Here is a 72,089-nt window from a genome sequence, read left to right on the forward strand (position 1 = left end):
CATTTTAATCATATTTTAATTTTACAGCCTTTATAATGGAAATAGGTATTAAAGTTTCAAGTTTTTTATCTTTTTTTTTTTTGTAATTACAGTTGTAATTTTTTGTAATTTTTTTGTAATGCCAGACTGTTTTTAATGTCTACCATAAGTAGTCACACATTCAGTTAGGCTGATCACAGACCAGAGTTTTGAAAGTTTAATGTTGGAGTAAAAAAAACTTTTGCCATATGTTTTTATTTTCATAATTTATCGTGGGGTAAAGGGACACTGGAAGGTTTGTTGACATGTATTCTGGTGTAGTCTGCTCAGTGGTAACCCAAATATTTAACAAAAGTTTTTTAAAAAAATGATCATGTAAAAATTTTTCTATTACTAGGTTTTCAAAGACCAAGCCACACAGAAAACCAAAGCAGCGAGTTGGCCTCGACTATGTTCATCACTCCTCGCCACCAGGCTGTGCTGAAGTCTGACTGGGACATACTTTGGTGAAGGCGCCCTCTTAACAGCTCCCCTTTATTCCATAAAATCTTTTCATCTGGAAAAAATTCTTCACTGAAAAAAAAAAAAGAGCCTGGAAAACAGGAGAGAAATCCTGTGAAGCCAGGCACTCTCCGATCTCTGGCGTGGAAAAACCATTAGAGAACAGAGGAGCTTCCAGACAACAAGGGAGAACGGGGAACTGCAGGATGAATGGCAGAAATGCGGTTATGCTTTCATGTGAAGGTAAGCAGGTAATTACGAAGACGTTCCCTGACAGAGTCTGGTGTGATTTACAGTAGCTCTCTCCCTGTGCCAGCTAGCAGCTGCGGTGAGACTCTTTCACAACTTTAAATCAAAAGCTACTCTGAAATTAAGAGGGCCTCTCCATTTTATGCTGCATCTTAAAATTAAGGAGCAGAGATTTAGGCTCATTGGCGCCTTTACATCAACGTGTTTTTTTTAAGGGACACCACAAACAGGGCAAGATATTTAGAGAGGATTAACTGCTATCATGGTGGGAATTAAGACTACGATTCGCAGAATAAATCAGATTCAAGGCCGGGAAATTTATCAATAAACAGCTAACTATGACAACTGTGACTAGATGAAGGTTTTTATTTGGCTAATGTAATTCCAAGATTGGATTATATCAAGCCTTTGGTGATGAAGCAAGTATGAGTAGCTTTCATAAGCCCCCGTTGTCCCATCTAAGCCCACCAGTCAAGCGTAAAGGCAGCAGGGTGTAAACACAGCAGAGTCATACTCTGGGCACTAAGTTTTTCAACCATCAGCTGTTTCACAGTTGCAACATAATCAGAGCTGTTTCGGCAATAATTTGGAGGAATCCAAGCATGTATTTTTTTATGTGAAGTGCTTATTGTTCTCTATGTGTTTTCATTTAGTCTAAATTCACCTTAGTTGGACTTCAAGGCTGAAGCTAACGGCTCATCCGACATATTAGCTATTAGTTAGTCTCTCTCTCTTGCCATTAGCTAGACCAAAATGAATGTATGCAACATCTTCTGCCTCACAATGTGTCAAAAGGATAGGTGGATTGATGCAGTCTTATGCGTCAGTGACCATTAGTATTTTAATTAGTAATTATTGGCTTGAGAAAACAATAATAACCTAGTATTAGACTCTTGTGAAACTGTAAGTGTTAGCATCTGCTAACAGCATTGTATCTCATAAATGTTTCCATTTTCAGTTAAAGTTTTTAAACCTTGTAAACAGGTACATGTTTGTATTGGGAGACTACAAAGTATCAGATATGATTAATTTAAGCAGGAGATGAATGTTGGAGGTGGCACACTGCCATTACCTTCCTGACTGAAGCGTCTGAAGTGATAGATGTAAAGCATTTCCTGTCCGTTCATTTCATCTGACATGAAAGTAAAGCTGTGCAAATGGCTGTGCTAAAATTACGACACTCTAAGTAAACACAGTTTTACTTGGAGGGTAAAATTATTAGAGTGTAAAACTGTTTTACGCTCTAAGTAAAACAGAATGTCAAAAATAAAGCTCATCAAACACTTTATTGACACTTTATTTTTATTTGACAGATACTTTGACTAGAAACACTACACATTCTGTTCTCTGTAGATTTCTCACAGGAAGAGTTTTGGTGGCTGACCTCTTCCAACCTCTATTTCCCATGTAATAAAAGGTCTACTGGGTAAAATACCACTCAGTGTAAATATGTCGACGGCTTAACAGCTTTCAGATGAATTATTAGCTTTTGAGATTGGAGTTCTTTTCAGATGGTCTAGACTTTATGTTTGGCCTTTGATACCAACTCATTTACATGTATGCTAAATATAGTATATTCCGAGAGTTGAACTTCACTTCAGAAAATGGCGAGCTATTCCTTTGAGAAAGTTTTTGAAACATTCAATACAGTTGAGAAGAAAGTGAAGTCTATGAACTTTCTCTGGTGTTTTTCTCACAAGTGACTCCTAAAAGTTATGGTTAATCATTGTAATGAAGGCGATAGCCCTTTTTTCAGCTTTTCACAGAATATCCCTTTGTTTCATCTTTTTTTTTCCTTTACAGTACAATAAAAAAAAATTCAGAAATAATAATAGTTATTGTTTTAAAGATGGGTCATGGTGAGCAAACGTTCAGCTGCAATGTATTTTCTTCTTTAAAGGGCTATACGGTATGTGTCTGCTTCCAAACAGTCAGTGTTCTCCTTTTCAAGCCTGTGTGGTTTTGGAAAAGGATGGCTTCCCAGTTTTCTTCTGTAAAACAATGCATCCAAGCCAGCGTGAACTGGCAGCAGTTGTTGATCGCTAAACCCTCCCCACCTGGCCAAGAGACTCACTCCAAGAGAAACTCTGAAACCATGTGAAGATAAAAGATAAAAGCCACAGTCTTTCTTCAGGACCAAAGTGTGTCCAGACTTGATCGTAATGTGTTGGGACTTCAGAGGAGTCGCGTTCAAACACTCCGTTTTCATTTGGAGATGCCTGCTACAGGCAAACTTGAAACACACGAACGTGGTCTTTTGGCATTTCTTTGCTGGGAAAGGAAAGGGCCAATAGGAAAAGGTCATACACAACAACTGCCTCGCATGGCCGCCGAGCGTGGATCAGCCAGTCGCTCCTCTAATGGCTCAGGTAATCAGCTGTAAATACAGCTTATGTGGAGTAATATCATTATCACACCTTCTATATTTAGAACGGAGTCCCATGGTGAGTCTCGTTCTCGTTGTGCGTTTACTCCTCCGTAGCCGTTTGGATCTAGTACAGGTTGTCATGTGACTTGAGTGACAGACAGTTTTATTTCAGCCAGCCAGGGACCCAGGAGGCAGTTGGACCGGGATGCGCAGCGGGCCTTAGTGCTGATCGCTGGTCAGAGTGCTGATTTGCTGTTTTTGGATGCTGCCTGAGTGGCTGTAAAAAGAGAATTTGATGAGCTCTACTGTTTTTTGGGGGGTCCATGTACATCCCTCCACATTGAACAGCAGCTTTTTCTGGCTTTCAGCGTGGCCAGTTCTGGACTGGATTCTGGCTGGGCCTTCTGGACCCAGAGGGCCACTGTGTGGATTTGAGAGAACCCAACCTGAACATTATTGCGCACTGGCGAACGTCTGAACCCAACGGATCTAGATTCAAACAGATGAGTCATGGAAGCCGTTATGAATCTGGTTTTCATATTATTTTTTTTTTATTGAAGAAATCATCTTTAGTTTTTTTTTTTTTTTTTTTTTTTTTAACCAACTGAACACGACATAACATAGCAAAAAAAAAAACATCTATCGAGAACATATCCTTTTGAAGCCCGATCACAGATTCAAAAGCACCGCAACATCTGCAGTGTCTGATACATTTAAAAGAAGTAGAATCATAAAAAATATACATACAAGACAAGATTTTTTTTCCGAACGTGTGGTTTTTGTAAAAGTCTGCGAAAAATCCGAAACAGAGACTCGAGACCCACGATCTCTAACACAAGAGGTGACAGGCAGACTGGAGCTAGTTAGCTAATTAGCTGTCAGGACTTCATTAAGTGCAGATTGACAAACATCACCTTTACAATCTATCAACATGGGCACTGAAGACTAAAGTGTATTTTCAGAGTCAACGTAAAAGTGATGCGTTGGTGGGGAAACCTGCGGCTCTATGGCTAACCCTAACAGTTTTCACATTCTACCTGCCATTTCGAAAAGCTGCAGTGCAGTTTATGTTTTACGGTGAAGTGAACAATTGTCTCTCTCCCCTCTCTCTACTGCTAGACATATATCTAAGAATAGATATATATACATAGAGATGTGTACAGGTTTTGTCAAAATGAACACCAAAAAGAACACTGATGAACACCAGATAAGGCAACCTAAGAAACACAGGTTGCAACTTGAAATCTCCTGTGGCTGGTATGTGGATTTCTGTCTCCACACTCGTTTCTTTCTCTCTCTCTCTCTTTTTTTTCTTAATTAACATTCATTGAAACAGAGCAAGTGCTGAAAATAGACCATTTGTGTTTTCGCCATAAAGGTTGCAAGCTGCTACAAGTTGAAATATAAGCGAGAGCGTAACACGTTCTCTACGGCAAAGCGCGTTAGCCCTAAAGAGATCAAACCCCATCACCAGCTGCACCCATCTCTCCAGACTGATCACTCTTCTCCTTTGCTTCCCGTCTCTCCTCCGGTTCTACCCCTCCGTCTTCAATCGGCTCAGCACTCCCATCAGCGCATTGTTAAACTTTAGGGGTGTGGCTAAAGGTGTTTGGCACCGGGCACTGAACCCGGCGGACCCCCTAAGCCCTAACCCTGGCTGAGTTTTCGAGCTCTTTGGCAGCAGCTGAGGAATTCCCTGCGAGGGTGTTACAGCAAACAGAATCCTTTGATCGGAGGTGTCTCTGTAAATATCCTGCTATTATGGGATGAAGCCCGGCGACCACACACAGCAGGATCTCCCTCGGACCCTCTCCTCTCTTGCTTTTGATCTGCTTTCTCTCGGACGAGAGGGGAAAAGAGAAGCACCGCTGTAGCACATATACAGAAGATAAGATGCCAGTTGGGAGTTGTTTGGTCGTCGTTGCTGATGATCTGACCTTTCTCCTAACCGCCGCAACAGTACTCGGATAGGATATCGCTCACTGAGGATAGCGTTTTTGAATCTGAAGAATGTAAACATTGCAAAAAATACCTTTCGATCACATACTTGGCTGCTACTTTAAGGAAAATTCCAGCACCAAAGCATGGTGCCCCCTTTTTTTTTTCATTTCAACACTGACTCTGCGTGACATCACAAATACATTCAGAAGCATATGGGGGTGTTACCAGAGTGGGGTCACATTGCCTGCTCACTGCTTTCCTTGTCCGCTCAGAAGCAAGAGGCACTTAGAAACTAATACATGTTCACATATACAAACCGGTATGACAATAGCTTCATATTTGTGTTCAGTTTTCCCAGGTCAAAATTGGGTTGCAATGTCAGAAGTGGTCCAAAAAGATTCTTTGGTTGCAAAGGTGCAAGGTGGACATAGTTGACCAGTCAAGAGGCAACTGGCTTTGGTTCAGGGATGCCAAGTACTTGGTCAGGAGCCTTGCACACACACACCTCTCATTTCATCCTGCATGTCTGTGCGCGCGTGTGAGTGTTAACTTGCACTGAGCAGACCACCCATAAAAGCTTTTCTGGAGTTAGCTGTCTGCTCGATGACGGCGATGCAGCCGTTTGGTCAGCAGCCTAATTGGTTTGTGACAGATTCGATCAGTCTCTGTGACAGTTCTGCTGCTCGCTTCGAGGCTAGGCACAAATTTGCATTCAGCCGTCGCTTTCAATATACCCAAAATTTGCTGCTTAGAAACACCTCCTCTCTCCCAGCCCCCCCATGCCTCCCACCCCTCTGCCACATCCCCATTTGGCCTCGGTGGAACGAGGTGAGGTCGGCGTTTGAAAACAAATGTGTAATAGTCACGCTGAAAACGCGGCAGCTGTTCTGGATGCATCATTCATACTTTATGTATGAACTGAAACAGAAGCTTTGAGGCAAAACATTTAAACAGCGGACTCTCTTGTGTCAGCCGTCGAACACGCCGGACAGATCTGAGGCCATAATGGTTGCGCTCACTCCCGTTTAAAGAAATCAGACTCTTGCCCTCCTCCTTTCCCCTTCGGGTCGACTCAGTTACAGGGTAGCCATGTGGAGTACGCAGGCTGCTGGCAGGCAAACACCGGCTGCACCTGCGCTATGTAGTAGTTACTGAAGTTGCCGTCTGCCACATAAGGAGCAGGCTGGTAGTAACACGTCACATTAGCCACGTTCGGGATGACGTTCTGCTCTGCAAGGACTCGCACCGCCAGCATGGCTATGAGTCCGAGGGTCTGCCTCCTCTCGTGTCCCATGAGGCACACTGTGCTCTCGTTGACCACTCCGTGGAGGGTCATCAGGTAGTCGTACTTGCGGTCCTCCAGCCCTACAAAGTGGTTCTGAAGGTAGGACTCCAGCTTGCGCTGCTGCTCTCCGATGTCGGGGAAGTCGATGAAGAAGCGAGAGCACATGTAGCGCTGCAGAGACTTCATCTCGGACTCCGACGCTGGCCGGAAACCCCTCACCAGCAGGTGACAGTACTTGAGGAGCCCCCCGCCTCGGATCTCCTCTGGGTTCCTGGTGCAGATGATCTTGTGGCGCAGGTGGTCCAGGGCCTCGCCGAAGTCGCCGTAGACGCTCTCGCCCACGATGGTGGGGTGGAAGGTCTCGGACATGGGGTTTTCAGAGCACTCGTAGAACAGAAGCAAGGAGTCCAGCTTGATCTGGAAGGAGTCCACGCTGAACTCAAACTGCCGCCGGAGGGAATCCACGAACTTCAGCTCCACGTTCTTCCCCCGGTTGTTGGAGAGAGAGATGAGGCTCCAGCGGTCCGAGTCGTTGTTCACCTTCACCATCTTTTGCACGTAGGCTTCCTGTGGTTGAGAGAGGACGGGGGTTGAGAGAGGTGACATTAACACATAACAAGCAATGAAAAATCTACAAGACAAGCACATTTGAGTTTATAACAGTAAGTAGTAGTTTAATGTTAGACATGTAACTGACATGTTTTTTAATTGAATAAAAATCTTTCAAAGACGTTACAGTCTAGAAAGGCTAAGAGGGAGATAGATCCCTTCTAAATTGGTTTGTCTCCATCCTCTTAACCCCCTTTGTTTTCCTATCACTTAAAACCACTAACTGCACTTTAAATCCTGTATCCTCTGTGAAATCAATCCTAATATCTTATAAACCAACAGGAAAGCACTTTCTCCAAACTATCTTTTGCTGTTTGGTGCAAACCAATACTTAGATAAGACAAACTCTACCTCCTAAAAACCAACTTGCACAGATTGTTTTCATGACATAGGCCAACCGGTGTGAGGTTGGGTTTTTTTTCTGTCTTTTCTCTCTCTCTTTTTTTTTTTTGTCTTCAGCAAGATTAATCTTTCAAATCTGTATGAGCAAACACATTTTTAAAGGCAAACATGTTTGAGGCGGCCAATCAACTCCTTCTTAAGCCTTTAATGGTGGCATTGACCCGAATAAAAGCAATGCAGAATAGCTTACTTTGCCTCAGCACTTTTTTCTTTTTTTTTAATGGTGTTTTGTAAAAATTCTTGCCTGCGGAGAAATCGATATTTCTCTAACCTATACAGTGCTCTTATTGTCAGTGTGCAGCCTCTTCTAAAAACAGGCAGCAGATAAAGTGGCGAGTTTACCTTCAGAGTCAACGGGGTTATTTTCTCTTTGTTGACGCAGTCGGGTAAAAAATCCAGGAGGCAATCCAAAACGATGTCTTTTACAGTCTGGAACTCGCTCTCGCCCTTCATGTCCGCGCAGAAGATGAGGTCCAGGTCCTTGTAGCCCAGCCCGCTGTCCTCGTGCAGGACGTGGCTGGCCGCGGAGCCGTTCAGCCGGACGTCCCGCACGCGGATCTGCTTCTCCTCCATCCGGCTCCGCACCACCTTGACGATCTGGCGCGGCTGCATCTGCAGCGTGGGGAAGTTCCCCCGGCCGTGGATGGGGATGGTCTCGGTGAGGATGGCGTCCAGCCGCTGCACTTGCTCCCAGCTGAGGACGCTGACGCCGCTGGCGTCCGCGTCGCGCACCCCGCCGCCGGGGTTGGAGCGGCAGCCGCTGCCGTCGTCCTCGGACATGGTGGTGGGTGTGGAGGCTGGAGGGAAAAACAAAATCCTCGACGATTTGGTAGAGAGAGAGAAAGAGAGAGAGAGAGAGAAAAAAGAAAAAGTTTTCTCAAGAACTGGTTAAAAAAAAAAAAAGGTCTTTAGGCGAAAAAACGCGCAAATAAAGATGCTGGTAAGATAAACTGCATCGGGGCTACTCGGAGTGTTCCGCGAGTGAGTGTAAACATCTATGACTATATGGGGGGGGAAAAATATATATAGCCTATATGTATACTAAGAACCAACTGTTGATAGTGATGACTGCTGCGGCAAGTTTTCAGTAGTGATCCAGTAGAGACAGAAGAACCGCTGCACGGACTTCTGGGAGAACAGCAGCCAGTCAAGTCCACGGAAAACAAGGAGAAGACAGAAAGCGACCTCTTGCTTAACATTTGCCCCGGTGTGGCCGTCAATGCGTCCGCGCGCCGCGCTTCACAGTCTTTGAAGGTCGGGGATGATCCAACTGGGGGGGCTTTGCCTTTCCGGCTGTGACTCCATCGCCCGAAGGCACGCCTCTGATTTCACGAATTTGCATGAAGAAAGCTTCTCTCCGCTTTTGTGTGTGTGTGTGTGGGGGGGGGGGGGGGGGTGCGTGGGCGTGTGTGTGTGTTTGGCTCAGTCCCCTTCCGTCCGACGGTCAGCCCCTAAGAGGAATCTTTTTGATTTTTACGCACAGCTCATGCATCATTTTAATGTATCTCTCCGCACACCCCCGCTGCCAGGAAATGATCCCTTTAATGCAGCTCGTGTGCGCTCCGGCTGCTGCCGTCTGCTTTCCTGTTGACTTTGTCCGGTTGAACTTTTTTTTTTTTTTCGCCCCCACTTTTGTTGGTGGATGGGGAGAGAGTTCGCCGTCACCAGTCCCACTTGACGCGCAGCGGCGCTCTGGAAGAGCTGGGTCTGAAAGTCAGAGGATATCAGCAGCGTCTCAGCCCGCCCCTCTGTGAGCCCGCGGCTCCACGTTATAACAGCCTAACGAGCAGCTGCAGCCCGTTAATGCATTTTATTAGCACGTCGAACCGCGCATTCATAAGGAGGGCGCGTTACAGTGGCGCTAATGCAAAAGTAATTCAATAAAATTCACTTTCAAAGTCGGACATCGCCTATGATTTCCAGAGTCATTATTATTTTTTTATTATTATTATTCTTTCGAACTGGTCAAATATTGAAAAAAAAAAAATAATCACGACTCTAAATATTAGAGCCTTTTCCAATCTCCCAATCGTCTGCTGCCTCTTCTCAGCTCATGTCGTGTCCTTATGTCGCCCCCTGTGGGCTTGTTTTGGTCTTGCATTAATGAAATGCAACCCAAGAGATTCTGTAAGAGCCATAATGACAGATATACAGTCACATACACCGGATAGAAAAAAGTAAATACATCATTTTCATGCCAGGGTCACGGCATATTAAAGTTGATGTGGTTTACCAGGTCCTAAAATGATATTTACCCCAAGAGCAACAAAAAACCAGACGATAGAATCTACTATGTCAGTATTTATTAAGCCAAAATGGAAAGCCATATGGGAAGTAGCAGCTTCTGTTCAAGTATATTTGATCAAAAGAAACGACCAATAAGTTTAAATGCAGTCGACTCTGCTACAGACATCAGCAGCAGTGACCTATGGAAAGCCATTGTTCCATTCAATTCGGTTTGTTTCACTTTGGAAATACTGTACGTTCTGTTCATATGCAGTTACACAAAATTAAACAGCGTCCAAATTTAGTTCACGTAGCCAGCCGTTGAGCTAGTTCAACAGATCACAATTCATTGCGAGATGTAGCAGAATTCAAAATGTGTCTATGAATCAATGACCAAGCGGACGTCCGTCCTCCAGAGCAAGCATGCGGCGATGGTGGGAAGGAACAACTCTAAGGTGCCGCCCATCACACCGGGCCATTTTCAAACACTTTGAAGTCTATGAAGTCGGAGAAAGAGTACTCACAACCAAATTGTTTCAATCAGATGGCAGCACTAAATCTACAGTGGAATAGCTGAAAAAGAAAAATGAAATGAAAAATGAAAACAGAGGAATCAGTTGATTCAAAGTTCCCAAACACAAATTAGGATGTATTTATTTTTCTTGTCAAACCTGTTTTTGCACTCTTTTTTTTATTTATTTTCCATTCAACCTTTAGATGCGGTAGCAAACTCATTGACCTTTAAGATTGCGCAAATTGAATGAAAATAAATGAGTTTAATGGAAACACTCCAACTTTGAAAAAGCATGTTTTCGAGGAAAAGTGTTTGTGCTAGAATAAGTACATCTCCATTGATCATGTGATGGCAAAATTTGATATTTTGAAAAGAAAATAGCTAAATGGAAACATGGTAATTTTGAAAAAAACAAAATAAGATTCGTTTTCTGATTAAAAAAGTTTTTGCATTGCGATAAGCTGTTTTTGTTTTGTCTTGCTTTGTTTTTTGTTGGTCGTATGAAAATTGGTTTATTTCGCAAAATGCAACGGAGACACTTTTTCACCTGAGTCACAGGATCAACAACCGGACGTCGCCACTGGCGCAAACCCCGAAGAAGAAGTCGACAGGAAGTAGTTGGAGGATGATCGCAAGGCATGTTTTTTTTTACCCCTCCAGGGGGTCTTTTGTGGGCTCTAGTGTCCCTTATATGACAGTAGGCTGACAGGAAACGGGGAAGGAGAGGGGGGAAGACATGCGGCAAATGTCGTCGGGTCCGGGAGTCGAACCCGCGACGGCCGCATCGAGGACTCAAGGCCTCCAAATACGGGTCGCGCTAACCGCTACGCCACCACGGCGCACCCGGCATGTTTTTTTAATGACTTAACGTGTGTACAAACATATTTACATGTGATTTTAATCGCGGTTCTTATGTAATAAGAACATAATTGTGAAATTGTGTTTTTACGTTGTCAACCAACAGGAGAAAATCCCAGCTGCATTTGAAGGACACAGAAGCATCAGTTCCAGTGACAGCTACAATCTAACCATTTCCTTTCAAACACAAATTTCAAACACTGAGTTAACACATTAACAAACAGCCAGACGTGAGGAATGAGTGACTTAAATTGCCACCATTTCTCTTTGAGAACCCCTCCACATAAGAGAGTGAAAAGTGAGGCCATCTTCCTGTCAGATCTCACCAGGAGGAAAATAATCCCAGAAAGAGCAGCAAATCTGTGACCAAACTGCTGAAAAGGACAATGGTTTTGAAGGCCTTTTGAAGTTAACCCAATAAAAACGATGTGATGAGACTTTCAGACAGCTTTGCTGAAATAAAAGCATGCAGTTAGTCAGTTGTTCAGTCCTCAGCCTTACTTGATGTCAAGTTAAAGTCGGTGATCAGTAAGGCGAGGGACAAAAAGTCACATTTGACGTCATATGCAAGCGCAGATATTGCAAAATTTCTTACAAATATTTCTAAATCAGCAACACAAAATCGGAGATTTTGAAAAAAAACTCACAAAAAAACAATTGAGAAATCCATAAGGGACTGATCAACTTCAAAAGATAAGATGGAAAGATATTAAATATTTAATTTTAAGAAGTACATATTGAACACAGTGACAGATATTTATTGATATTTGGACAGTTTGTTAAAGGGTTTCATCAATTCATTCTGGTGTAACTGACCCTTGGGAATATTCGTGGTCTTGATATGGCCCAAGCTTTGACTAAGCCACTAACAAACCTTCACAACTCTCACCTTCCAATCAGATGTTGACTTGCTGTAAAACCAAGTCAACAAGCAAACTTGAGGTAGCGCTTAACGTCCCAAACTGATGGTCAGCCATCCCACTTTCACTGTTTTATATTCTAGAGAACACAATTCATGGTTTTACTTCATTGCTGTAACTCATCCAAGACTCAAAGCAGCAAAGCAGACCCAAACCAACAGATTATTACCTCCACGTTTGACTGTTCATATATTATTTCCCTAAAATGCTTTGACAGTTTTACTCCAAACATAACAGAATAGACACTTTCCAAAAAGTTCTGCTTTCAATTAATCAACCTGTAGAAATTCTCAGGAATTATCAGGGTGTTTTGTTTTTTTGTTTTTGGTAAATGTGAAACAGGCTTTTGTGTCATTATTTTGTTTGTCTTTTGAATTTACAACCAAAAAAACCTATTTTGCCACTTTTCTTTCTAATTGTCAAAAGAAAAGTTTCAACAATGATTCAATGATTCAAGCTTCTTTTTTTGTGACCTCCGCAGTCGTCAATACTCTCTCAGAGACGGTTTTGCAACCGAAAAAGTGAGAGTGCAAGTGAAAATGCCATTAACTTTCTCATTTCTTCTTGATTTTTTTTTTTTTTAGATTAATTGTTGCATTTTGAAATCTTTGAGTTTACATCGTGTTGCCAGACAGGTTTTACTCAGGCGACAGTCTTGGTTTCTCAGATCCGTCGTCAAGCAGATTGACACGGTGAGAGAGTCTTCCTCTCATGAAGACCTGTAATCTTTTGTTTTATTTTTCTATGCTTTAACTTGGCTCGGGTCGGACGAAAACAGCTCTCTGAAACCGAATCCCACATCTGGAAAGATACATGGAACTAGTAACAGTGGACCCGAAGCAGACTCATCGATGCGTTTCCCAGGTGCGGAGGCTCAGCCGCTTACGGATTGGACCGGCTCCCACAGCCACACCGTCAGTTCAGAGCCAAACAAAAGTCATCGTTAGAGACGAACAGCAGGTACACACACACACACACACACACACACGCACACACCCCTGCATGGCTATCTTTGTGGGGACTTTCCATTGACTTCCAATCATTTCTACAGCCTAAACCTTGCCCTTATCCAAACCCTAACCCTAACCAAAACTCAATTCACACTTTGGTCCTTGATCTAATTGCTGAGTCAAAAACAGCGTTTCCCCTTGTGGGGGACCAGGATTCGGTCCCCACAAAAAGCAGTGGGTCCCCACAACGTAGTATGCGTCAGGAAAATGGTCCCCACAAGGTATTACAAACAAACAAACACACACACACACACTCCCACACCCCTACACACACAGACACAGCACCACTGATGAGATGTTTTATGTAAATACGACTTGGCACCTCATTACTCATCATGAAATGGAGGTCTTCAAGTATTGCAGATTACTGATAGACGGGAATGAGTCGACGACAACGACGATGATGATGTCTGGAAATCAAATAGAATTCCCACCTCCACCTTTTCTCTCTCTCCCTTTCTGCTCATGTCTTTCCCAAGTAAATGAGTTTGTGTTTTTCGACAAGAAAAGGAAAGAATAAAAAAAAAAAGACAACTTTCCAAAGCCAAACCCCGCTTTCTTTGCCCTTTGCAGAGGGACGTATTCAATTCCTCGAAAAGCAATCTTTTACAGTTGCACAAAGTTTCTCCCTGGAGTCCATGAAACATTGTCTGGACAGCTGAGCCCGGTAAGGAGAAAAGGAGAAAAGAGTCTCTTGGCCTCCCAACATCGTTTATCTTCCTGAGTTACAGTTATTGACCATAAAGTTTCTGTTTGCTGTTTCCTTTGAAGTCCCCCCGGCCCCCCCAGATCGGATCTGTGTGTCAGTGTTGATGAAAAAAAAAAAATCTTTTTGATCACTTTAAAAGAAAAAAGGATTCCAAGTAGGATTCCGTAAATTAACCCAAATATTAATTAAAAGACTCTGTTTGACACTTCATTTACACTCAGAGTTGCTTTTTGAGACGAGCCGGAGTGATTAAGAATTGAACTCAAACAGGCCATGTTTCCCTCAAATTAAAATACAGTGTCTGATTCTATTTACACAGAGAACTGGAAAATATTCAAATGAAATAAATCAGTCCCTTCAAGTTTTTGTTCCACGGTATCTAAAATTCAAACAAAAATCAATAGTACTCCGAACTTTTGTTTTTTTTGCACTAATGCATGACTGAGCTCATTGCCCTTTTTTATAGCAAAAATGCCAAAAACAATAAACAAACAAAAACTAGATTGAGGTGACTGTTAACTCCCACCTACAGGTGGCAGTACTCCTTTCTTCTATGACACCGCAGCCTCAGCCTTACTTGAAGTCAAGTTATAGTCCGTGATCGATATGGCAAGTGACAAAAAGTCACATTTAACGTCATATGTAAGCGCAGATATTGCAAAATTGTTTGTAAATATTTCTAAATCAGCAACACAAAATCTACGATTTTGATTGCAAAAAAAAAAAAAAATCGAGAAGCCCTGAAGGTGCCGATCAATGTGAAAAGATGCTCAATATTATGTAACTTACGGTAAATAGCGTCACCTTCCAAAAATAGTAGCGCAAGTCTTTTTTTTTTGTCAAGAGTGATAAAAAAATATAGATGGAAAAATATAAAAATATATAGATGGAAAAAAAATCACTTTTGGCAAAAAATGACACAGGCTATTATTTTAGGAAGGTGGCCATATTTGATGTATTCTACTGGGGCTGTGTGAGAGAGACCAACACAAAGTAGAGCATAATTGTGAAGTTGATGGAAAATATGTTTTTCAACATTTTATACAAATAAAAGTCTGACTGAAAAAAAAAAGTACAGTTTCTGTAAACACCAATTTTCAAGCTTTGTTCAAAATGTTCATTTCAATCAGGGACCGGACTTTGACTGGGCCATTCATACACATGTTAGCTTGTGGCTCTGGCTGTACTTGTAGGACCACAGGTGGAAGATGAAGCTTTATTAGTTTCTAAAAGTTTTTTTTTTTTTTAGGATTCTAGGATTTTTAGCTGCACCCATCTGTCCGTGCTGAAGACAAACATGATTGTGCCACCACCGTGTTTCACCACCGCAAGGGGGCACAGCTATGCAAGAATAAAATTAAATTTTTTTAAAAAAATCAGTTTTGTTCTCGTCTGATTAAGACACGCTCTTCCACATGTTTTGGCTTGTAACAAACTGCTAACGGGACATCCGATAGCTTTGTTCTCGCAACCCTTCCAATTAAGGGCAGATTTGTGGAGTGCACAGCTGCTAGCTCTTCTGTCGACACTTTCGCCCACGGTAGTTGTGGATCCGTGCAGCTCTTCCAGGATTGCCATTGGCTTGTTGGCTGCTTCTGTTAGTTCCTATCAGTTTCGGTGGTTGCCCTGTCTTTGCAGTCAAACTTCTTCCAGTTTTGGATGAGAGATTAAACAGCCAGAGAGATGAGATGTCCAAAGTTTGAGATTTATACTCAACTCCGCTTTAATCTTCACCACAGCTTTATCCCTCGACCTCTCCACCGCAAGTTCTCTGCTCTACATGAAACTCTTTGTTCACCAACGTCTTCCAGCAAACCTGTGTCTCAAAATCGGGTGGTTTCTGAAGACAGTGGGTTGCGCTGGATTTTATTTAGCGTATCAGAGTAAAACAAATGCACATTGTTTATAGAGTTTTCTTTCTGAAAAGTTGTAAATTATGTTTTATTTACCTTCAGCCCTACAATTAAAGGGGCATTATTATGTATTTTGTAGACACAGTGCCATTTTAGAGCACAATCAAGTAAGCATTTACACCTTTAGTTGTTAGTGAGTGCTATATAAATGCTACATATGTCAAATATGATTGAAAAGAAATTTTACTTCCTGATTCAACGACTTGAAATTGGGTCCATGTCTCTTTAAAAACTCCAGCTCTTTCTGAAACTCCTCCTTCAGGAAATCATCACAACATCGCTCATCTATTAACCCTCTAGCGTCAATGTTTAGACCAGGGTTGCACTGAGAAGCAACTCGTAAAATGAGCTCCACCAGATGTTTGCTAATTGCTGCTGGCTAGTCTGAAGGAGCCGAGGGAGGGAGGTTTGGGGGAGGGGTGTTTTGCACAGCTGAACGGTTGCCATGGGGATTTCTCAGACATGCATGAAAGAATCAAAGCAACCCTCCAGGCATGTTTTTGATGAGGGAATAACATTCTGACCTCATGTTAAGCTAAAAAAAAATTCCCTTTAAGCACTCTAGATCAGTCACATAAAACTCCAATTTAAATACATTAAAATGTAGGGTTTTTGAAATAGTTTACACATTTACGTCCACCCATCCCAAAACAGAAAATTAAAGTTTTTAAAACTCCTTGTCCTGCAGTTTTTTTTTATATATACCAACATGTAGAAATCTGCTCCTCATCATTTGTACGACCGTCTTGTGTTGGCTTTAAAAATGTCCCCATTAGGTTCAGACAGGTCACCACCACCTTTATATTGGAATCAAAATGTGATTTCTTTATGTCGGAAAGGAAAAAAGAGACAAACCAGTGCTCATTAGGAATCCCTTGTGTTTGCTTCACAAGCACTGCTGTCAGCTGCTCCGCTTATCTGCGCGACGGCGTCTAGATGCATGTGCAAATGGGAACAATGCTCAACGTTTTCAAAAACCTTTAGGAAAGACCAGATAAAGAACCCAAAGACGAGCCTGGACCTGAACGTTTGAGAATGTTCATCTCGGTGGCTTTCTAGATAATCATCTGCAGAACATTCCATCGCTTATTATCAAAAGTGAGAAGATATTTACGAAAATAAATGGGAGTTGGGAGCTACGGTAATCTTTTGGTTTGTTGAAACACAAGATATATTTTAAGCAGGGATAGCTTCGTTCATGTAAAACAGGGGAGTCATCGTCGAGCTCTAGAGCTACGCAGGTCTTTTACTGCTTCTGGAATAAAGGCTCATAGTTTGGCTGCCTGGGGTTCTGATGATAGCAGAGTGTACTGTACAGATTATGTGAGGGATAATGTGGAAAAAAGCTCCAGCCAGCTTGGCCTTGGCTAGCTGTGATCTCTCCTTACTGAATCAAGCAATCAAAAGGGCTGAAACCGTTTTTCCAAAAAGGAATTTTAAAGAGATTCCCAAAGGCGTAAACAGAAATGTTGCAATTACTAATCAGCAACCGTCAATTTGGGTTTTTACCATTTGCTTTTGTGTTAGAAATGTAATAGAAAGTCAGCAGGATAAAAGATGCCAATAATGACAGAGAAGCTTCAAGGTTGAATAAGTAAATAGGTTCTTTTTTTTATATAGTTGTTTATTTCTCTCTCTCTACGTTTATTTTCCGTCCGGTTTTGGTCGAACTCCTTTTTGATGAGACTATTCCACCTGGGGCGGCGTGCCAGGTGAATCAGCAGAGCTCATCTGCACTGCGGAGGAGCCGTCTACTTCTCCGAGGAGGGATGGCGTGTGAGTGCAGGGTTTGGTTTCAAACCCTGTTGGCAGGTCGAAGATGCGAGCTACAGAAGAGGCCCAAGTTTCACAAGAAGATAGCGAGGCCCGTCTCACCTAATCTTCCTCATTATAGAGTCTCCGCGATCCCACAGGCTTCAGAACCGGGGGACAGTAAAGCGCTCAAATGGTGCTGCTAAAGCACTTGAGCGACTAACAGATGCTACAGACGTTGAAGGCTTTTCTGCTGCACCGCTCGCCTCTTGAATCGTTTCTGTCCCTAACCCGTTCCGTTTCTGCCAGCCCGAAGGCTCAAAGCGAGCCGAAGCTGGGCTGGAAGGTGTCCCGCACCAAACAGCCACACCTGAACCACTGCAGGGGCTTTAAAAACAAAATCTTTTTTCTAATCTTTGTGACCGCATGGCTGTAGATGTATTACTTTAGCGAATTTATGTTCCAAATCCAATAAACTCGTAGACGACAGGTTTACTAAGACATAATGAAATGCAAGAAATCGGGTCAGTTTGCTAATTTGTCCAGTCGATTTGTGTTGCAACTTTCAGCAACAAGGCTGAACAAATTGCTTTAAATCATAAAACATAATCCAATGACCAATTGTCAAACAAGAAATAAATATTACATATTGTCAAGTGCCGTCATCTAGCAAATACACATCAAATATGTCGATCAGTGTTCCACTCACTGCTTATCAAAGGCAACTCTGAACAAGATGGCTTCTACCCTCCACTTAAAGGAACTCAGTGTTTCGACTGTTTTGCAGTTTTCTGGAAATTTGTTCCAGAAAACATAGAAGTTGAATGCTGCTTCTATGCACAGTAATATTTTAATGTTTTCTCTAAGGAAGCTCAGAGGGAGTTCACAATTTCTTTGCTACCCATTGTCATTTCATCCCTTCCTTCTTACTCTTCTAGTGAATCTAGTGAATTTAGTGACAATTAAACCACTTCCAATAATTGATCACATCACAGTATTTGAGCGTTCTGTACATTAGTACAACCCTATGCAGCTTTTCACACCCTGCTTTAACTCCATGACATCAGGCGTTCAATATTTCCTATATAAACCACCATGACTCCCTGCCAAAGGTCTTTCTTCTCTCACTCTAAGGTAGCAAAAAACATATAAAGCTTTCGAGTACACTCAAGAAAGTCATATATTACCAGTAGGGTGCGTGATATTGGATATTTGGTCGATATCCGATATGCTAAAACTAATTTGGCGGATAACCGATACCAATATCGATATTTTTTCCAATACCTACTTACTGAAACTGTATGGCTTTCTCTACTGTGGGATTAAATCACTGCATTATCCTCATCAATTTAGCCTGCTACCAAATGCAAATGCTACAAAGAAGGTTGAAAATGATGTAACAGTTTCAACTTGAGTTATGTTTGTCAAATTTATTCATGACATTTGCTCTCTCTAAGACAATGACAACACTCAAACAGTGCAAATTTGACGATGTGCTGCAGGCATTGTCACTGGTTTGTCGGATGAAAACGCCTCGGTGAGTTATTTTGGCGGAATGGCCAATGTCCAATGTAAAATGTTACAGCCAATATCGGCCGATACTTATACCATGCTGATAATATTGTACATCCCTAATTACAATTGTGTTTTTTTGTGAATATTATGCAAACAAAAAATGAAATAGTAAAACACCCTGTAGTATCCAGCCAGTCATAAAATAATATCACACTGCTTCCTTTATTAAATGTTATTTCTAAGTGTTACAATGAAGGATTTGTGAAAATGGTATGGAAAAGGGAAATTATACTGATTTTCCATCAAATATATACAATTTGATTGATTCGAAATATTGCTGTTTAGTTGAGTTTATTTCATTTCTTATCCGTTAAAGTTTTCAATACAACATGAATTCAGCTTTTATATCAATAACATTAGAAAGAATTCTGTCCCCATAAATCCAGCTGGAACAAATTGAACATTTCCTCAACACATTTTAGAGAAATCCATCCACCTTCTACTAATTTCAATACACGTCTCTAAATTAGGTCTGAGCTTTAGTTCTGTTAGCAAAATCAGGATGACTATCCAGCTATTAGGCCATTTCTGCCTCATCTTAAGTGATTCATTAGATTTTCCGCCCGGACAGGACGCAACTTCTCAAAGCTCGACTTCAGGTCTATTCAACTGACTGTCTGGTGCCGACAGGCTACCTGATAAGTGATGGCTGAATAAATAACGACTGAACCTTGATGAATTGGCTGCAACCTGGCGCTCTCCAGCCAGAGCAGGTTGGAAATGTGGCAGCTGTTCCGCGGGGCGTCTGGAGCGTCACTTTTCCTCCATAAACAAATTAATCCTGGAGTTATCCTCACCATCTGGAGGACAGCCCTATGACTTTCCCATGTGCCTGGAAGGGAAGCTGAATAACCAGGGATTATCCTCGTCCCGCTCTTAAAAGGGAGGGGCTCAGCTTTCTCAAATGCTGCATAATGCCGGATTGATCTCGGAGGGTTTCTCCCTAATGAAATCTACAGCAGCGATTCCCACCGGGGTTCTCAAGTACTCATACGGCCCAATTGGAAAAGACTGGAACCAAGGATTGGACAGATATTCTGAAGAGATGGAACAGAGGAGCAACCTGGATAACATACATCTATATGAAGTCAGATCTGACATTTAAAAGCAGTGCAAGGATATGCTGCAGTAAAGAATACATTAAAAACTGTGCAGCTTTGAGGTAAAAAATAAAAATCTCTGAAGTTTCTTCAGCTAAAAGTAAGGAATAAATTGTTTGAATATTTCTAAATGTTGCTAATGGCTAACGCATTTTCAGTATGACGGACAGCAAAAAGAGGCACCAAAAGTTGATTAACAGTGCTATAAAGAGCTAATGGCTTTAGTACTTGAACAAAGCAGCTGAAATGCAAAGTTAACTTAGGAAACTGAATAAAACAAAATTTTTATAACTCATTTGAATAAGCAATCCAAAGTAAAGAATAAAGGTTCATCCCCTTGGTAAAGTGGCAATACCATATATCGACATCTTGCTACACTATGCAGAGGCTCTGTGTGCGCCAAGAAAGATTCACTCTCCTCAACCAAGTCTAGTCTGGTTAATTTAGATAATTTAATAACACAACAATGTCATCCCATCTGCAAGCCTGTAGTCACTTTCCAAAAATAATAGTCCATATCCTTTTTTGCTAAAAAACAACTTACAAGTAACTTTTTTGTAAGATATGGGAGCTTACTTTAAGTCAATGAATCCTTGACAATGTTGGAAAAGTATTAGCTATAAGTGAAATAATTTGCCAGTATAAATACCAGATTCCTGGCAGATTATTTCACTTTTATCTAGTACTTTTTCCATCTCTTATATTTTACTGAAAAGTTACTTGTAAGTTAGTTTTGCCTAACTTGTTTTGCCTGATATCTCAGTGCAAATATCTTGTTTTTTTCACCAGAAAATAGACCAAAATTACTTGGTATGATTCGGTGGGTTTTTTTTGCAGTGAATAAAGCTGAAAATCTTTGGATGGATTTGGAAAAAAAAAAGATGGCTGTGTCTCAGGAACTTAATATTATTATTAAACTGAAGACCTTTTCAACCAATCGCCTACAGTCAAGTTTGTGTCTGATAGGCTAAAACCTCCAGTTCATCAACTGACTATGAAGCAGCGGGTCATAACACAAATGTATACTCCTAATTACCAAAGATGGCTATGTTGAAGACATTGAAAAATAATGTCGAGAGTGCAGTGGTGATTAAAAGTGTCCGATGTGGAGAAATATTTCTAACAGCTTTGCTAAGCTATTCAAACAGCTCTTTGCTTCATTGCAAAAAGCTGCTCATCTGTGTACTTTGCCAATAATTTGTAGTGAGGATTTTGAAATTCAACTAGAACTGAACATGAATTTTGCTCTTTGAATTGATGAAAATGAAAGAAAATGTCCTTGTTTAAAATCCTAAACTCTGATATTGTATTTATTGAGCCTCAAACAACCCCGCCATTTCAAAATGTATATATATATATATGTAAAAAAGAATTGTCCCTGAAAATTAAAAAATATATATTTTGTATATCTTTTATGGTTTATTTGACCATTTTAGCAAAATTTGAAATCGGTTTATATTACCAACGTACAATAATTTAAACAATAATCCAACGGGTTGTGACAAAAACCAAGACGCGCGTATTAAATTTTAAAAAAAATCTGAGGACTGACGGTAGCAATGCGCATTAAAGGAGAGCTCCTTATTGCCCAATAAACCAATTTCAGGACATTTTGTACACCGACATTTTTATTCCGAGCACAAACACAATGAGCAGTCCACTTGAAAAAGTATAAATCGCCCAGCACATCGCATTAGCACGAGGTCAAAAGGAAGACGTTTGCCCCTCTAACTAATGCGTCATCTCTGCCCCGGCTAATACATCCTAATCCGTCATTAACATTTTTCCCCATGAGTCGTCTCTCTCCGACTTCGGACGCGACGTTCCGTGTTCAATTACGGCCAATAAAATCCCTCAATCACCATCCCCTCTGCCGAGATCAGGGTCATCACAGTTAATCACAGACCGAGACTTCATAATGGTCCCACTCTCATTCAGGGCCGATGTAGCATGATGAGATGTGAGGGGGGGAGGGAGATAAATGTTGTTTTTTTTTTTATTTCCGACAAAAAAGAACACCAATTGGATGTTTTGATGGAAAATTGAGACAATGGAAGTCAGCTTTAATCTAAATCACTTAAATCCAATATGAAAATACACGCGAAGCTCATTGAACAGATGAGTTTTTACTTTATTTTATTGCATGCCAGTTTTGCTTTCACATCCTTACGTCTTAGACAAACACAAAAACAAAAACTTTTGGTAGGTAAAGAGATTATGTGCTCTGAAGCTCAAGTACCAAACTCACAATGGCTTCCAGAAAAAAAGAAACCTTTTGTTTACTGAACTAAAGATTTAAATCCGCACGCTGCCGTCTCTAAATCACAGTTTTAAACCAGCGTCGCAACAATATGCCTTCTCACTTTGTTTGGCATTCACGTGTAACTATATAAAATCATGTATTTACACCACTTGTCATTTGTGGACGCTGATCTTATAATCAATAGTTTACTGGTGACAGTACAGCTGAGCAAATCTGTCATCAAAAAGAAAAAGAAAAAAGGACACATCCATCAATTTGACAAGATCAGAAGGCCGACCTCTCCTTAGACGCCTGGTGAAATATGCATAAAGAAAAAAGAAAATTCTGCATTTTTCTGATTCATTAAATGCCTGAAATGCTGATGCAGTTTCAGTTTGTGAAAACTCGGGTAAAAGTGAAGGACTTGTGCTTTGACGCGGAAAAGGGTAAACTTGCAATTCCTTCATTTTTCGTTGGATTTTCTCAACTACTACATTACATCTACCAACAAACCTACAGCACATTTCTGTATGGCCTATATTGTTTAGTTGACGGATACTAATCTAAATCAGCAACTCAAACCTCAAAAGAGAAAAAAGAAGAAGAAAGAAATCGGTATTGGCCGGAGAACGCCGATCGGTGCACCTCTACGACATATCCCACTAATTACAGCTGAAGCTCTGCCAGCTGCTGTTTGGCACTCTTAAATTTTCATAATTAAACCAAGAACTTAAACTTATCAGACACACGCACGCCCCCTGTTTAGTTTGTACCCACTTTGCAGCTTAAACTCCCGATTCTTTGGGAACTTCACGCGACAGGAGATTTATGAGGGAAAGTCGTTTGCGCCGTATTTCTGCTTCGCTGAGAACTACGATCTCTAAAAGACGTTTGCTTTGGGAGCGCTTTGTGACACGCGAAGCTGTCGCTCTCTCAAGTTGAAATAAACAAGACACGGAGCAGCAGCAGAGCAGAAACACACAGTGGGGAGGATCTGGATTCAAACTCTTCGCTCCGACGGTATGCTGATGTTCGCCCGTCGTTAGTGTTTGTGCCAGGTTGGGGCGGCCATCGGGCCTCTGGACGTCGTCTCCACCGCTATCAGCTCGTCTGGGTTGTCCCGCGCCTTGTAGTGGAGCAGCAGGTCCTGAATGGCTCGCTCTTCAATCTGCAGGAAGAGGGAGACGGAGGGGGGAGCAAAACATCCCACAGATTATGAGATGCGATAATGTGTTCAGCAAAAGCACAATTCACTTGTGGGTGAAAACGGGAAACGCTGACGGTGAAAGTCTATTGGCGGTAAAGGAGCGTTTAAGATAATGGAAACCAGAAAGCCACATAGGGGAGGAAAGAAAAAAAAAAGGAAAAAAAGTGTTTAGTGAAGGCAGTGGCAGTAGTCTGGCATCGACGGCAACGCAAGACGGAGATGTTAAACAGATAAATCTGCCAGACGGGAACAGATTGCTGACAAAAGGAGCAGACATTCCACCACCATGTTGTCCTAGTTTAGAATCAAAACGGGAGCGAGGGAGTGCGTTTGTTTGTTGTCTACCTGGATGAGTGCCAGCGGCTTCTCTCGGCTGCGGATCAACGCTGCTTCTTGTTGCTTCTCCTCCTCCACGATGGAGGCAAAGGTCACCAGGGAGGAGAGGGGGGGGCTGCCCACGGCGCCCAGCACCCACGGCCTGAGGGGGAGGAGGGCGTGGGAGGAGACGCACACGATGGGTTAGAGCGCTGCACACCGAGCTACGAGGGACGTCCTGATAACTCCACGCTTTGACTTCATTTCATACCAGAGATTATACAGATTTTCTGGATGGCGATCGTTCTCGCATTTCGTTCCGACTTTGCTTTAGTTCAGGCGTTCATTTATGCGCCAAAACGTCTGGATAAGGTTGCGGAATGGATTTTGACAGTTGCGTGGCAACACTTTGACTAATTTTACTCCTTCAGTCAATCTGCGCAAAAACTGTGTCTTTATTGTACTTTATTTATGTTTGCCTGTTTTGAGACTTAATAGTTGGTGTTCAAGTATTGTTAATAATGTCTTCCAGTAACACTTTGTTACCCTTAGTGATGCATTCAAATTTCCTGTCAACTTTGAAGAGTTTTGGCGCATAGAACCTGCTAAAAGTGAAAATAAAATTATTTGCAGGGGGTTCATCTTTCAGCAAAATATTCCCAAACATAATAAATCGAATTGGTTATCAAATTGATATTAAAAATGATTGACTCACTCAGGAATTGTATGCAAACACATGACAAACTTTTCACATTTTTGGGATCGTTTTTCTTCAACTTCATGATTATACGCCAAAAAAAATCCCAATGAAATAAATTGAATTTCCTGGCAGTAATGTAGCAAAAACGTACAAGAGGTATGAGTGGTTATGTAAAGCACTATAAATGTGGTCAGAAGCATTCAGTTATATGGATACTGCAGCCAGGGCAGTGTAATGATACGACCAGGAGTTTCCCCTGGAAGCACACGCTGAAGACATAAGACGGAAAAAATGTCAAATCAAAGATTAGAGAGGCATCTCTATTGAATCGGACTGTGGGTCTGGAAACGCACGGCTGAGATTATCCAGGGCTTCCTGACTCGACGTTAAACCGGCTCTCTGCTCTGCGTGATCCGTGGTGACGCGAGGACTGCCCCTATCGTTTGTGATTGAGTCTTACAGCTGCTTAGCACCCAGAAATAAGTTTTTTTTATTTATGTATTTATTTATTTTTTGTTACAATCCAGGATGAAAACTGCTTAAAGCAGGAGATTTCAAATCCAGTAAACAAATGATAATCACATCATACGTCTTTTGGGGGTCAGATGGCGTATAAACAGCAAAGCACAACCTTTCCCCGGATCAGGATATCGTGTGTGTGCGTGTGTGTACTGTGTTTATCCAGCTGTCAAGAGAGGCTGTAAAGGTTAGGGTGACTCTGACTCCGCGAGCAGGTTAACCCAGCTGCATCGGGGTCACCCAGATCGGAGTACCCTGCCTCACTCCATGCCTCCCAAGCAGAGAACCTCCAGGAACCCCAGCACTTAACGTCAACGACTCCACCAGTAACATACGGCATTTTATTTTTATTTTTTTCCTCCCCACCACTTCTTATGAAAATTAGTCTGAAAAATGTTTAGTTTTCCTGCTCTGAAATAAATATAAAAACTACATTCATGTTAATATGATGTTTCTATGTTGGATCCGCAGTTATAATAGATCAATTTAAGCATATTTACTCCACCAATAGCAATAATATAAAGTAGAAATGCAGTGCGATGAAAATAAAAACCGCAGACTGTGATGACAGCGTGATAAATACCTCAACAGTGCCTTCAAGTGGAAATCAGCAGAAAAAACAAGAAGATCTACTCATGTCAATACCAACCAATGTGTAGGATTTTTTTTAAAATGCCCTTGTAGACCTGTCACAATAAGCAAGAAGTCAATTAATCTCATGGTAAAATAAAACAAACTCAATTTACATTTGCTTGACTTATTGTTGTTTCTCTTTTTACCAAAAGCTGGATGACAGAAGTCTTCAGTCTGGTGCTTTTGTCTCAACTAACCTCTTTTTTTTTATTTTAGTTTGTTCACAGAGACTTCATAATTTACTTTGTTTTTTCTGTTGTGTTTATTTTTTGATGTTTAAAATGTTTTCCAGTTCCAGTGTTGAATGCTTATTACAATTAAAGTGTGATGATCTTTGAGAACGTGATCTTGCATTATTATGACATTATTATTGACATTTACTTGAAAACGGTCACAAAAACAACAATATTATCGTTAATCACGAAAACTTCAGGGACAAAGTATTGTAAATATATTAGCATGACAGGCCTATATTTGAGCCAGTTAAATTAGATAATGTGCAGGCCTGTCAATAAGCCATTAAGTCACACGATGAATTCAATTGAGCTCAGTAATTTCTATTTTGATGATTAATATTTTATTTGCACAGACTTCATAATGGATTTTATTTATGGTGTCTTGTGTGTGTGTGGGGAAGAAAAAGGGTTTATTTATCGACTTTAGTTGTTGAGTTTTATTTTGGATATTTAAAATATCTTCCTGTACCAGTATTAAATTTTCTTTAGAAAGAATTTAATTTATTTAAGTAAAAATCTGTTGCCATGGTGACATGGTAGTCATGTGAAAGCACTCTGCTCACCCAGTGGGCTTCTCTGGCTCGCCGCTCTCGTTGTTTTTGAACGTGACCCTCCGGGCAGCGGGCGTGGCGCTGGCGGAGGTCCCCAGGGCATTCTGGACCCGCTGGGGTCCCGTGTGACCCACTCTGGCTGAACGGTTCTCTTCCTCCTCCACGAGAGCCCGAAATGAACATGAAGGAGGAGGGGACTGGACAGCTGTTGCCCTGCAGAAAATGCAATAGAAAATACTGGAATATCGACAAAGACAAAAAGCTTTGAGTTGAGAAAAAGAGTCCCACAAACATCCACAATAAAAGCACAATTTACTTTTTTTTTTTTTTTTTTTAAATCAGTTGGCTCACCAGGCCTTCTCGCTGCTCTTGGATGGCGTCGCTATGGGAACCGATTTAGATGGAGGTGAGTCCACAATGGCCTCTCTACTGGCCATAGCCAACATTTTCCTCTGCTTCTGGGACAGTTTGGAGGAAACAGTAGGGTGTTTGACGCTGGAGGTCACCCTGCATGCACACAGAAAAACACACACACACGCCCACACCTGAATTAGGACAATGAAATCTAAACGTAACGTAGCACATATGCCTTTATTAATCTTAAAAACACCATGTCTAGTTGTGTAAATGCATCTGCTCTAGTGCTGCAACTAAATTATTTTAGTTATCGATTATTCAGACGATTAACCAACTAAATGAATTGGCACAATTTGGAATTTATAAAAAATTTTAATACAAAATTAGAAATGCCTTAAAAGATGTAATATTTTATTGCCTAAAATGCAACAACAAAGCATTCATCTAGTGTACACTTGATTATTTACAGCAAAGGATACATCTGCAGCTAAACAGATACTTCTAACATCAATATGTGAAAAGCTTAACCATGTCCGCTCAGCGTAACACCAATACAGTGCAGGGCTGATTTGTTGATTATTTTTGGATTTACCGATTAATAAATGAAAAGCAAAAGCACATATTTTTTAAAAATAGGATTTGAACCACTTGAAGTTAAATCTGCCACTTGAGGAGTTCTTGGTAAAAAAAGACTTACAAGGAAGTTTTTTTTATTATTATTTTAAATCCAAAATGTGTATGTTTTTTATGGAGTTTTTGCTGAATTACTGCTGACAATATTTTTCTTTGAGCTGAATTAGGACATCCTACAGGAGGAAAAAACAAGCACATGGCCTTGTTTTGACTTTGCATTCTCCAGTTAATGATTAATCGACTACTAAAAAACAGTTGATGATTATTCCAATAATCGATTTGTCACAATTACACGTTCCAGCCCTGATCCAATCAGTACGTAAGCCGTCTCCTTACACTCCGGGGCTTTTTGGAGTTGCACCAAGAGTCTGCAGAGAGCTGGCCTCCATATCCATGATGGTTCTCAGATCCAACACTGGAGGTGCGTGAGCGGGACTGCAGGTTGTAGAAACAGATTCGTTGGCATCAAGGAAACGGTGCCATAGATCCACCATCTACATTTCAGTTGCCTTAAGATATAGTTCTACCAAGTCTCGATTAAAAAGTGATAAAATGCGGGAATCATGGAGAAAATATTCCTTACCACGCAATAAGCTTGGGGAGGTCTTTGGGGATGGAGGTCGGGGGAGTTGGAGGGAGAACAGGGAGGCTGAATCTCAGGGAGGTTGGAGTGCTGGGTGGAGTCTTTAATCTCTGACTGAACCCTCGCTCATCCTACAGAAATAACCAGGAACATTACTTGATTTAGCAGTAGCTTTAGAAATTCACACTCAAGAATATTTATACAATTTAAAGAATCTGTCAGAATGTAAGCGCTTAAAAGCTTAAGGTGAACTATGACCAGAAATTAAAGTATTAACCACTAGAGTTATTTTTTTGTTTCCTCTAGGCAACAGTTTAACAAAGATGTAAAATAACCTCAGGTTTGTCATGAAAGACAGGAGACTGCATGTCTCTGGGACTGCCGACTGCCATGTAGCTGCCCTCTGAGTCAGAAGTGAGGACTTCCTGCAGAGACTCTGTGGAGTTGGCCTTCCCCGTCTTAACCAGAACAGGAGACACCGCTGGACAAAAAGAAGAAGAAAGGCAGCTTACCAAAGCAACCTGCTGCAAAATGTACAAAATACAGGTACAAATGTGTGTGTGTGTGTGTGTGTGTGTGTGTGTGTGTGTGTGTGTGTGTGTGTGTGTGTGTGTGTGTGCGTGTACCTGCAGCAGGAGGGCTCTGAATGATTTCAGAGAGTGTGTAGCCTCCTGAACTGTCAGAGCGTCTCCTTGGTTTCTTTTTTGCCCTCACCTTTGCCTTCTTCCACAGGACTTCTCTGAGAACGGAAGATGAATAAATATGATCAGAATATTGTTTTGGAGAGTGTGTTTCGCACATATAAAAACTGTCGTTTACAGGCTTTTAAATATAGCGTGATACTTTGGTGTTTTTAGTTCACTTTAATGAACAATTAATTGGGGTTTTGGAACCATTTTCCACACTGGCTTGAAAGTAGAATAGTTAATTTTATCTTGACAGACAAGATAGTGATTGGACTAATCTACAAAAAGAAGAAAAAAAATTGGTTTCATGATGAATTCATTGTATTTGAATAATGTTTAGAAATTAAATGTTTAACTTAAAAAAACTAAACCAATTTATTTGATAAAACACGGACACTTGAAAGTGTTGTCCTGTTGTCTTCAATATCCAGATAGTTTAATTTATTTTAATAAAGGTGCCTCAATAATTATTGTATTTCAGTTTTAAATCTGACTTTTATTTGTTTGGTTTTTTTAACCGTCATTGTAATTACGTTAAATCTGTGTTTTAAAATTCATAAAGCAGAGAAGTATTATGTTTTTAGAACGGTCATAACCTCAACTTGATTAAACATCTGTGGAATCTTTTTTAAAGTGCCTAAAAAATAAATAAATAAAATTCTGCCAAAATAGTGATCATATATTCAAACACTATTCTGCAATAAGCTTATTAATGCCTACAGAGGAGTAGAGGTTTATGTGTAATAAACATTTGCATAAATTCAAAAGAGAAGAGTATATACAATTGAAGCTCTATGCAAATTGTGAGATTCCGATCTACAATAACAATTACATTTCTGCTGCCAGTTGTTGACACAAAAGCAAATACTACTATTACTATTACTACTACTAGTAATAATAATGTTTCAGTAGAATCAGTATGCCCTGAAAAAGAACTGTTCAAAATCAATCATTAAAATCCCAACCTCAGCATTCATTCCCATGATGAGTGCATGTAAGATTCTAACTGCAGGGGTGGGCACTCCCGGTCCTCGAGGGCCGGTGTCCTGCAACTCTTAGATGTCTCCCTGGTCCAACACACCTGAATCCAACAGCTGAATCTCCTCCTAAGTGCAGTCAAGTTCTCCAGAGTCCTGTTAACGACCTCATTATTTGACTCAGGTGTGTTGAAGTAGAGATGCATCTAAAAGTTGCAGGACACCGGCCCTCGAGGACCAGGAGTGCCCACCCCTGTTCTAACTGGAACCTTTTTGCGTTTTATGGCACAGATAAAACTGCAAACCTTTCCTACTGCAATTTCTGAATAAAGCTACATATGCATTCAGCGCAATAAAAAAAGTTTATTAACTAGTGTATTTATTGCTTGGTGTACCTGCAAGTCTGATCCAGTTCTCCCTCTGGTCTGGGGCTGAACGCCGAGTCCAAGTCCTCTTCCTCATACCCACTGAGGTCTGGTGCTCCAGGATACGGCGTGATAACTCGCCGTTGCATAGCAGGGATCTGAAAACAAGCAGTTCCACAGACTAAAAAAAACACACCCAACGGCTGTTTAAAGTAATGAATGAGACAGTTGTGTTTTTTGCTTTCTTTCAGATTAACATTAAAATAAATCTCTCTCTCGTGCTGTGTGTGGATCAGAGGAGAGAAATGTCCTCTGTCCAACCGGAAAAGCTGCTAATGAAAGGCTAGAGAAAAAAGGCATTGATTCAGCCTAAAAGCTTCCCAGAACCCAGTCCAAACAATCATCTATCTAGTAACAAGCCTAAGGAGCACACAGCATGGAGCGCTGGTATGAAACTCACCGCCCGTCTATAAGCCGCAGAAAGCTCAACGAGGACTTCCTCACTGAGGATATCCAGAGCCCTGAGGACAACACAACCAAATAAAGGAGTTAACACACACAAACTTTTATTTCTAACATTAATGTCACACTGATATTAATGTTAGGATATAAATAGAGAAAGGTTTTACCAAATGTACACAAAACTTCAATCAAATACCAACTGAATTAAGTTAAATACTACAAATAACAAGATTCTATAGCTCTAAGCTTACTTTTCTTTGTCATCAAAAATACTAAACTTGATAAGGTGGTACGAATTAGCTAAACTAAGCTGTCGTATTGACTCAGATTCTCACTTCGACTCCAGCAGGGCGCCAATGTTGAGGACGATGAACTGCAGGCAGGACAGTTTCAGCTGCTCCGCGTTGTACATGGTGGCAAATTCCAGCAGCACCGCCGCGTTCTTCAGGGTCACTGAGGGGAAGGGGGGGAGATATGCATCAATGCAACAACTGTTTATGTATTGTTCCAACAGCGTTCACTCACTACACCTGTCACACTATGTCTAAAGCTACAAGTTACAGTTGCGTCAACAAGTAGGAACCCCATTAATCAACAAGAATTTGCAACTCAGAACTTATTTCTTTGCAAATATTGGGGCAAAAATAATAATAAAAAATGAATAAGCAGTACAAAAATAAAGGGATTTTCAAAATGTGGGGCATGGGGAGTGTGACATGAGGAAGTAGTAAACCAGAAAACGTAACTGCAAACATGTCTATAAAGCCCCAGAAGTGTTTTTTTATGCATAAAAACAGGAGGCTAAACTAAAATAAAGTTTACAGCTCTCAAACAGTTTGAAACCCCAGGTTTATAACATTAATGTGAAAGAATATGTTGGTCTGCAACATTGCCAGGGAAGAAAGACATTAGAAATACTCTTTTGCAAGTGACCCCCAACCCTGGAAGGTCAAAGTAAGGCAGGCAAGAAGGGTTGAAATGTCACATCAAGGTTAATTTCTGCAAAGTGAGAACTTTAGAAAAGGACACTCTTTAAAACAACCAAATATTAAGTGTTTAAAACCCTAAATCAGCATGTTCCCACAAATCAGTTTTGTTCCCACAAAAAAACAAAAGCATTAATTTGAGACAAAATGAATCCTGGTGGCTGAAGGCTGATGACCCGAGTGTCTTGCTGTAACCGAGTCCATCATGAACTCCTCTGTAAACCAAACTATTCTACGATCAAAAGGGAGTCTATTCAAATCAAAAGTCTGTTCATGCACTGCTTCTTCACTTTGCCTTTTTATCTTTGTTAAATAAACACATAAAATTAATTAAAAGTCTAACAAAGAACCAAAGGATTTCTTCACATTCTGACCCTCAAATGGCTTTCCAGCTACTAATTTCAAACATTAAAAACTGCCTGGATTGAACAGCTTATATGCAAATTAGCCAAATACCTACTGGAAAAAACCCAAACTGTATTAACATGAATTAATCTTAAACCAATTTAAAATTTCTAATGGAAGACAAATGAATTTGTTCTTTTAACATTAAAAAAAAACAACCTTTAAAGACACCCACAGGTTAGAATAGCAGAGTGCTTCTTGTGGACGGGAAACAGTGGAAGACAAAGAACGTACGGTTCTCGGTGATAATGACCTCGCACATCTCCTTCAGCCGCGTGATGAGCAGCTGGTCAGCCACAACCAGCACGTTGCACACAAACTCCACATTGGGAGAGTCTGTTGAGATAAGAGCGAGAACAAGCAACAATAAAAGCCATAATGAGCAACCCCCAATCTGGCAACCGTTAGAAAAACTCAATCAAAATGTGAGTCAGAACCTTTAATGGTGGGAGACTCGTCTGTGTAAATGTACTCCAGAATGACCTGGAGGATCTCTGAGCTGGTGGGCATCTCCAGAGCTGAACACGACGTTGCCTGAGTGACGGAGCACAGCAGCGTCATCAGACAAACTGCTAAAGAAAACGCTCAGCGGGTAGAGAATACAGAAATACTTTATTTTTGATCAAATCTCAAACCTCAATCCAGGGGTTTCCAAGCATGCTGTTGAAGTATTCTGACCAAAAAAAAACAAAAACAAAAAACAAAGCAGAAACATGCTGGATGAGGATAAAAATATTTGCAAAAAATGTTCAGAAATTGTTGAAAATGTCTGAACAGACGTGTTACAATGACAACATCAACCAAGTTTTGCTGTAACTTTATGAAAAAGCACCAAGTAGTGCATATTTATAGTGGAAGGATTTAAAACAAAAACACTAATCTGAAATTTGGCCTACAGTGGTATTCATGGTTTTATGTGAAAATAATTTGCAATCATCCTTTCATTTCACTATTCTGTGTATACTTATCATGATTACCCAATAAAGCGAAGAGTGGGAGTTCTTTGTAAGGCACTCGATACAGATGCTGCTACAAAATAATACAGCTTATAATATCCTATACACATGACAAACTGAATGGTTTATTCAGGTATGCAAAATAAAACACAGTATATAATTTGTAAGGAAAAATGACCATCAGCAGTCATTCTTAGTTTCTTACCTAGTCTTGCACAGAGGACACTTTTGTGACAGGGAAACTCTTTCCCATCATCAGATTTTAGAGTGACATCACAAAGATAGGAGCTGCACAAAAAAATACCATATATGAGTACATACTTAATTGTTTACCATCCATTTTTTAAAAACTTTTATTACAACTAAAATGAACTCTTATACAAACCACTTTTTCTGGAAAAATTTGGGCTTGCTGCCAGTTTTCTTCTGTACAACGTTAATCTTTCCATTCTCATACTTCACACCATCCAGCCTGAAGGGATGGGAATAATTAAATAAGATATATATATATATTAACTGATGAAATTAAATCAATTCTGCCTTTGTGTTAGAGAAGGGAAACATCTGCTCACCGTGCTGACAGGCTCCCCAGGCCCAGATTTTTAGCCACAGCCTGTAAGGTTTTCACCGGGTTGGCCCCTCCTTCGCTGGCCCTGGTCTTGTCACCTTTGCCTCCCTTCCCCTTTTTGCTCGACTTGGATCCCTTGTTCTTTGCCTTGTTGCCGTCGCCTTTGGTTGAAGGGGAAAGGGACTGGTACACTTCAAGGGCCGAGCAACCTCTCAACCCCAGGTCCTGCAGACTGCTGATAAGCCTCTCGTGCTCAGAGTCCTGGCCAGCAGAGACAGAGGAACACAGTCTAAATGAAATAAGCCTGGCACAATCAGAGGAAACGGTTTGTTCACGTGAATCCCAAAGATAGACGGGAGAAGAAAAAAAAAAAAAAGAATATTAAGCTTGGCAGTGTTTCTTCAGGTTTCAGCGACTCAAATTTAAGACTTTTTAAGACCGTTATGGATGGAATTTAAGACCTGTATCATGACAGAAATATGCAAAAGAAACAACCTTAACTGCCAGAATGAATGTAGCATCAAAGGGGATGGCAACAGAAGTGAGCCAATGGCAAAGACGAACGTCATTCAACCAAGTGGTGATAAATTTGCACTTAGACCATGATAGACACAAAAAAGAACTAGCTGGACAGTTTTTCTACTCCAGGAACCAGAACTAATGGTTCCTGCTGATATAGCTGCTAATGTACGTTGCTAGCTAGAAAGGGTATAATATTGCCTTGCAAGTAATATTAGCAAGGCAAAATCGCTAGCAATACCGGATATTGCTAGTAAAGACATATAACTATACTCTTGCTAGTTAGCAAGAATATATTAGCAGCTAGTTACCAGTAGCCTTGACCACCTCAAGTCACAGAAAGCAATAAAGAAGCAACTTAAATGTTTTCTGTCACTCAGGACTTTTCTGAGTGACAGAAAAGTCCTGAGGGGAAATTAAAAAAAAAAAAGACTCCATAGTATACATGAGATTCAATAGTCTTATCACCACAACATTAAAAACCTGTGATTAACGTATTTGAAGTGAACTTACTTTTTCAAAACTCATTTAAGATATTTTAAAACCTTAATTTTATATACATGAATTAAGGACTTTAAGAATGTGCACAGATTTTTTAAAACACAACAAAACCTTGGATTATATTTCTATGTAGGTTTGAATAAAAAAAACTGTTAAAAAATATATATATAGATTAAATGTATATAATTGAACAACTCAAAAAACAACAGTCAATTACAGCGTATATACAAATTATTTAAGATATGTAACAAATCCAGAACACATTCACAGCAATGTCCTCGTTATATTTCAGTCCTCAGGTACTTCGACACTAACAAACTTTACTGTAAGAAGTTTGTTAGTCTGAATCTTAAAACTTTCCAGAGAAATATAGTCTGACACAAATGTATAAAAAGGAAGCTCATCTCCTGTCAACATGGTCATAACAGCCTTCATAAGCAAAAATATTGTGTTCTTACTGATTCAGGGATAGATCTTAAGAAACATAATATTGGATTAGGCTTTAATTGCTGCTCAATTCTCACATTAACTGCAAAAAAAAACAAAATCTTGTCCCTAAAAGAAATAAATAAAAACTATTTAAGAAATATAGCTCTCTGCTTACCTGGTTTTGGCCTGTTGACATCACCGAGCCTCTGGGTCGAGCCCCGGGCACCAGAAGCTCACAAGAGTCCGTGTAGATGAAGTGCAGAGCGTACTCCAGCATGTCCGCCGCGATCTTCTCCAGAATGAACAAGTCACACCCGACGGCGTCTTCGCCCCGTCTCACCTCCTTGTCGAGCTCCTCGTTAACGCCGCAGCGCTCGGACATGAACAGCTTCCGGAAGAACTCGGACCTCATGGACAGAATGTACTTGTGAGCGGGGAAGTTGCGCTCGCCGGCCTGAAGCGTCACGTCGTGGATGCTGTCCGTTTCGTCGGCCTCCTCCAGAAGACTCCGGAAGTGCTGGGCAAAGGAAGACGGAGAGATGCTGGGCACCTCAAACAAACTGGAAGACGCAGAGAAGAAAAACAAAAATATACACATTTTTAGATTTATTGGACATTGGACAGATTGGAATTAAGCCATTTTGAACAATAATCATTGAAATAAAGATTTTTACAGCTTAATCTGTAAAATTAAGCTGAATAAACTGTTAGAAACATGACAATATGGTGCCGAGGTCTTCAGAATAATTACATACTGCAAGTTTATTGCTGTCGCAGTTTTACTGAACAGTGAAGATCTCGAAGATTTGACTTGATTGCAGTAAAAGTTAGCTAGTCATTAAAGTCAAATCTAATTAATTTGTATAGCATTTCAGCAACAAGGCAGTTCAAAGTGCTTTACATCACAAAAACATAATACACTCATCAATTACAGAAAACAAACACATTTTCTCAAATCCCATCATCAAAAACATCAAGAAAACATACATCAAATATATTGATCCATGCTTCACTTACTACTCATCAAATTTCCTTCATTTACTTTGTGAAGCACTTTGTGCAAATGTTCCGACTGTGGGAAATGTGCTATATAAATAAATAGATTTGGCATTGACATTTTGTTTCCTGTGCTGCTCATTATATTTGGTCTATATTTGCTATGAACTCAAAGCAGAAAGACACCATCTAGCTTTTCAAAAGTTAACATGTCACAATTCTTATTGCATGTTTTCCTTATGTGGCGCTGCACTTTTCTAAACATTTATTCCTTTTACAAATGTCTCAAAACGTCCCCGTTTCCACCCCTAGATGGCGCAGTGACCAGTAAAAATATGATCTTCCTATTGGTAGAGATGACATTTCTCATCCCGCTTCTGTTTCTCAACAAATCAACTACGCATTTTTTTTCTTGTTTTTTTTTTTTTTTTTTTATCTCCAATACTCTGAAGCTCATACTTTCCACTGAAATTGATCCATTTTCAATTTCAATTCAGTTAAAAAGCACTTTACTAAACAAATGGATCTAATTCATATCCAGAGATGTATGAAATCCGATTAAACCTACATAATGGAACCATGTGGATAATTAGAATTCACTTATATACATTCAGTGTTTTTCCACACTGAAATAAAAAACTTAAATTAGTTTAAGAATAATTTAAATAAATAAACTGGCCCAGCTTTTAGATAGGAGATAATATTCCTCATTTTCTTTGAGCAACACAATTGCATTTAAAGAATATAAGAATAAGTCATAAAATAAAGAAAAAGGTACACAGATTTTTCAATAAGAGGACTTGTTTACAACTGGTGAAGATGTTTGAACAGGTGCAAAAAATAATGAACCACAAATATTTTTAAACAAACATGAGTTAATGAGTTATAACTGTCAACACTGTGACAAATTCATAATCAGCCAGCATAATGAGAAATTACTATATACTAATACTACATTCTGACGAAGGAAATAGTGACTCTTAGAACAGCTTCATCTAGGCACAAAAGCCAATATCATATTTGGACTCCTCACTCACCACATCCATTAAATCAACATTTTAAAAAGTCACTCTGTTGGCTGTTTAAAACTTAAAAACTACCTTTTATTTCCCCAAGTAGCAAGACATTACTGAATCTGCATTTCTCTGGAAAAGTTCAATAAAAATCTGAAAGAAATGAAAAATTCTCCCCCCCTACTACTTCACTTTGTTTGGATGAGTAGTTTGACAATTTTTTGTGAATTGGTTGATCTCATACCTGGTTCTGGGGTCAGCTTGAAGAACTCCAAAGTTTCGTCCTTTGGAGTCCATTGTGATGCTGACGGCTCTGTGGACGAAAGGGAGCTTCTCCAGGCGGATTCGCTCATACATGGTGCCAGCATCCGACGGCCCAGAAACCTCCACGCTGACCTCTGGAAAAATCAACAGTTCAGCAAAACTTAACCAGGTAAAAAGTGAACAAATCAAAACGACAACAACAAAATCTAATCAGAAGGTCAGCAACATAAAATTTCTGACAAAAATATAAAAAGAAAGAACTTGAGCAGATTAAGCATCGCATTTAAATAAACCACAACACTTCATTAGTGGATTTTAACATGTAATTAAATGGGAGAACAGAGGGGGGTCATTCCTCACCTTTTTTCTCTCCGTACTTTTTATACTCCCCGGCCCATACGCCGCTAAAGCCTTCCCCGTCGGGAGTCACAAACATCATGCCGTTGTTGCTGAGGGCGATGTCGGACATGAAAACCTGACGCGGATACGCCCACCTGCACTGTCTCACCGCGCTGCCAGACGAACGCCAGCAAAACACCTGATGGAGACAGGAGAGTTATACAATTCTTAGTCATCGCTGACACCTGGACCATAAAGGTGCGGCTGTTTTTAGAGATTCCCCCGTTAAACTCTATAGAAAGGGTTGGATAACTATAGAGGAAGTGAGGCGGTGATAAAAATATAGAAAAACAGGATCCGTCGTGTTTGTAGGACAGTGTTTAAAATCTGTAGCTTCAGGCTTCTGGAGTTATGTAAACAGCTTATATGTGTGCAAGAAGCCCTGACTTACTCTCCCTGCTTCATCCAATGCCAAGATGGCGATCTTTTCCCCTCCGCTGTCGTTCAAGATCTGCGGATGTACCCGATGGTCCAGACTGCCACCGCTGATCAAGACTTTTTTGATGTTTAGCTGCCTGAAAAGAAAACAAAAATCCATCACAGTTACTTTAAGTGTTTGTTTTTTTTAAACAAGCTGAGATATCTACAACTACTTTTGTTTTTTCTTACTTGGAAGCCATTTTCTTGCACTGGTAGTCAGCCAGCAGATAAACGTCCCCTTTCCCAGTCACGACCACAGTTGCTCCGTCACTAGCCGCTGCCATGGCGATGCCGACATCCTTGTGGTGCAGAGCCGACACCTGGCGGGGCGTCGTCACGCACTTCTCCCCGTTTGGGTCGAGCAGGTAACCTAGAGATCAGACACAGAGCGGTGCAAAACTCCATCGGAAATATACCAAACTAGCTACACACTGATCACATTTACGCATTTTAATATTTCATACTTAATGTTTTTCATCAGTTATTTTATAAAATACACACACAAAAAAAAGATTATTCAAGGCTCCAATTCCAAGGTTGTTTTTTTTGCATAATATTTCAGTCTCGATTAATTTTTACACTTGTGTGGCCACATTTTGAGGCTTTCATCCCAATTGAACCAGACAGTTCAGTCATATTTTGCATCTGAAAATAGTTTCAATGGTTTTGTTGATTTCAGTGCCGAGTCTTACCCAGCTGCCCTCCATTCAGTCCCACTGTATACACCGCCTCTCTGGTCCACAGCACCGTGTGGAACCTCCCTGCAGCAACTCCGATCACCGCCCTGCCTTTCAGCATTTTGGAGAACACCTGATAATAATAATAATAATAATAACATAAAAAAAAGAAAAAACAGCACAAGTATGACGTGAAACAAAAGCAAAACATAAATAAATTAGGAAAGCCATGACCCATGTTTTGGGGGGGTTGTTCTGAAAGGTCAGATGCCCCCCCTCCCCACCTGTTTAGGAGCATGTGCAGAGGCAGGGGGAGGAGTCAGGCCCAGCTGGTGGAAGGTGTTGAGACCAAACGTGTAAACATAGCCTTCCTCTGTCAGCACCACGGTGTGGTCTTTAGCTGCTGCCACCTGAGAGCAATGGTGGGACATCAGACCCTCCACCATGCGAGGCACCTTCAAACAGAAAGGAGATTTTTTTTTTTTTAAATAAATCACAAAACAGAAAAAAGTCAATATGTATTTGCAAACAGAGTGCCTTCATAAGTGTGTGTACACCTTTAAATTGTCCACATTTTGTCACACTACAACAGCAAGCTGCAGGTATTTTATAAGAATTTGACGTGATGGACCAACATAAATCAATGACTAAAAATGAACTTAGAGAAAAATAGTTCATGGTATTTATTTTACAAGTACGGTATATGAAAAGTGCGGCAGGTATTCGTGCCCAGTCCCTGAACAAAAACTTTGGAGTTGTTCAAATTATAACTACAGATCTTTTTGGGTCTGCTTCCACCGTCTTTGCATTGTAGAGACTGAATTTTAAGTCCTTTTTTATTTTCCCTTCTTTGTTTTTTTTTACAAAGTAGCTGAAGCTCTGATTGGATGCAATAACTTGTCAAAACAATGAAGTTATTAACTGTTGAAAAGACTGATGTCTTAGATTGGTCTATGAGCACACCAGTCTAACATACAACTATTATTTGATATAAACTAGTCAACTGCATGTTCGGTTGCATGTTGAGACTTGTTCTCCTATTGGTATGTGAAGCTTCGCCACACTCTCAAGTCCTTTATTGTGTAACAGCTTTTCTTGCAGGATTGCCCTCCATTTAGTTCCAACAATCCTCCTATTAACTCTTACATGGCTTGTGTCAAAGAGAGAAAAATGACTTCTTGTGGTGTTCTCTGAACAACCGCTTTCTTCCTTCATAAAAGGAAAATTTGAGCTCTGTAGAGTTACCCTTAACTCTTAACGTGTCCAAAGCTCGGGATATTGATTTATTACACAACCCCCATTTTCAACTTCCACACCTTAAAAAAGGCTGCATCCAAGTCCTGCAGCTCTCTCCACTTTCCACAAAGGCACCATTGATAGAGCATCGTTCTCTGACGTGACAGAAGCAACGTTTCAGACAAAAAGGCCCAGAGAATAGCTGTGAGGTCAGCTGAGAGGACTGCAGGGGTCACGCTGCCATCTATTGAGGGCATGGACAAACAACGCTGGGACAACCTCTGTCAGGTTTTAGATGAAGGTTTTGAAAATAACCTTTAAGCAAGTCACTTGGTGAACGTCTCTTAAATAAAGGGGGTTTTCAATAATATTCTCATTTCATTGGATCTTTACATAAATATCCAAATAAAATGCAATTAAGGTAAATGAATAAGAATATATTTGGATGTAATAGAATACCATCACTCAGATTCAAGACTTTTTAAGACAATTGTGAGCAAAAAAAAAAATAAGACCATTTCCGTCTCCACAGAAATGTAACAACTTCATCCAAACAACTGGAGCTAAATCTGCTCTTACAACAGAAGCAAAAAAGTGAGCTACTTAGCTAGCTAGGGTATGTTAGCAGTGAGTTACTGGTAGCCTCAATCGTCCAGCGTCAGACAAAATGTAGATGTCTGGGTGTGACTGAAAATTTTGCCTGACAGAAAAGTTCTATGAGAAAATAAATCAATAGTCTATACGATTAAATAGTCTTGTCAGGACAAAATTCAAGACCTGTGACTAATGCACTTAAGGCAAAGTTACTTTCTTAACATTAATTTAAGATATTTTAAGGCCTTCATTTTAGACATATGAAGTTATGATTTTTTAAGAATGCGCGGACGCACCGACACTTCTCTTATCTTGTCCCTCAACATAAGGGAAACTTAAAAACCCAAAACAAGTAAAACACAAATTTTATAACAATCAAGATCTACACCTTCCTGTGCTCATAGGAGGAGTAATGACTGAGGAGAATAACTGTTTTTCAGTAGTTATTGAGAAAGGAATGTGACCAAGTGCTGAGTGATGAGTCAAACCTCACCAGATAGGTCTGTTCATCTCCATGACCCAGTCTTCCACCTTGTCCATGTCCACAGGTAAACACCTGGCCTTTCTGAGACAGGAACACAGAGTGGAACTTGCACACTACCACCTACAGGAGGAAAATACATAATTAGGATTTTTCATTGCTTCTTGTAGTTTTACAAAGCAATATTCTGGGCGAGCTTGTTGTAACTGGGCAATACTTCGAACTTTGACCTCGTAGTTGGAGGCTTTGGTGTGTCTCCCTCCGCGACAACCAGCCAAGCTCTCATGTAGCGACATTAAAAACACTACGCCAATAAAAGGCCAGGGCACAAGTGGAAAAGCAAACATCATTACTAATACATTGGGCCCCTCAAGCCTTCACTAGAGCGCAGGGATGTTTCCTGAAGAATCTCATTGATGTGGACGTTCGCACATACGCGTGCACAACGGCGTAGCTCATTTAATTAAAAGCATGTCATTTGTGGAATTAATATTTAACCTCTAGCACCTGCTGGATTAGGTTAGGAAGACAAAGCCTACACTCCGCATCGCCAGGTCATTGTGTGGCCATGATATCGGATCTGCCTGACCCACGGGGAATGTTAGAAAACCGTTTTGCGGGAAGAAACATGTAGAGAAAGTTTCTTCTGTTAATAAAAGGACATGAAAATAGCTAAAGATTAATTATTTATTTGACTCAAAACAGTCTCGATATTTGAAAGTGAAATACTAATCACCTGGAAACACTTCCACAAGTTGTGAAGAAAAAACAGCAACAAAAAAACTATAGCTTATTTAGTATCTGTTTTACTAATGTGGAATTTGTTGAGTGGTGCTTTTGCACACAAATCTACAACTTATTAGCAGTTAATTGCATGGTGAAATTAATTTTCCAAACAGATTGCTGACAATGAAGCAAATGATAAAATGTTTTCCATTAAATTTCCTCTCAAGAAGAGTCTGGTCTACACCTAGAAATGTAAATGACCTCAAACGCCAATAGATTTCATCCACACTGACAAAACGCTGGCGTTCATGCTCTGTTTGACTACATCTGGCTGTGGTTAAGCCTTGAACTTGGTGGTTCAAGTGTTAACTCTCCACCCTCACAAGTTTAACATCTTCAGTTGGTTTGACAAATTGTGTAGTCAAATTGTGTGCCAAAAGATTTACTGGAAACACTTAGTAAAAAGATCCAAATCTTGTGTAAATCTGCAAAGAGAGTTCCCTAAGTATAAGGTGTGTTTTTAGTTTAAAATGTTAAAACTCAAATTTCAGATTTCTATCTTTTAGGCATAAAGGGAACAGATTCTGCAAACTCAAATTTCTAAACAGTTCCTGTACAACCCAAATCTACTACATCATAAACTGAGACCAGACCACAGGAGACAGTAAACATAACACATTTGAAAAAAAAACAGAACATTTACTCATTTAGTATCCATGTCAATGGCTTGCTAGCACTCCATCGAAGAAAAATAAAAAGTGTTAAAACTTTCAAAGAATATCCTATATTCCCAAGGGTTACAAATTCAAAAGCAAGGGGTAGCATGAGTCAGCCATGAGGGAAAAAAACATGCTGACGAACCCTAAGGAGAAGGTTGTGTAATGCTGGGCTCCAGGGAGGGGAGTGGTTATCTACTAACCCTCATTTGCAACTTATCTCCAAAGCGTGCAATTTTTTTTTAAAGAACATTGATGTAACATATGTCGGCAATCTCTTGATAAACAAGGTGCAATAGAAGTCATGTTCGGCGCAGTGAGCAGGAAATGATGAATCCATCTCTCCTGAGAAGTGAGGAGTTTTCTTACCTGCTTGATGTAAACTCCGGTCCTGGCAAACACGTCCACCAGCTCAGGGTGATGTCGGCTGTCCTGGTTCCCGTGGCCCAGACTAAAATTAGTATTGCTTCCCCACATGTACACTTCTGATGGGTCTGCAGTGAAGGAAAGATCATTACAAGAACGGCCATAACTCTGTCTCTACGTGAAGTTTTATTTAATTATTAGAAGACGACTTTTGATGTATTTCTTTCATGCAGCTAAATAAAAAACATGTTCATTTACATGGGAAACATAGTCTAATGTCCAAAAGTAGACGATGCAGAATGCCTCTGATTTTCTTACTGGTGTTTTTGAAGACAACATGTGCTGGTCTGTCTTTCATCGTCAGGTCCAGGACAGAGAGACCCTCCTTGTCCAGGGTGGACAAAGGTCCACCATGCTTCACATAATCAAAAAATAACAACAATAATTAAAGAGAAGATAAATGAATGTAAAAATATTCACTTTCGAAGAAATTAGTCCAACCAACTTCTGTGTTACAACATTATTCTGTTTATCGTTTCTTTGCTTCTTTCACTTTCAATTTTATGTTGTTTTTTTATTTTGTCAAATTATCACCAATTTTTATTAGGATTTAATGTTCAGCACCAAGAATCACAGAAATAAGAGGGGAAAAAAACTTAAATGGTTTTCATTTTGTTCTCTACAAATAAAGTTTTTTTCATTTGCTTTTTTTTCCCCACCTGCTTGAGTAGATGCTTTTTAGAATGGGCTTTTTCTGCAACTCTTTTGGGATATGTCAACAAATTTACAGACTTGGAAACATAAATTTCTGCTGTTTTGTGCAAAATGGCTCAAACTCCAACTGAAGTTTGAGCCATCAGACTGAAGTCCTGTCACCCATTCCAAATTGAATTCAGATCTGGATTTTGATTAGGCCCTTGTAATACATGAATTTAATTTGACCTACTGCAGGTTCAGCTATAGAGATTTGGTCTTGCTGTCCTGCTCTCAGGCAAAGTTGAAAAAAAAAACAAGCAAAAAACAACAGCGTTGCATTATTTTACTTTCACTTGAGAATTAACAAAGAAATTTATGTTTACAGCAACGCAAAGTGTGGGGGAAAAAAATTAGAGGAAGAGATCATTTGTAGAAAATCTCCAAAATTCAAAAGAGATTATAATCCGTGAACACGTACCTTGACCAACGATATGAGACAGTGGATGTGTCCGTAAAAGGCACTGCGGTGCAACGCATTCCAGCCGGACTCTTTATCCTTCAACATCAGATCGGCCCCTTTGGCGTCCAGGAGCCACTCCAGCAGAGCCTTCTTTCCCACAGAGGCCGCCAGGTGAAGGGCCGTGCGACCGAACGCGTCGCGCAGGCTGGTTGCGTTGTGGCAGTGTGAAGCCAGGAACGCCCGAAGCTTTCCTTCGGAGCCACTGGTTAGCGCCGCCACCACCTGGTCTGCGTGTTGCTGGGACCGGCATTTCGGGGTGCAGTCCAGAAGTGCCAGACTCATCCTGACCTCTTCAAAGAAAATAAATCCTCTCTTGCTCTTCTGTCACAGAGTCTTTCTGACAGCCCAACACCCACAATTGTAAACAAGACACGTCGTAACAAACCAATAACACTGAGACTTAATTTTTGCAGAACAAAAAGAAGCTTTCGGAGGAAAGGAAAGTTTCTGAAAACGGTCGAGGTGGTTTGGAGTGCTAGAATTGTGCTTGTGTTGAGGTTCCACCGCACCCTAGCGACCCCAAGAGCCTTTTCCGTAGCTCCCTTCAGTCCACCATTTCGACCAAGGATCGAACACACACCAGGCTGCTTGCAGCACACACCGGCATGATGAATTCAATAAATACAAAACTTAACATGCGCTTCATACAAAAATGTACATCTCAAAAAATTTGCAAAAATAGTTTTTCTATCCAACCATTTACAAAAAAAAAAAAGGCAACAATTTCAAAAACCCCTGACCTCCACGTCCAGCAACCCAACCATCCAACTTGAGGGGAAAGGCCACCTTTCCCCCCCAAAACTCACGCTCCTGGTTTTAAAACTCCATAATTGTAGAATGCACCTGGGGAGAAGAATAAAGGCACTATTTAAAAAAAGACAACAAAAACTTACACTCTACGTGTGTGGAATCAAAGTTTTCATTAATGCTGCTTCCAAATCTTTTCTCGCTCCTTCAACACCAGAAAGTCATTCTAGTGAAGCATTTAGTGTAACAAAACAGGGTGAGTGAGTTGCTAGAACATAGTAGGGATGTCAAAATGACTCGGGTAATAACAACTTTGACCTAATTATCAACTTTAAAAGCTTAGATCTGCTGAGTGTGTACACCTATGATGCGAAGTTACAAATGCACAACTTCAGCATTATGTAACAGGCTAAACTAGCCGGCTAACATCAACTTCAAGGTTGTTTTAAGTTTCTAAAATATCCCAATACTGTATGACATTCAACCTAATAAAAGTTTATTGAATATTACATAGGAAATGTTTGCCCTTAATCTACCTTTAACTACCTATCACACAAGCTAACGGTTAGCTGTTAGCTTACACAAGCTAACGGTTAGCTGTTAGCTTCTCAAATTGTTTCAGAATGTTGTCCAATTTAAAATATAGAAGCAAACAAGCGTTCAGCACAAAAAACACACATAAAAGGGTCTTTAGTATGCTCGTTAGTTTAAGTATCTAATAAACACAATTGCGTTAGCTTTCTTTAGGGGAATATTGCTAGCTAGCTTGATAATGTTACTGCGGAAGAGGAAAAAAATATAGATAAAAATTCGGGTTTTGTCTCTTACCTTCCGCTAGATGAAGAAAAAAGAAAATACGGAGAAAGTAACTTTAGCGACTTTTATCCAGGATGTCATAATTGCAAATAAGAAACTTTAGCAGCTTTTGAAATTGTGCCCAGTTTTGACAAGGCTAACCTCCCGCAGGTTAGCTGACAACACCCACTTAATATCGAGACTTCCGATTGGTCAAAAAGGAAACATGCTACCCTCCAATTGGTCCATTTTGGGGGTACGTCAAGCGAGTGAAGGATCCTGTTGCCAGATGATGTCATATGCAGTTTTTGTTTTTCATAATCTTATGCATTGCCCCAGCACCTCGAGTATAGTACTGTCTGCAAATGTATATTCTTTATTTGTTAATAAAGTTTCTAAAAAAAAATCTTATGCATTGATAATACCTAAAATTATAGATAATACACTTCTAGACTTTTAAGAAGAATAGGGATTATTTTCTGAAAAAGATAGCTATAATGAATGCTGTTAAATTGAACCATTATATTTCATTATTATAAGTTTACTTTCAAAGTTACCCAAATTAGATTGTTTCTAGTCTCTTCCTTACTCGGTGTTTTTCTGGTTAAAGGCCTTGACTTTTCCTTGAAAATGCTTGAGTATGGCATTAAAATGTTCATTTAAAGCTGAATTTACTTCATAAGAAAGTGCAGTCTATGTCTTTGACTTATAAATACGACGTCCCACATGAATAATTTATTTCAGCAAATCGAGCAATTAAATTTAAAGCGACAAACTCAGAAACTGTATTAAGAGTTGATTTATGTTCACTTTGATTATTATGGCTTAAGGCTATCAAAAACTCCTTAACTTTCATAAAACAAATTTTAAACAAATTCAAAAGAATCTTTCTTCTTTTAATTGTGTGACTACATATTTATAGAAGATCTCCAATTTGTCTTTTTTTGTATGCTGCCATAGTAAGGAAATGCCAAGTGTCACTAAGATACAATAAACCTGAAGCAGGAAACAATTGTTGCTATGCTGCATCATTCAGTAGCTTTTGTCACTTCTCACTGCTGCTCATAGTTGTTTTCATGTTTTTTTTTCTGGTTTTTTTGTCACTTCCATGAAAAGTGTGACTGATGCTAATGCTGCATTAGTAAACTGTCGGTTATCTGTGGAGCTACGCATTGCCTTGTTTCATTTTGAATCGATTTAGCGCTTACAAAATACGACACCTTAAAATATTTACTCTGGATGACATGTTTTTATTTCCTTAAAAAGAAAAATCTTTCGAGCACGCAGGCCTCAGTGTGAGCAGGTGATGTCGAGTGTCAAACGTTTATGCGTCTTCTTGGAAAACATAATGTCAGGCCCGGCAGACGTTGAGGGTATCGGTTTCAGCCACAATCCAGGTGTGATGGAATTACTCAGATGGTTGTCCCATTGACCCAGGGCTAAGAATACAAGAGGGGCCAGACAGAGGTAAAAAGCTATAGGGTTACACACAGTGGATCACCATCAGGGGGGCTTCCAAATTTGATATATCGAGGAGCGGGCTAATCAAGCACAAATCCATCCACAGTTTTGTTTTCTTCTTCTTTTTATTCTCAGTGGTTTAATCCTGCATAAACCAACAGAGAATTAGTTTTTCCAGAGATTTGTAAAATAAAATAAAAAACTGGGGCAGGAAGAGAAAGGTTGTTTTCTCAAATCTTGTCACTGAACCAGTACTGCAAAGAGAGGGACTGTTTTTATCTTCTTTTAAAAACAAAAAAAAAACTTTATCAATATTCAGGGAGACAAGTGTTTTCTAATCCTTTTCAAATATGAACGAGTTCACGAAACAGTTATGCTGATACCTCTTTTGGTGCTTGGACTTCCTGGAGAGACATCAGTTCTTGTGCAAAGCAAACACACCTGAGTGAAGTGTGCTGCAGCACTAATGTACAACAGATAAAAGCTGAGATGTTTCAGTAAAAACTGGAGCAGATGAGAGTAAAATAGGAAAAAAAAATGTTCCATATGTTTCTTTGTCTTTGAAATTAGTACTTAGATAAAAAAAATAATAAATGTAATCTAACTTTAGGCCACCACTGTGTGTGTGTGTGTGGGTGTGTGTGAGTGTAAAACACATGTTTTACATACATGTGTGTGTATGTAAAAGATTTAATGAGTTTGGTTTATTTTCTTTCATTCCAGATTTTTTTTTAGGTTGACTGGACTGTGTTTATAAAATAATAAAATAATTTTGATGTTTTAACCATTTTGTACAAAGTAGCCTATATATATATATATATATATAGGCTATATATATATATAGGCTATATATATATATAGGCTATATATATATATATATATATATATATATATATATATATATATATATATATATATATATATATATATATATAGGCTATATATATATATATATATATATATATATATATATATATATATATATATATATATATATATATATATATATAGTATATATTTTTTGTTTTGTTTTTTGTTTTCTAAATCTGTTTTTCCCACCCAGATGCCACAGCCTAGAGCCCAAGAGGGTTTATATGAATCTTCAAAAGTGACAGTATCAGCGTGAATCAGAAGATAAATGTTTTAATAACAGCCCTCTGGCTTCTCGTTCCCTCGGGGGCCTCTTCGGGTTTATTTATTAGGGGGTTTCTGTCGGGCTCCACAAACCGCTCCTGTCCCTTTAAAACCTGAGCGGTTTTCCACAGGAGTGGAAACGTGTAGGGGTTCCACGAGGAAGACTTGCCAGAAAGTACACATTTGGGTGTTAAGGGTTTAATAAAAGCCCCGTCCTTCCTCCACCCCTCCTGTCGGCGAGTAATGGTACGCTCCCTCCTTGTGATGTAGCGCTCCCTCCTGCTGCTGGGCGGTCAGAAAGCTGGATGTGCGCTTGGTAGAGAGAGAGAGAGACAGAGAGAGATACGCTGCGCCTCTGTCTGGAAGAAAAGGTGGCTTTGTCTGGAAACCCGCTGCCAGAGTGACGTTCAGGACCGCCTTTCTTTCTGCGTTTGACTTCATTTCTTCCCGCTTCCCCCCAGAGTCTGAAGGATCCTCGCGCAGCTTTGGATGATGGAGAGGAAAAAAGCTGATGTTTGTGAAAGCTGTCGAAAAGGTGCGCAGAAGTTCCTTGAAAATGCAGCCTCTTCTAATACGCGAGTTTTGGTAACCCCCCCTCCACGCGGCCGGTTACATGGAGGGGCTACAGGAAGCTGTTTTTAATCGGATTAAGGAGGAAAAACTCTGTTGAAAAACTTTGTTCCAGACGGAAAGAGGAAGCGGTGACTTGCTGAAAAGCAGTTTTTCCCCCCCTCCTCCCTCCTGCATACACTGATTTGTGCGCCTCCCAAAAAATGCGCCCGGGGAGACCTCACAAGTCCGGTATGACGCGCCTGCTGCTCCTCCTCGTGCTCGCCGTGTCCTGCCGCTGCTGTCCGGACAAATGCCTGTGCTCCTTAGAAACTGTGAAATGCCAAAACCAGGACTTGGTCGAGATGCCACCTTCCTTACCGGCCAATACCAAATCCCTATTCGTCACGGGAAACAAAATCGCTCAAATAAGCGATTCCTCTTTCCCCACCCGTCTGGAAAACCTGTCAGAAATGTACCTGAGCGGCAATGAGATGGAGTATGTGCATGCAGGGGCGTTCAAAAACTTGCCAAACCTTGTACGGCTGGACTTGAGTAACAATTCATTCCAGAATTTCAGCGAAAGCGCTTTCCCTAATGATAGTAAACTGCAGTTCCTCAACCTCAGCAGGTCTGTTAACAATTACACCACCCTTCATTTCTTTGTCCATGCAAACCTTTCCAACCTCACCACCCTGGACCTGTCCAACAACGATCTGCTCTTACTGCCGGACGGCATGTTCAATGGCCTCCCCGGCCTGGCCACCCTGAACCTCCGCAACAGCTCCCTCATCAAGTTCCAGAGCGTGGACAAGAACGGGGCTCTGCCGGCACTGAGTGACCTCGACCTGAGGGACAACAACCTGACGGATCTGCCCAACGCCACGATGGCTGGCTTTGACCTCCGCCTTGACCTTCGCGTCCAGCTAGCAGGGAACCCGTGGCACTGCAACTGCTACATCAGCGACCTGCTGGCGTGGCTGAAGGACTCCACCCAGGTAGTGGACAAGATCGAACTGACCTGCGCCGATCCCGAGGCCGTGAGGCACCGGCCCCTTCTGCAGGTGCAGCAGTCCCAGCTGACGTGCACGGGCGACATGCAGAGGGTCCTGAAGACGTCGTATGTCTTCCTGGGCCTGGTGCTGGCCCTCATCGGGGTCATGTTCCTGCTAGTGCTCTTCTTGAACAGAAAGGGCATCAAGCGATGGATGTACAACATCCGGGACGCCTGCAGGGACCACATGGAGGGGTACCACTACCGGTACGAGATCAACTCTGACCCGCGCTTGGCCAACCTGAGCATCAACTCGGACGTGTGAGGGTGGGCGAAGCGGTGGGAAAGGGTGGGGGGCAATGTGATGGACACGGCAATTAAATGACTCAATGCTGTTCAACTTTTGCATGAAAGTCTTCCTTCCTTCTTTTGCCCCCTCCCCTCCCCGCAACCTCCAAAACACAGCACAACGACGCCATTCAGATGCTGCATCCGTCAACGCTTTCGATTGGCCTCTGCTGCATGTCCAACTCAAATGTTCGGCGGCCGTCATGCCAGCTGCGGTTTTTTTCCCTCTGTGTTGCATTGCATGGACGATGACTCAAGGCAATTTTCTTTTTTGAGGAAACCTCCTGCAAATTGTTTTTTTTTACTTACCTAAGGACAACTGAATAGAGTGCTGCAACTTTTAAGTGAAACGCCACCTGTCAACTGCGTCCTAGACGATGGGACTCTTGCGGGAGAGAGATGTTATACTGCTTGAGTTTGTCCTTTTTTTTGGGATGTAAAGATGTCATGCAGTGCAAACTATGCCTTTTTCTGGACTGATTATAATACACATAGCATAGTAAATGGATTTTGTAGATTTAGGTGATTGCTCTGTTTATTTTTACTTTTACTTTCCTGTAAGGATATTTAGCTAAATAAATTTAAAAAAGCATCTGGATTGCTGGTACATGTGTGAAGTGAAGGCCTTTAATCGGCAGCCCTTAAAAAGAATGTGAGGCTCTGGAGGAGGATTTCGGTGGGTGGCGGGGTAACGATGGAGGTGGGGCGGAGGGGTGGGCGCAGCTCGTTCCCGAGGGACGAATCACATGCCGAGAGCCGAATCTCGGCACCCCCTTTCGCCAAACTGTCAACAAGTTCAGCAACGGGTGAAAAATGTGTGACACTCTCATCTCCACGGTAACAGTTTTAGGTGTGATCTTCATTAACGAGCGAGTTGAAGCTCCAGCGCGTTAACAGGCCGAACAGAGGACCCGCTCTCCTCTGGAAGGAATGTAGATGAGCTGCTACCTGGATGTGCATAGGTGATGAGAGCAGCCAGCTGTTATCTCCCGTTCAATTTGCTCCCTGCTGGGAGAATCTAATAAGAAGGGGAAAAAAATCATTGCTATCCCTACAAGATAATGTATATAACAACCAAGCTGCTGCAAAATGGCACGTTCCGCAGATAACCTGGCTTTAGTCATTGAATGCCAGCGTGTAATTTCAAAGTGCTCGGTTACAAAGAAAGGTGGTGGGGGAGGAAAGTGTGTGGTGTTCTGTGGGTCATGCAAATGAAGGCAAAACCGAAGTCGAGGTTACTCCAGGGGGCCCACACTGTGGTTGTAATAAAATGAGCTCAAGCCGCTTGGCTTTTTCACGTCGCTCTGTTTTAGGAGGGAGTGTGGAAGGCGGGGAGGGAGAAAAAAAAAGTGTCTCCTATTAGTGCTTCCAACCGACTGTCAGAGGCTGTTCTTTTCATGCTGTCCAGTGTAGTGGGGATTAATAATTAATGCGTGGTATTCCTTTGAAGGCCGGACCATGCGTGCTGCTGTCTAAGCAGTCCAAATTAATGATGTTTGTTGTATATCTGTGCGGGAAGGACTGTGAACTTCCCTCAGCCTTTTGCGGTGAGGGCACGGAAATAATAATTGCCGTCCTTTCCCCTTCTTCCGTTTTCTCTCCTGTCACAAACCCGCGGCGTCCCTTACGACTGCGGCCACACAGCGCCTGCAGCGGCGCGGGATGTGCCAGATCTCCCTACTCTGTTGGCAACATCTGTGTGCCGCCAGCACAGTCTGACGTCGTTTGCACGTTCGTGTGCTTTCGCTGGGATGCAGTGTAAACTTTTTTCTTTTACGTACCCAATTTTTCCAATGGGTACAGACAGAGGCGGCCAAAGAATATTTGAGACTCCAAGGAATGGTTTGATTTGAGGGCCCCATGACTAGGTAAGCCCACCAGCCTCTATAATAGGGGTGCCCAAAATCGGTCGTCGACTTTGGGCAAAATATAGAGAAATATTTAAAATTGCCGCTAGTCAAACACAAAACAACCTCTAGATTATATAATCAAGTTATTTCCAGAATGAAACGAGTAAGAAGATGAGGCAGAAGGAAAAGAATTAACACGTGACACTAAATTATAACAAACCAATACGTTTTACCTTTGTTAAAAAAAAATCTAAATTAGAACTTTTTCACTTAAAAAAAAAATCTGACTTAAATCTTATTTGGTTTAGAGGGGAAGAATAAACATACCACTGCGCCTTCAGGCAACACAGTCAATTCCAAATTGCTTAATGACATCCACAGTGTGATTGGTCGGTACTGTCTGTTCATAAACCTTAATTAATGACATCCGCAGTGTGATTGGTCGGTACTGTCTGTTCATAAACCTTAATTAATGACATCCGCAGTGTGATTGGTCGGTACTGTCTGTTCATAAACCTTAAATATACCTGAAATAAAGCTAAATGAATGATAATTGTTGAATCAATCTAGAAATTTTAAGTTTTGAAATGAAAAGTGCTGGATTGGTGGCGCTACCCAGCAGCTTAGAGCGCATATACCGTGGGCCGGCCTACTGTTCCCGACATTAAAAAAAAGAGAAAGGCTTTTTCTGTCCGACATGGTGGCAACGCTTCGTCGTCTTCCGGAGGGAATCTGCTCTCGTTCGTCTCTACCTTCCCCTCGCGCCGACGTCCAGCTCCGCCTGTTTAATCTGAGCTGTTAAACAATCCCAAGACAAAAAGGGGGGCTACACAGTCACATGGTTACGCCGCTTCGCCTCATTGTGGATTTTCAATTGTAGCGGGCACATTTTGAAAATGCATGGCCCCTCACATTGCTCACGTTATTATTCCCCAAAGCGAGGCCTCCTCCACCTCTTCGTCCCAGGAGGGACGTGGAGGCTGCGTGGCCGCTCCCCCCCCCACACAGCCGCATGTTTCCACAGAGACAGCCAGCGAGGAGGCCTTCTCTTCTCTTCATCACCTGCTCCGACCGCACAGTCATATTAGCAAGTGATTTTCGCCCGGCCACGCCTCGAGCCACGCTTGGCGGAGCAGGTATAATTACAGAGAGACAGAGAAAAGAGGTGAGAGGATGAATGGCTGAGTGATTGGGTGGGGGGAAGTAAAATAAAAATAAAAAAAAAAGAGCGCAGGGAGAGCTCTCTGTTCTTCCGGCTCCATCAGCCGACTCCTTCTGCTCCTCTTAGCACAAGTCCCCAAACAGCTTGGATGTCTAAATAGCCGAGCTACGCTTGAGTCACGGTGTCAGCCGAGGTCCAGGGAGGAGGCGGAGGGTCTCGGTCAGCTCCTCAGCTGTTGGGGTCAGCGCCTAATAAAGACGGGAGATTTCTGGACATGAGCAGGACCGACGTAGGTTCGGGCGGGTATGTAGACGGTCACCCACCGGGAGACGCTGGACTCGGTCCATTTGTTGCCTCTTGTCTTAACATTCATAATAGCTAATAATGTCTTTGGATGGATGTCTGCAGGAGATTTCTGTCGTACAGATGAATATAATTTATATATAGGATGATTGATAAAAAAATAAATAAATAATGGAAGTACATTACTACTTCCATTATCCTGTTTTTAGATTTTTAAAAACAGGATGATGGAAGTAGTACAGTAACCATTAGCCCAGCACTGTTGATGCTGTACTAGTCAGTAGTACATGCTGTCAACACACACATTTAAAATTGTACAAAAATATTTCATATAATGGTTTTCCAAAAGGGAACAGCAGCAAGTGTTCGTATTCAAGCAGGTCAATTGTATTTATGTAATTTATGATTCAAAGTGGGTCATGAAACGTGAGCATAAAAATTAAAGCATGATGGAAAAAGACACTTGAATTTATTCAAATACTTCAATTTTACAGACAAATTACAACAAATAATATTTTAAAATATGCTTAAGGAAATGTATATTCAAATGAAAACATATTCCCTGTTATTACTGCCATGAAAAAAATAGAATAATTAATGTAGTTCTAAACTTATCACCCATTGTGAGTTGAATTTTCACAGAATCAGCCTCTACTGTCATTGTACAACAAACAAACAACACAAGACATGGGTAGACAGGTGACTGAGGATATCTTAATATTAGTTAGTATAGTTAATATTATTCTTATATGGAGTAACACAAGAATAACAAGCTGGTTGATTAGTCAAGCTATCTGCTCTAGCTGAGCCTGCAGTCAGCTGCAAAACCGACACGACACTTTTAGCTTGTTTACTGTAGTTAGCAGTCAGCAGTTACCTTAGTAACCAGTTTCTTACCTTCCACACTGTGACACCTGTATGTGTTACTCGCAACTGAAAATATCACCAAACAGGCACATTCGTTTAGATTTACATTACACTTCTTTCAGCAGCAACAGGCAGGGAGGGGCGCTGCTGGGTTACTGTGTGCTCCATGCACCCTAGAGAAAAAAAAGATAAAACAATTCGAGTCACTATGGAACTTTCTCCAATGTCACCCTAAAAGGACATTAAATAATAAAAGCATAATGACCTTAAATCTTACCAGACACCATTACCCTCTTATTGCATTAAGCAATAAGAAAAAAATCTCTCCTCTAGAGGTAAAAACCTTGAAAAAAAAATTGTTTTAACATGTAGTTCAAATGTCCTGGCTATGTAAATCTGACTCATAATCTGCTCTAGATTATTTGCATCCAAGCATGAGTCTGTGAGCAACATCATACAGACAAAGACCAGCCCCGTCACGTTGCAGTGGAGGTTTTCACACATACAGTACAGACCAAAAGTTTGGACACACTTTCTCATTGAATTCAATGAGAAAGTGTGTCCAAACTTTTGGTCTGTACTGTATGTCTCTTGAGGCCAAAAGGTAGCACATAGGTTCTGTAATTACCAACAGCCTACACTATTTTAACAGCTTGATGATGTAAAACAGTTTTGTTTTTTTTATATTGTCACACTTAAAGTTTTAAACCAAATGTAGTGAGTGATAATATATTGAAATGCAATCTTAAAACAGACTCATAATGCTCACTTTCTGACGTTTAATGGGAATAAACCCTTTCTATTTTAGCTCAGTTACGGTCTCTAAAATTATTTACATTTGCTAAGTGCCAGAATAAATACAGAGAAAAATAAAAAAACTAACTCCTGTAGGGTTAAGAACAAGGCATTGAAATGGACTCTCAAGCTCAACTGACTTAGCTGACTGTCATAACTGACTTTGTTATTACTACATTACCTTACAATTTATTTGGTGGTATGTTTCAAGTCATTGTCCATTTGGAAGATCCACTTGTGCCCAAATTTTTAACATCCTGAGTGATTTCTTGAGATGTTACGTCAATAGTTTTTAACCAGTCATATTGTCAGTTCAGATAATTGTTCTATAAATCTTTAAAATAACCATATTTTCCAGAGTCCCTTTGCCTCTGTTCTTCTAAGAGCTTCAACTAGCACATCTTTAGACGTTTCTGCTACGTGTGATACAATTGTCAGACTTTCTTTCTTACAAATCCACTTTCCTTTGCATTTCTGCATCTCTGTCTCAAACATCAGCCACCACTGCTTCTGAAGACCCTCCTCCACCCGTTTTCTCCATGCGGCTAACTGAAACTTGCTTGAGTCTCTTAGCCCCAGCCAGACGCGAATCACATCCATCTCACGGAACGGGGCCACAGCCAATTAGGTTACTATCTGTCATGTAATCTGTGGCTTTAGCACTCCCACGAGACCCCGAGTCTCTCTCTCTCTTTCTCTCCTCGCTCTGACTTCAGCTGTCCTTTCAGACGAGTGGCATACCAGCCGGAGGAGAAGTTCTGCCTTCAGGAAGAGAGTAAAAAAGACAAAAAAAAATCTCTTTCCTTGTTATTGTCAGGCCATAAGCTTTTCTGAGGCACTTGAGATGGATGAGTAATAAAACCAGCAGAGTGGGTATTGCGGTGGCAGTCATTCGCTCACCCTGGGTGGACCCAATTGGAACTTTACCAAGATAGAGGACTGCCCTTGTTTAACACCACCAAAACGAGAGCTGAAAGTATTAAATGTGGTCACTTTAAAACACAGTCATTAAAATCCCTCCCTCCTGTAGCCTGTGGCCCACACCGTGGGGATGCAGGGGGACCGTTCTCTTGCTCTCGACCATGTTTGCAGAGCCACATTTAATATGCCAGTGTACTTTCACCGTGTTGAGAGACAGACTGCCAGGTTATCGGATTGCCAGAGTGCCGTAATTACATTCACCACACCGCACTGGTCTGCTGCTCCACAAACACCTGGCGAGCTGCCCCGGCGGCTGACCTTTCCCTTTGAAAAAACTCGCGCTATGTAAATGGAAGTCTTGTGTGGCAACAGAGTCTCCCGGCTCTCATGGGACAAATGGCAGTCGTGTGAGATCTTCATGTGCACGCCGGGCTTTGACGTTTGGATGGAAACTACCCGAGCCGTAAGTCTCCCCAATTTCTCCCGATAGATTCCCCAAGGTCAGTAAGGAACCCTTAAGAACACAAAATGTGGATCCTGAATACAGGTCTTTGGGAAACTCAGTCCATGTCCGCCTGAGAAAGTTGTTTTTTTTTTCCCTAAAATGGGTTGTTGGTTTCAAAACACTTTCATCCACACAAGATCAGTCCTAGAAATGTTTTCACACAATAATTACCAGTATCTGCATTTCTGTTACAAATGTGTGCAAAATTTTGTCGATATTTCGCTAATGCAAAAACAACAACAAACAGCACAATTTCGCAATTGTGTCTCCATCAAATAAAAAGTAATTGAAATAATACGTTTAGTTCACGCAAAAAGACATTAACAAACACGCTGCATCATCTTCCTCCTACTACTTCCTGTCGTCTTCCTCTCTTCCGCCAGTAGTAACATCCTGTTATTGATCAAATGACTTGTGTGATGCAAAAAGTGTTTCCATTGCAGTTTAGCACAATGCACTAATTCGATAGGACTAAAAAAAACAAACCCTTATCCTAGCTCTACTTTTAGTGAAAAACGTGTTTTTTTGTTGAAATTTCCATTAAGCAAATCGAAGTGCTCTCATGTTTTATTGCAATTATATGGTCAATGGAAATATAGGGAGAGTCTCTGTCTCTCCTACTGAGTGGCACAGAAGATGGAGAAAACCCATCAAAGTTTATTGTAAGGTACTTGAAATAGTACAACTTAATCAAATATTGCTTCGAAGAAGTATTTCAAGTGTTACCATAGCAATACAAAATATCACTATGATATTAGTTGTGCAATTTGAGATCGACAAAATAAATTTGCTTAATGGAAATCTGCTTATTTGAAAAAAAAAAATCTGTGTTTGATAAAAGGTTTTAGTGCTAAGGTGAAGTGTTCTTTTAGTCATATCAATATCGGTTTATTTAGCAAAAGATTAGCAATCGGATGTTGCCACTGGCGCGAACCATGAAGAAGACAACAGGAAGTAATTGGAGAATCAGGCTTAGCATGTTTTTTAACGTCTTATCACGTGAACAAATGTATTCACGTGTGATTTTAATTGTGTTTAATTTTAAATGGAAGGACTACAGATACAAAATTGGGCCCTTTCGACATCAGCGGAGTATCAACTAAGTTTATTGCACATTTGCAATGGAAATGTAGAATGATCTGAAATGTGTTGAATTTGTGGCACAGCACTCAAGTAATTCTTCGGAAGGTGTGGTAACTTTACCCGGAGGTCTGGTCCCAAACCGAACTCTTCTCAGGTTCCCCCCTACATTTTGGGCCGTCTATGACTGCATGTGAGAAGCCTCACCGCCTTCCGTAATGTGGATTTATTATTTATGACACACGAGCGCGCCACGGCTCGACGGGAGCCGGGGCGTCCACGCCGCGCTTAATGAACGAGCGGCCGCCTACACGAAGACGGATCTGAGCTGACAGCGGCCCGGCCTCGGCGCCGTGGCATCTGCCGCACGGGCTGCAGGGAAAGCAGCAGGGGAATTGCTGAGGTGCAGAGATGTCAGGCAGTTCAACGGAGGGAAAAAAAAAAAGGATTTTCTGAAATTCTACTTAGTTGACATCTGTTGACATTTCTTGCGTGACCTTTTAACGCTGGAATGTTTCGGAGTGTAAAACTCAGTTTCTTTGACTTATTATCGTTGTTTTTTTATTTTAATGTAAACTCCACTCTGTTGATATAAAACAAAATAAACCTTTCAAAAATCAAATGATGTCTGTCAATTTATGCCTTATGTCACATTTTAGTTATGAATCTGTATGTCCCTCTCTGTGACAGATCTGTGCCTGCATCTCACGGTTTAACAGTCTTCACTCTGCATACCTCAGCCACGAACAATCTATCAGCCACACATGGGTGATTCTCACATTGATTCCTCGGCGCTCAATAGCTCGCCTGATCAATTGGCCCAGTCTCATTCGCCTCGTGAAAGATTTTTCCCTGAACTCAAACTTGAAACTCTTGGCAGCTTGTTGCCACGTCTGTTACTCGAAGGCAGCCCCTACACCGCTGTTAAAAACCAGCCCAGATAGATTTTCCTGTGCAGAAACGTACAGCCGGAGCTGTTTTTCACGGTGAGCTCCTGTAAGCACTTAATGAGACTTGCTTTTTTTTTTTTTTTCTTTTCTTTTTTTTTTTGCAAGAAAATTTGCAAGAAACGTTATATAATCACGTTATATGATCCTTTTTAAAAACTTTTTCACTTATACAAAACATGTACAGCAAATTACAGAGATGCAAAAGATAGGAGTGTTGCAAGAGAAACGGGATTACAAACAGAAAAAAGGGGAAATTAAACCCAAATTTTGGCAGATTAGATTATATATTCAGTACAAAATGATACGATCTCTCAGGCTGTGCATTAGTGCAGTACTTTAAATAAGACAAATGGGAAGGTACTTAGGCAAAAAAGCATTAAATGTGGGGTTTAGCTTGGAAAATGTACAGTTGTGGATATGAACTTTTACTATTGTTAAAGGGGCACATTCATGTAAAAATCCCATTTTTGAGCTTTACTTCATGTTACAATGTTATTACCTCATGAAAAAAAAAATGTTGCCTTGATTCATTTTATGCATGTTTGAGAAATCCGTTAGTCTCCCGTGGCAACCATTCAGCTGAGCAAAACGCCTTGGTGGATCTAGCCCCGCCTTCCACACACAGCTCCTCCTCAGAGCTGCAGTTTCCAAACTACTGAGCCTTACCCTGCAACTCCCTCACCGAGCTCCTTCAGACTAGCCAGCAGCAATTAGCAGATGAACTTGGCAGCTCATCTGCCAAGTTCATTATACGAGCTACTTTTCAGTGCAAAGTTAGTAAAAGCGTTGATAGAGGAGCCATGTTGTGATGACTTCCTGGAGGTGGAGTTTGAGAAAGAGCAGAAGGTTTTAAAGAGACACAGACCCAATTCCAAAGCTTTATAATACAGTGTCATATTTTTTTTACTCATATTTGATGTATTTCACATTTTTATAACAACTGAAGGTGCTATAGTTACTTGATTGTGCTATGAAATGATACTATGTGCCTGGAAAATAAATTCTGCCCCTTCAATATTACGTTTAAGTCAAGACTTTGTTATTTTGGATGTTCAAACAGAAAATAGAGACCTAATATAGTTTTAGAGTTCATTTCCAATTTTCTTTTTCTAAACAAAAATATATCTTTCTAAAACATTTGAGCATAAGAGCAGTCCCAGTAAATACGAGTGGTGGTTTCCTCAGAGTCGTGGCACAGTGGGTCTACATTTGGGCGATAGCTACGATCCTTCTTACCCTTTGACACATGAAAGCAGAGGTTTGATGTCACCAGAGCTGGATGTTTACGGAACAACAATCAGGTCAATAAGTAAGGAAATTACATTTAAATGAGCAGATTAAGTGCTGCCATCTGTTTGGATTTGTAAGTCTGGGAAAGTGATGGAGCCCGGATAACACCTTCGGCCCAGAGTTTACGGTAACATGTCGCTCCGCTGCTCAGTTACGCTATCAGTGTTGTTCACATTGGCTGGTAATCACATCCACACAGCTCCGGGTTGCTGCTGTGGCTCTGTTTGCAATGCCTGTGGACACAGATTGGGTTACCGTTTACTGCTTCTCCATTCAAGAATAACTCTTTGTGGATAGCTTTGTAACATTTGTCAACTCGTAATCACTGTGACTTTAGTTTCCTTTCTTTTCCTTCCTCAGGTCATTTGGCCACTTGATGCCAAGCGTCAACTGACTGAGTGATCTAAACGTTTCTCCCGGAGGTACCCCCTGTGGTTGTTTTTACTGCTTCCACCAGGGTAATACCTGGTTTGCAGGGTAGAAATTTACTCTCAAAAAGGTTTGGTACCAAGATAGGCCTTTTTAATCTACCAGGACTTTTAGGGTTCCGTTTTATGGAAGGAGAAAGCTGAACTATTCCAACTGACTGGGTTATTTTGACATATTTCATTAATTTCAGCTTAAACTCATCTACAACTGGTCCTTCAGTCATCTAACAGGCTTTTTTTTTATTACATATCTGTGAATTGGGAATACTTTTCTGACTGAATTGCTACTACTTCAGTTTTGTGTAAGCACAGCAACATGCTTACACCACATGTGTAAGCAACACGTAGCGATAACTTGTAATAAGGCAACAAATTTATGACTAGAACACCGGATTTGACTCTCCTTTTACAGAGAGGAAACTTTGTTACAGTTTCTCCTTGCTGTGGAGTTTGTGGCAACTCTGCATTCTTTCATAATGGCATTCTAGTACTTACTTTTACGTTTTATTAAAAAGTTTTATTATTTTTGATTGTGTCTCATAATGTATTACCTGTCTCTACAGATATGACAGTTCTTTCTGGCAGCTATGTGTTGCTAGACTTATGATTAGCCCAAAATACATTGTATGTCCTACATGTATAGGTAAAAAAAAATAGTAATAATAACAAAAACAAAAAAAGAATAAATTGAATCCCAAACTTCTCAATGTCTCATTTTGCTTTTGTCAAACTGTCCAATTATTATTATTATTATTATTATTATTACTGTGGGTACATTTTATGTTACAAGTCTCTCGTGTTATCATACAAAGAGTGTCAAAATTTAAAGACTAAACACTGAAAACAAAACAAAGGTTTGGACTTGCATAATTCAGGTTCTTGCTTCAGATGGGCCACCAAAACACCTTCGGAAAGAATTAATCATGTTATGTGATCTGTCTACAAAGCAACTTAGACAGAACTCTAATTTGATGCAAAAAAGAAGAAAAAAAAAAGATTTTAGATCTTCATGTTGAGTGCAAAGTGGATGCTTTTTGAGTATTTAGTCCTCCCTAAAAACACACATTATCAAGACCGTTTGTGAAAAAGCAAAACAAAAAAAAACTGCATCCTAATGACCAAGGAGGAAAACCCTACACATACAGCAAAAACTACAGCGGAATGGTTCAGATTAAAGCATAGGTTCATATTGGCCCAGTCAAAGTCCAAAAGAGACGATGGCAAAGTGTTCCCAGATGCTCGCCATGCAATCTGACTGAGCTTGAGCTATTTTGAGAAGGCAGATGGACGAAAACATTTGTCTCCAGAGCTACAAAGCAGTTAACAGAGCTGTGGGTGTAATTTCATCACAAGGTGATTCCACAAAGTACTGACTGAGAGAGTCTGATTAGGAATACATGACAAAATTATCGGAATGTTATTTATGGTGTTAAAAATCACACATCATTTACCTTCACTTCATGAATTTACACTACTTTGTATCGTTCTATGACATAACATCTCAATTGAATCTACAGAAAATGTTCACAATATTACAAATTCCCATTTAGCATCTTTGGATCTTTCAAGCTATACTAAGCTGTAAGTGCATCTGCAGCGTTTTATCAGTCTGGTCAAAATAAAAACATCATGTTTTTCTAGTACCGTCTGCAAAATGGCTACCCTTCAAACCAGACCTTAAAAAAAAAAAAAGTAATGCAAATATTTATGCTGTTACGGAAATGATAATAGAGTCAACTTAATTATTTTTATTTTATTTTATTTTTTGTCTGATTTTGTGTGGATTTCATCTGCAAATCTCCAGCCATGTTGGGGCCATCTGGTTTAAATCTAAGTAGCCCCTTTTGGAGAGCGATGAATCAGATTTAGTGAGGAGCAAATAAATGCAACCCCCTCAGGTTCAGACCAGAAATCATCTGTCCGTGTCCCCGAGTGCAGTTTATTTCCAATATTGCACTGTAAGGAGGAAATCCAATGACAAGAGAGGGAAATGTGTGATATACTGTACTTCAGTTCTGTTCATCATAGTTAGATCTGGCAACTTTACGCTATAGGGTATAAAAACTAAAGTGAGTTTTTGTTTGTTTATTTGTTTGTTTTTTTATTGCATACCCTGCGCATTTCTCTAAAGTTCCTCAGAGGAGGTGATCAATAACAAATCAAGCAACGTGTCAAACCAAAGTTGCAAAGCAAAACTTGTGAAGCTTTTGCAGAAGGAGACCGGCAGTCAGTGACGATTTCAGAGGGGGGGGTGCACACAATCTTCATTATTCATCCTGCAGAGCCTGGGAGTTCCCCAGGTGGTTGATTTTTCTATTTGCAAGGCCACGCGGTCAGCAGGGAGTGATAATAAATGCTCGGTAATATGATGTAGATCAGCAGAGGGTGTCACGGTGAGTAATGACCTGCACTGGAAGCAGAGGCGGCCAGGAGGAGCTGGATCTCCACATCCTGCACTGCCTTCACGAGGTCGTCCAGTGTAAAACATCCTTTCAAAAACATGTAGCGTTTCTTCTTTTTTCCTCTAAATTAGAATGCCCGGCAGGCCTTGGGGGAAAAAACCCCCCAAAAAAACAGTGTAACAAGGTTCATGCTGAACATGACAGCGGGGTTCCTGCTATTAATCTGTTGGCATAAGAGGTGTTGAGGTGGACTGTGGGTTCCTCTCCTCAGGGAACGCCACATACACAGGAATTTAGATGAATTTATGGGGGGAGGGTTTCCATGGCCATTGAGCATTTTCGTAGATGTCTTCTCTGTTTAATTTTTCTGACATTCTCAGCACAGCATGTAAGAGGAGATATGAGCAGAGGCATCCCGCAGACTGAGACGGGCAGGGGACATACTTGATGTGGATTGTGAGCTATTTTAAGCACTCCTGATCATTTCCAACTTGGCATTCAATCGGTACTTTAGGTTTATAAAAAGGTTATAAAACTCTGCAACAGTTGCATTTCAGGTACGACGCTGACTCCAATCTGAGGCTAATCATTGTCCGTCTCTCCATGAATGGGCTTTGCTTCCCATTCATTTTAAGTCAGTGATAAGCATTGGCCACAATGACATTCTCCATGTGAGATAAGATTGAGCAAACACAAAAGCTGAGAGTCAGCTCCCCAGATCCTTGGCGCTAAGTTGTCATGAGCTTTATGCCAAGTGGTAGTTGTCGAAAGGTGTGAGAATATGATGAGAAATAAGTTGCGGTGGAGGGCAGGGGGCGAGAAGTCCAAAAATACACTCGAAAATAACAACAGAGCCCAACAGGAACTAAACGGAGCACAACAACAACAAATAATCCAACAAAGAACTCAAGACACAGATGAGCTTAAATACATACAGGTGAAAACCAAGGAATGGGGAACAGGTGGATCCAATAACGGGCCATGACATGACACTTGGGGACTAAATTAACCAAAATACATACTGTACATACTAACCAAGGATCATGACAGTAGTAGGATCTCCCATGACAAACAGATCCTAGGTGAAGGGTCAAGGTGTAGCCTGAAGACCCCTTATGATGAGCAACAATAATTAATGCAATGTTCCTTTGCCCAGATGTGAATCCTTCCTTGTAGACATGCCTGGTAGCCAGACTTTAACCAATGGAGCTCATCCCAAAGATAAAACATGAGTCCCCCTTCCTGTGGACTCATCACTTGTAGGCAGTGCCAAAGGAGTTGGTTTCCATGAAAGATGGGAGGTAACATAAGGCAGGGAACTTGACGGTTTGATCATCATCTACAGAAGGAATGGAACGTCACTTCTCTGGTGGGGTAGAAGCCCGAGATGATGAGAGAGCTTGAGAGGTTAGAACAGTACAGAACAGGATACCCTTTATCGTCCCGTAATGGGAAAATTCAGGTACAACAGCAGAAAAAAAGGAAAAGAATATTAAAAATAACATACTGTACAGTAGGGACAAAATTACAACATAAAATACTCAGACGTTATCAAAAACAGCGCACTCTGATCAAAGGAATTATAACTGAGTTGGTAGGACTTGTTCTGCTGGGGGACTTCAATGCTCAGGAGAGCAAGGACAAATTGACTGTACTTCTACAGTGCAAAGTTACTTAAATTTATTGTGGTAGTATAATTGTTCATTGCACAATTGCTACAAACACCACTAATGGATCAAACGTTTGGAGATCACGTTCAGGTTGCATGTGTAAGTGCAAACGCTATGCTGGAGACCTCTATTCAGAGTCAGAGTGATGGAAATGCACACGTTCACATTTCTCCAGTTACAATCTCGGCCTTCGGTTGTCAAGATCGTTGTTCCGCCCTTTTGCACTCCGGGCTGTCGTTTTTTATCCTCTGTATGAAACGAGATGAGCCTTTATGCCACCGAAGCACTCTGGCAGCAGCACTCGCGAGTAATGAAACAAGCCTCAGATACATGGTTAGACATTTCTCCGTGACAGATGACACTCGGCGCTCCTGAAGTGCTGTGTAACCTGAGCTTCATACGCAGATATCAGATAATAGTGGACAATACCTCAGTTACCCTTGTCAAGCCAGTGCTTTGAGCAATTAACATGTCTCCAGTTACCCTTCTGTACATAAGCCATTTGGAGATGAGAGGGATAAACAAAAACAAAACAAAAATCAATTAGCTTTTGGAAAGCCGTGGTCAGTCGGTACCAGCTCGCATATTCCGTACTTCTGAGTTAGCATCAATTGCTGAGGCTTTTCTTGCTCTTCTTTGATTTTTTTTCAGTTAAAAATCCAGTCTTCGGATGAAACCTCGAGTTCTCACAGCCCAGTGAAGTATGCAGCAGAAACTGCTGCTTGAGAAGGATTATTTTGCCCTGCTCCCCCCCAAATCCCTTCGACGGCGTTTGGGTAAACACAGACAGAGAACTTGATCTGACAACTGGTCCTGTGGTTTAGACATCCATGAGTGGGCAGTCAAAATAAGTGTCAGTCCAGTACCCTCACGGGTACGCTGTTAAGTCACAGCTTTCTCATCGTTCAGCATGCAGGAACTATAACAAAATGGACTGTTTCTTATGACGCCTTCTCTCAATACTCTACTCTGTTTTTTTTTTAATCATTTCTTTGCCCTGCAGACATGCGATCCGTCGAAGAGTCATTGATCTCAGATATACTGGTAGAAAACTGAAATATCTAGATAGGGACCAAAGCAGCAGCAGTTGTAAAATTATACCTGTGGGGCAACTGTAACGCCACAAATATCTCTTTCAAGATTTGATGGGGGGACTGTGAAGATGAAAGAAACGAGACCAGCCCGGTGTTGCTGTTTATTTTTTGTCCACTATGAAGCAACCAGGTTTCTCTGAGGGGACGCTATATCCACCAGTGGCCTCACAACGACCTTTGTCGCTCCATTTCTTTTCATGTTCCTCAGCAATGTGGCTTGAGGGAGCAACACCTCACCATTTGACTGAAGTAATCCCAGTAAAGCGTTCACACCGGCCAGCTCTGTTTTGACTGTAAACCTGAGGAAATTCAGTTTATCATTGGTACTTGTTTACCGGGGTTCGCCAAGACTAGTCGCCAATGTTTTTGACCATCCCGACTGTGTATGTTGATGATGACAATAATACTCCAACTCAAAGGGTGGCGCCGACACACTGCTGTGAAAAAAACAAAAACAAAAAAACAAGCAGAAGAAAAACAGCAAAGTTTTGTTTATTAATACAGCGTGGGCAGATAATTATTTAAAAAACGTATCAATCAAGAACCACGACGTCACAAAATCTGATCCAAGGAGTCGTTTTCTTCTTTCTTCACAGCGATTTGCTTTTTCTTCTCCTCTGAGTAGACAGCTGACAATCAGGCGAAATGTCGCCCCATACTGGGCTGTAGTGAAGCCTGCATCATTTGTGACCCTAAAATAGTATGAAACTGTGTTCTGCTTTGATCAATCATGCGACCCTTTGACTGACTTTTCCACCTTTACATAGCTTTATTTATCTCAAAATCTGAAAAAAGGATAGATACTATGATTGTTGCCCATTCCCCTGGCAAAAAAACTCTATGCTTCTGTTGAAGAACCCCCACCAGCATGCTGCCACCACCATGCTTTACCAACGTGAACGCTCAGGGTAATGTGAAGTGATAGTATTTCCTCCAAACATGGTGTTTCGCATGTGGACCCAAAAATTCAGTTTTCATCTGAACAAATGGCATTTTGTGCTCGTCGTGTCTGTACTTTAGGTTTCATTTCTGTTTTTATCATTTCTTTGTTCTTTACTTGCTTGTTTTATTCCATTGTGTTTATTCATTTATTCACCTGTGTTATCTTAGATTAGTATTTATTATTTCCCCGCTTTTGTTAGTTTCCCTTGTGCTCATTACTTCCCCCTTCGCCTTTCCATCGGTCTGCCAACTCACTTCCCCTCTCAGCTGTTTTCCATCATTCAGACTCATGATTGGCTCTTTTGTGAGGGAAATTTTGTCTCAATTCTGCTCTTTTCCTGATGTTCCTCGTAATGCCGTTTCTGCTATTCACAGCTTTTCCCCCAGCCCAGAAAACGTTAGCTGGGGAACAGCTTTAGGGCTACAAATTACATTACAAGCAGAGCATAATTTAGCTAGGCTGTCATATTAGCGCTACCTCCCAACTGTTAAATGTGTTTGATGATTTAACTTTAACAGAGACATCTTTCACCATTTGGCACAGTTTTCTAAGGTCTTAATTACATTTATGTGTCAAAATACTATTTAAAGATAGAGACAGCTCCCCTCTAAGCAGGAATTTGCACCTTTCTTTCACACCAGCCTTTTTGTAGGGTATGAGAGAGCTGCTTGTCTCTGCTGCCCACATTTAAAGTTAATTAATGGTCTATTTATCTCTGCATTGAGGGCACTTTTGGAGGCTAGTGTAAAAGCAGCTGCTGAAAGCTGTGAAGAGTCAAAACAAGATGTTGGAACTTCTAACTGGAAATAACTACGTTAAAGAAGTTAGGGTCTAGACTTTTTTAAATAAATCCGTCCATTGAAAATGTTCTCATTTTCCACATATTGCCTCTTTTTGTTGCTGAAAATGGTTATAACGGTCATCTATAGAAAATACAAGAACACACACACACCCATACAGCAACGCGCACACACACAACAGGCCAAGAAAGAAACACAACATTAAGGTGCACTGTTCTTTCAGCTCTGGGTCCAGTGGACCCGAACATTCTGGGTGTAATGTAAATGTGATCATGGGAATATTGTGTTCTTTACTTCAAATGAACCAAGGCCAATGAGTCGGAGTGGGAAGAAATAATTACTTCTATATATTTTATTACAATAAAAAGCAAAAACAGTGCCCACAGACCAAAACAGCTTACAAGGATTCAAATAAACTCTGGTACTTAAAGAGGCAGTTTTACGTAAATTTGACTTTTTTGTTTTGTTTTAATGTTATTCCTGCATCAAAGACATACGTGGAGTGTCGTTTTGATTCTGTCATGCATGTTTTAGATGTTCTTGAATTTCCCATGGCAACCATTCAGTGTTCAAAAACACGAGTTGTACATGATACTGTCCCTTTAATTCCCAGAGGCTGGTATTGATTGCTGATTGTTGACGTTTCACTTCTGCAGCTATCCATTTCCTTTAAACACTTGGCAGCCATTTTGGATTTTCTTGAGAAGGAACGGCCATTGATTCTCAAAATTTAAAGTTGGCTAACTCCAACTCCTAAACAGATATGGAAGGTATGATTACTGTGAGGAGGATGGAAAATTCTTCTGAGTTTGAGAACATCATGTTCTTCTCCCCGACGAATCTGAATAGATCAATTTCAGGTACAGTGTCTGCATGATTATCTGCTTAATTGAGACACCTTTATGGGTTGAACGTTGCAATCTTTAGCCCTTCAGAAAGTTCCAGCAGTGTCCGATGGCGGACAAGTTTGTGCAGGGCTCTGAGTCACACTAATGAAACATCTATTACAGAAGGAGGCGCTGAGCAAACAACCACCCAGAGAGATCAATCTTCGAACCAGAAACAAAGCAACAACAACAGAGACGCTGGTTTTAAAGAAGGCCGCATCTCATTCCTGGTGATAAATTGCTCAAACTTCTTTTCCTCGTTTGAACTTTCGACGATTCTGGAGGAGAATCTCTAAAACAGCGGCTCCACCACACCAGAAATGAGGGTGTGGGAGAAAACAACGTCCGTTCAGGTTAAGCAAAAACAAGTGGCGGTCTTTTTGGCCGACTGTCGGCAATTTCTACTTTAGTGTCGTAATCACATATAACTTCTCATGTGTACTTTCAAAGGTGGACGCAGACACATTATAGGTGTCCCACTGTTAGAGATCACATCAGCCACACATGTGCAAACAGCTGTAAGATGCAGAAAATGCTGAATAGAAATAATCTTCATGCCATTGTTTTGGCGCCCACTCTAGCGCAGCACCCTTACGCGTAGCATCGAGTCTAGAACATTTCCCATTTTTTGCACCACTGCTTATATCTTATGATTATATAGGTAGCTGTATATTAAAGTTGTATTTAGTGATGAAGGAACATGTATGCTTAGCAGCATGTGCAGCATCAACCGGACAGCTGCGGCAGCAGCAGGATGAAACTTCGCCAGTATTCCCTGTGTGGGATTTTCTAACACCCTGTTCTCCTCAGCAGTAATTCTGAACAAGGTGGGCAGGGCGGCAGTGGGGCTCAGGACACAGACACCACCACAGTGGGACACTAATGTTACAAAGAGGGGTGTAAAATGTTAATGACCACAGACTGCGCATGCACGCACAGTGTAATCACATCACGATTCCCTTGGTTTCCAGTTAGACAAGTCAAGTTTATTCGCAAACAAGGCAGTTCAAAGTGTATTATATCATAAAAAACATAAAAAATATTGACAAAGTTTTACACACATTTGTAATGGAAACAAAATCACTGTTGCAGTAATCAATACGACTAGAGATAAATGCCTGGATGTGTTTCTCTAGATCTTGCTGGAACATTAGTCACTTAATGCTGGAGATGTTCTTCAGGTGACAGAAGGTCGACTTTGTAACTGCCTTCATGAGTCCAGGTCAGAGTCCATCCCCACACTCAGATTTCAGCCTGACCTCTTGTAATACTTGTAATAACTGAAGCTGTGTACCTCAGTTATTACAAGTGCGCACAGTTAAACAAATAATTTCAGTTTTGGAGAATATCATGGCACATCTACGCATGGATTTGTACTGTCTTTTATGCAGTGGTTCTCAAAGTGTGGGGCGCGTCCCATGGGGGGGCGCAGTGCCATTGCAGGGAGGGGGGGGGGGGGGGGGGGGGCGTATGAATGAATGAAAAAAAAGCAAAACAGTTACACAAAAGTGTTTCACTATAAAGATGGTTTGTAGTTTGTTTTGTTGCAACCTGAAGTGTGAAATAAACGTCAGTGGAGTTTGAAAACAAAATATGTGTAAAGGTTTATGTCTGGTTGAACGATGTGTGTACCCAGTAGATTTTTTCTCTTTTTTGGGGGGATTTTATTGCAATCCATAGGGGCGCTCAGAAAATCTTTGGGAACCACTGCTTTAATGGCACATACCAGATTTGCTCTATAAATCTGTTATAATATTGAATATCGAACTGATAAAGGAAATCACTGGATAACACGCAGGGAATCTGAAAGACCAGAGGGAAAAAATCTGTCGTAATAACATTCCCCGTTTGAAGCCCTGACATCCCCGAGAGGCATCATTTAGCTGGATGAAAACAACAGAGAGCTCTATTTCTCCGGAGCTGCACATTTAGCTTGATTTCGGCTCACTCATGAAACGCTGCTGAGGTCGACTCGCTGTCAGAACCGTAGCACATTTGGTTTGCGGCTGGCTTTCTAAAAGCTTCACGGCACAAGCGCAAAGCTGTTCGAGCAGCAAATGAAACTAAAGGTGACAACTATGTTCTAAACTTTGCTTTCTTTCCTGATTTAACAAATTGTGTCAAAGCGGTTCATATGAACAGAAATCTCGTAACTATCTTTCGTGGCAGACTCCCTTTGAATAGGAAGAAACGTTGTGGGAGAGCACACTGAATGAGCGGTTTCTGCCTCTAGTGGACGGAGAGAAGCGACAGGAAGGATGAAAACAGTTATCAAGGATAAAGACACAGCAGAAAACGATAAACAGAGAGAGGGCAGCTGGGTGAAAAGTTCCCTAAACGTTCTCCTTCAAAGCCAGAAACCACAGAACATTCAAAACACAAACTACAGAAGACGCTGATTCAAGTCAGTGCAGCTGACTGCATTCTTACTGTGCTTCCTTTTGCCATGTTGCAACCACAACTCATAACATGGAAGGAAAATGACATAAAGCACAGGTGTCAAACTCCAGTCCTCGAGGGCCGCTGTCCTGCAGTTTTTAAATGTGCCACAGGTACAAAACACTGGAATGAAACGGCTTAATTTCCTCCTCCTTGTGTAGATCAGTTCTCCAGAGCCTTAATGACCTAATTATTTTATTCAGGTGTGGTGCAGCAGAGGCACATCTAAAAGTTGCAGGACAGCGGCACTCGAGGACTGGAGTTCGACACCCCTGACATAAAGCAACTCTTTTTATAAAGTTTTTTTTTTTTTTTTGAAGAAAAAAAAGGTCACACAATTTGCAGAACCACATTCACCTGAATGTACAAATGTCATTTTTTTTCTAAAAAAAAAAAAAAAATTAGAAAAACTAAGACAGTCAACAAAACCCTAAGGAGAAACTGGAAAGAAAGAAAGTTGATTGCACATGCAGACTGGAGATGTTTTTTTTTCCTCCAGAGATTCACATTATTTTAACTGCTTAATGATGGAGATTATTATTTTATAAGAGGGGCTCATGTGAATATGTTAAATAAAAACTACAAAAAAAACCCCAAAGTATTGTTTGTTGACATACAAAAAAAAGGTAAGTTTGGATTTAAATTTAGGTTTATATCAATGTGTGTCACTATCCACAAGTGACACACAAATACCCTCAAATACCACGGTCCATTCACCCGTTCATTCAGCTAGCCAGTCATCTGTAACAAACAGAAAAACAAGGGATCATAAGTGGTTGTTGGATGTAGACAGACCTCAAGATTGAGAGCTTTGCTTCTTAACTCAGCTTAAGGTTGTTTTTCTTTTTTCTTTAACAATCGCAAACAGGATATGTGCCCACGTTGTTGCAGACATACCTTCAATCCAAAAACCGCTTAATATTTCTCAACTCTGTGCGACTGTGTTGCAACAAAGTTGGGATGCTCCTCAGTTGAATCACCAGAGCTACTGGTCACAATGATACCATGATACTCACAAAGTCACAAATCAATGGCTTTCGAGGAAAACATAACCACAGACACGATGGGTAGAAAACGGATCCGACAGAGCATCGTGTGGGTTGTTCCCACGACGAGAAAGAGGGAAATCAGGCACCAATTTCGGCATCATTAGCCAGTTGTGGTGTGATTTAAAGGAATATTATTGTAGAGTCTTTAACCTACGCGGAACATACATATAGGGAGGTGCCTTATTACTATTGACCGGAAATCAAAACGAGCAAAACTTCTTTTGTCTGTAAATATGGTCAAAACTGGTAAATAGACTGAACTTGACCATTCAAAGTGCTTCACATCGGAGCCACATTCCCCCATTTGAAAACGCTCACACATTTATACAGAGCCGTAGGTAACTTGGGGTAAAGTGCCTTGCCCAGGGGCACATCGGCGTGTGACAGGAGGAAGCAGGAATATATCATCCACTCACTTCACAGCAAACTTAACCTTAAAGGTTAAGGTTCAGCGGCGCCGGATTCATTTTTGAGGTGGGGGTGGGGAGGGCATGGGGTGTTTCGTCACCTCTGTTACGCACTTTGAATGTCAGGCACGCGCACTTGTTCAATTGACATGATGGCACCTGTCAATCAATTCAGTGGGTTTGTGGCAATTCCTGCCGAAGTAAACAGTAAACATCCCTTACCTGAAGGACAATGTTTTTGGGGTCCAACATGCGCTGCGGTCTGGCTGGATTTGATGATTGTTTGCTATTAAATGCGTCATAGAGATTTGGTGGGAAATAATCAGAATTTTTTTTTAAAAAGTTGTCAGTGGGGAACATGCAGAAAGCAGCTT

At 40.8% G+C, this 72,089-nt stretch overlaps 3 protein-coding genes across 3 annotated transcripts; 1 reads left to right on the forward strand and 2 right to left on the reverse strand.

Moving 5' to 3' along the window:
- Positions 1-3,693: 3,693 nt before the first annotated feature.
- Positions 3,694-10,489, reverse strand: LOC102232077 (putative nucleotidyltransferase FAM46A). Its single transcript, XM_005816927.2, has 2 exons — positions 7,677-10,489; positions 3,694-6,890 (listed from the first exon to the last, which is right to left on the reverse strand). Exons 1-2 carry the CDS (start codon positions 8,112-8,114, stop codon positions 6,111-6,113), a joined length of 1,218 nt encoding a protein of 405 aa, XP_005816984.1. The 5' UTR covers positions 8,115-10,489; the 3' UTR covers positions 3,694-6,110.
- An 11,449-nt stretch (positions 10,490-21,938) lies between these two features.
- Positions 21,939-45,585, reverse strand: ibtk (inhibitor of Bruton tyrosine kinase). The gene is made up of 29 exons (XM_005809653.3): positions 45,421-45,585; positions 43,804-44,688; positions 42,948-43,044; positions 42,633-42,757; positions 40,834-40,944; positions 38,795-38,965; positions 38,526-38,643; positions 38,023-38,203; positions 37,805-37,928; positions 37,375-37,552; positions 36,995-37,148; positions 34,917-35,301; positions 33,297-33,553; positions 33,110-33,196; positions 32,930-33,012; positions 32,404-32,441; positions 32,206-32,302; positions 32,003-32,104; positions 30,713-30,830; positions 30,376-30,436; positions 29,946-30,073; positions 28,514-28,626; positions 28,223-28,368; positions 27,888-28,018; positions 27,641-27,739; positions 26,666-26,821; positions 26,327-26,527; positions 23,706-23,838; positions 21,939-23,321 (listed from the first exon to the last, which is right to left on the reverse strand). Exons 2-29 carry the CDS (start codon positions 44,125-44,127, stop codon positions 23,196-23,198), a joined length of 4,044 nt encoding a protein of 1,347 aa, XP_005809710.1. The 5' UTR covers positions 44,128-44,688; positions 45,421-45,585; the 3' UTR covers positions 21,939-23,195.
- Positions 45,586-48,258: 2,673 nt separating this feature from the next.
- tpbg (trophoblast glycoprotein) lies at positions 48,259-50,522 on the forward strand. Its single transcript, XM_005809661.3, has one exon. It carries the CDS (start codon positions 48,756-48,758, stop codon positions 49,848-49,850), a length of 1,095 nt encoding a protein of 364 aa, XP_005809718.2. The 5' UTR covers positions 48,259-48,755; the 3' UTR covers positions 49,851-50,522.
- Positions 50,523-72,089: the final 21,567 nt, after the last annotated feature.

The sequence above is a fragment of the Xiphophorus maculatus genome, chromosome 3, assembly GCF_002775205.1.
Source record: "Xiphophorus maculatus strain JP 163 A chromosome 3, X_maculatus-5.0-male, whole genome shotgun sequence".
Lineage (NCBI taxonomy): Eukaryota > Metazoa > Chordata > Actinopteri > Cyprinodontiformes > Poeciliidae > Xiphophorus > Xiphophorus maculatus.

What these genes read in the sequence shown, in the direction of transcription:
- LOC102232077 (XM_005816927.2), bottom strand. Translation starts at nt 8,114, where the DNA reads ATGTCCGAGGACGACGGCAGCGGCTGCCGCTCCAACCCCGGCGGCGGG. An exon ending in TAACCCCGTTGACTCTGAAG is followed by an intron (nt 6,891 to 7,676) that starts GTAAACTCGCCA and finishes TCTCAACCACAG; the next exon opens with GAAGCCTACGTGCAAAAGAT.
- ibtk (XM_005809653.3), bottom strand. Translation starts at nt 44,127, where the DNA reads ATGAGTCTGGCACTTCTGGACTGCACCCCGAAATGCCGGTCCCAGCAA. An exon ending in GAGATGAACAGACCTATCTG is followed by an intron (nt 38,966 to 40,833) that starts GTGAGGTTTGAC and finishes TTCTGTTTGAAG; the next exon opens with GTGCCTCGCATGGTGGAGGG. An exon ending in AGCCGCTGGCACTCATCCAG is followed by an intron (nt 23,322 to 23,705) that starts GTAGACAACAAA and finishes CTCTTCCTGCAG; the next exon opens with ATTGAAGAGCGAGCCATTCA.
- tpbg (XM_005809661.3), top strand. Translation starts at nt 48,756, where the DNA reads ATGCGCCCGGGGAGACCTCACAAGTCCGGTATGACGCGCCTGCTGCTC.